At 41.1% G+C, this 72,089-nt stretch overlaps 2 protein-coding genes across 3 annotated transcripts; one reads left to right on the forward strand and one right to left on the reverse strand.

The window, feature by feature from the left end:
• Window positions 1-25,328: 25,328 nt before the first annotated feature.
• On the reverse strand, window positions 25,329-45,168 carry LOC128119337 (heterogeneous nuclear ribonucleoprotein A3-like). Its single transcript, XM_052752749.1, has 2 exons — window positions 44,683-45,168; window positions 25,329-26,507 (listed from the first exon to the last, which is right to left on the reverse strand). The coding sequence occupies exons 1-2, from the start codon at window positions 45,166-45,168 to the stop codon at window positions 25,329-25,331; spliced, it is 1,665 nt and encodes a 554-aa protein (XP_052608709.1).
• Window positions 44,915-54,387, forward strand: LOC128119184 (zinc finger protein 14-like). Of its 2 annotated transcripts, none has more exons than XM_052752434.1 (4): window positions 44,915-45,277; window positions 50,484-50,616; window positions 50,832-50,892; window positions 51,815-54,387. In XM_052752434.1, exons 1-4 carry the CDS (start codon window positions 45,275-45,277, stop codon window positions 53,811-53,813), a joined length of 2,196 nt encoding a protein of 731 aa, XP_052608394.1. In that variant the 5' UTR covers window positions 44,915-45,274; the 3' UTR covers window positions 53,814-54,387. The 2 variants fall into 2 exon arrangements, with proteins under 2 accessions (XP_052608394.1, XP_052608395.1); XM_052752435.1 differs by lacking the exon at window positions 44,915-45,277 and adding an exon at window positions 45,373-45,501.
• The last annotated feature ends 17,702 nt before the right edge of the window (window positions 54,388-72,089 follow it).

Genomic DNA, 72,089 nt, shown 5'->3' on the forward strand with positions numbered 1-72,089 from the left:
ATATTTCTCAATTTGATTATATATAGTATCTACTATTAATTTGGAAGCCAAATTCAATTACACTTAAAAGAAAAAATAGTTTTCTTTCTGACAATATTAAAATTACAGTTACTAATGGTTTCATTAGGTGTAATAATTATGTAAAATCTGTCTCTTTCTCTCCTAATGTTGAACTTAGATGCTTCAAGGTAATTAGCTAGTTGTTAAACAATCTGTAGTGGAGATCAGCAGCTGGTGTAAGTATGGTCTGCAGACAGAGCTAGCTCTTCTGCTTGCTTTATATCTTCTAAGTGGGGTTTAAAATAAAAGAGGGCTATTACTTTTGTACTTGCTGTGACAGAGTATCTACAGAAATTATTCAAGGGAGGAAAGCTTGTGGCTGCAGGGAACGTCCGTCAGTTACGTGGGAAAGGCTAACGGGGGCTTGGTCTGTGGCAGTGATCTGTTGCTTCTCACATGCTGTTAGAACAGGAAGCAGACAGGTACAGACAGGAAGCAGAACAGGTACTCAGAACTGGTACCAGAAATGGTGATGACCGTTAAGACCCACCACCAGCAACCTTCTGCTAGCTATACCATATCCCAAAGGTTAAGCAATCTCCCAAACTGTAACCAAGTGTTTAAACATGAGCCCCCTTCTTGCTCTGTCTCTCTTTCTCTTGCTCTGTGGTTGTGTGTGTGTGTGTGTGTGTGTGTTAATGCTAGAATATTTTCAAAGTATAAATCAGAGGGCCAGTGAGATGGCTAAGTGGATAAAGGCACTTGCCAGAATGACTGACAACTTGAATTTAATCCCTGAGACTGAAATGGTGGGAGGAGTGAACTGACTCCTATAAATTGTCCTTTGACCTCCACACTTCTGCTATGGCACATATGGGTCTTGCCCCATCTGCCAAATAAATGAAGACCAGGGTGTCCTTGAACTGACAGAGACCAGAGTGCCTCTGCTCCATGAGTGCAGGGATTAAAGGTGTGCTCCAACATGCCCAGTCTCCTATTGCTGTTCTTCCTGCCTATAGATTCTCTGAATTTCAGTGTGTCAAACTGGCAGGCTGATGAGGCCTAGGGTCCAGGAAGTTAGCAAACATCCTAAGATTGGCTGCTTACTTCCACTTATGACATCTTGGCTTATACTCTAATCATCTGCATATCAAACATATTCATTCTGGGGGCTGGAAAGATGGTGAACAGTTTATAACAATTGTTCTTGCAGAGGACCTGGGTTTGATTCACAGCACCCACATCTTGGCTGACAACCATCTGGAACAGCAATTCCAGGGGATCAGATGCTCTCTTGGATGTCTGTGGGCAGCACACACACAAGGTGCACAGGGAGAATGAATACAAAACATTTATATACATAACTTAAAACATACAAGTATGTTGGTTACTTTCATATTGACTACAACTACTCCAGGAGTCTTTAATATTTATTCTCTGTATTTTTATGAATTCTCCACACTTGTGTTAAAAATGTGCTCACTTTCTTACTTTTGCTTCCATAGACTAATTTACTATCACTCCTTAGAACAGTGCTTCTCAACCTGGGTCACGACACATTTGGGGATCATAGAATCTTTCACAGGGGTCACCTAAGACCTTTTGAAAACACAGATATTGACATCATGATTCATAACATTAGCAAAATTGCAGTTTTGAAGTAGCAACTAAAATAATTTTATGGTTGGGAGTGGTCACCACAAATGAGGAACTGTATTAAAGGGTCACAGCGTTAGGAAGGTTGAGGACCACTTAGAAGGTGACTGGAATGGGTGTGCCCAGGAGTGAGGGTATGAATGAGGTGAAGGACATGTTTGAGGCTGGGTTCCTGTTCTCTGACACTATTTGCAATACTTCAGGCATAGGCACACAGAGGCATCATTCCCCTCACAACAAGCAAATATGTTACTTTTCAAATTAGTGGGCGTTACCATTAAACATGTTTGTTCTTCGGAGCTATCAGGTATTGGCTCTCCCTGAGAACACAGGTTCATTTCAGATTTTCTAAGAACTGTCTGGTCCCTCTTCTTTATACTGTAGATCTTATTACAATGTAAACATTGTGTAGGTGTTTTCTGCAGTGGAAAGGTAGAGGATTAACCTTCTTGGTTTGGTTCTGAAAGGAAATTTTGGAGTACACACTTTCAAAACTACTTTATTCCTTAGTAGTCACAGGGTATTGACACATGAAAAGTAGAAACTATTACTTTAAAATAAAATATCTTCAAATATGCTTAGCTATTTACAAATTACTACAATATTATCAAGAAGTGAAAAATATTTCGAGGCCAGCCTGGTCTACAGAGCAAGATCCAGGAAAGGCGCAAAGCTACACAGAGAAACCCTGTCTCGAAAAAACAAAAAAAAAAAAAAAAAAAGTGAAAAATATTTGTGCTAGCCTAGATTAAGAGAAAACCATGAACTGAGAAACTTGGCCTTGGCCTTGTGGTTGAGACTAAACTGAATTCCCTGTGTTTTAAAATTTCTAGATCTTATGTTACATGATTAATATTACTAGATCCCTTTCATCAGTGTTTCTCTTCCGTGGTTGGGAGGCAAAAATGCTTATTTTCCATTTATAAGTAAATACTGATTTAATTACTAGTGTCCTCCATATCATAGTACCTATGAAACTGCTTTATAGAAACCCATTTGTCCACTTATTTACATTCAAAAATTATTAAAATGCAACTTATGATTCACACAAACCCTCACTCTAGGGCTCTAGGTTACAAACAGATTTCCTAACCTCCAGCAGCTCACAGTAATGAAGTTGCTTTAATATAAACCTATAAGTATCTATTTAAAACTCCCCCAATATTTGAAATGTTTGAAAGTAGCACAAATAATGTAAGTGTGTATTATTTTAAAATACAGAACAAAAAAAATCCAGAAGTTAATGTTACTGTATGGTAATTGAATCTTCACTTCTAGAACTGCTGGTTATTTGGGGAAAAGATACTTACTGTTTAACTAGAGGAAGAGTTTTCAACGTACACCTTGGGGAATCAAATAGAAACACACTGTAATTTCATAATGAAAACTTTGGTGAACAGATTACAAGTGGCTAAATTTCCACAGTTTCCTGCTAGTGTAAATATGAAGCAAAGACAGAAACAGAGGAGATGCTCTCATATGTGATCCTGAAATAAGAATGTCCAAGGGGATCCCTGGGCACCAGCCACTCCAGGGAAGACCTGCCCAACTCGGCCCCAGGTTCTGGCCACCGGGCAGGTTCCCTGCTAGCCCCACCGGGAAGGATCCCCTTCTCCAAGACCCCTGGCAGACCCTGCAGTCTCCACGCCCTGCCCCCACGCCCATCCGCCTGAGCCCCAAGCCTCTTCCTGAGACTTAGAGGCCGGCCCCCAGCTCCCATCTTGCTCCGGACGTCCCTTTTGGAACAATCGTGAGTACCCTTCCTTGCCCCAGACCCCATCCCTGGGCACCAGCCACTCCAGGGAAGACCTGCCCAACTCGGCCCCAGGTTCTGGCCACCGGGCAGGTTCCCTGCTAGCCCCACCGGGAAGGATCCCCTTCTCCAAGACCCCTGGCAGACCCTGCAGTCTCCACGCCCTGCCCCCACGCCCATCCGCCTGAGCCCCAAGCCTCTTCCTGAGACTCAGAGGCCGGCCCCCAGCTCCCATCTTGCTCCGGACGTCCCTTTTGGAATACTGGTGAGTACCCTTCCTTGCCCCAGGCCCCATCCCTGGGCACCAGCCACTCCAGGGAAGACCTGCCCAACTCGGCCCCAGGTTCTGGCCACCGGGCAGGTTCCCTGCTAGCCCCACCGGGAAGGATCCCCTTCTCCAAGACCCCTGGCAGACCCTGCAGTCTCCACGCCCTGCCCCCACGCCCATCCGCCTGAGCCCCAAGCCTCTTCCTGAGACTTAGAGGCCGGCCCCCAGCTCCCATCTTGCTCCGTACTTCCCTTTTACAACACTGGTGAGTGCCCGTCCTTGCCCCAGGCCCCATCCCTGGGCACCAGCCACTCCAGGAAAGACCTGCCCAACTCGGCCCCAGGTTCTGGCCACCGGACAGGTTCCCTGCTAGCCGCACCGGGAAGGATCCCCTTCTCCAAGACCCCTGGCAGACCCTGCAGTCTCCACGCCCTGCCCCCACGCCCATCCGCCTGAGCCCCAAGCCTCTTCCTGAGACTTAGAGGCTGGCCCCCAGCTCCCATCTTGCTCCGGACGTCCCTTTTGGAACAGTCGTGAGTACCCTTCCTTGCCCCAGACCCCATCCCTGGGCACCAGCCACTCCAGGGAAGACCTGCCCAACTCGGCCCCAGGTTCTGGCCACCGGGCAGGTTCCCTGCTAGCCCCACCGGGAAGGATCCCCTTCTCCAAGACCCCTGGCAGACCCTGCAGTCTCCACGCCCTGCCCCCACACCCATCCGCCTGAGCCCCAAGCCTCTTCCTGAGACTTAGAGGCCGGCCCCCAGCTCCCATCTTGCTCCGGACGTCCCTTTTGGAACAATCGTGAGTACCCTTCCTTGCCCCAGACCCCATCCCTGGGCACCAGCCACTCCAGGGAAGACCTGCCCAACTCGGCCCCAGGTTCTGGCCACCGGGCAGGTTCCCTGCTAGCCCCACCGGGAAGGATCCCCTTCTCCAAGACCCCTGGCAGACCCTGCAGTCTCCACGCCCTGCCACCACGCCCATCCGCCTGAGCCCCAAGCCTCTTCCTGAGACTTAGAGGCCGGCCCCCAGCTCCCATCTTGCTCCAGACTTCCCTTTTGGAACACTGACTTCCCTTTTGGAACACTGGTCTGTCTGAACCAAGTGTGCGGATAAGGCCAAGAACGAACCACAAGGAGATGGGCAGACGTCAAGGCAGAAACATATACAACAAAATGAATAGCAATACAGCATCACCAGGCCCTAGCCCTCCTCCAACACCTAGACCTGAACATCAGAAATTGGAAGAAGCAGAAGAAAACAGCCTTATGAATGACATCATGAAGAAGCTAGAGGCTTGCGTAGAGGAAAAGACAAAAAAATGTGAAGAACGCTGTAAACAACTAGAGGAAAGGGCAAGCAAATTAGAAGAAATCAATAAAGTCCTGGAAGAAAACAATAAAATACTGAGAGAAAATCAAGAAAAATCAATGAAACAAATGAAGGAAACAGTCCAAGACCTGAAAAGGGAAATAGAAAAAATGAAGAAGACACAAACAGAGGGAATGCTGGAAATAGAAAATCTGAGAAAACGATTGGGAACTTCAGATGCAAGTATAATCAACAGAATGCAAGAGATGGAAGAGAGGATCTCTAGCGTTGAAGATACAGTAGAAGAAATACATTCATCAGTCAAAGAAAACACTAAAACCAACAAAGTCATGAACCAAAATGTCCAAGAAATTTGGGACACCATGAAAAGACCAAACCTAAGAATAATAGGGGTCGAAGAAGGAGAAGAATACCAACTCAAGGGCACAGAAAATATATTCAACAAGATCATAGAAGAAAACTTTCCCAACTTAAAGAAGGAAATGCCTATGAAGATACAAGAAGCTTATAGAACACCAAACAGACTAGACCCCCAAAAAAAGTCCCCTCGCCACATAATAGTTAAACAACTAAACGTACAGAATAAAGAAAGAATACTAAGAGCAGCAAAGGAAAAAGGCCAAGTGACATATAAAGGCAAACCCATCAGAATAACACCCGATTTCTCAATGGAGACTTTGAAAGCCAGAAGAACCTGGACAGATGTAATGCAGACACTAAGAGACCATGGATGTCAACCTAGACTAATATACCCAGCAAAACTTTCAATCACCATAGATGGAGTAAACAAGACATTCCATGACAAAGCCAGATTTAAACAATACTTATCCACAAACCCAGCCCTACAGAAAGCACTAGAAGGAAAATTCCAACCTAAGGAAGTCAGATACACCCTCGAAAACACAGGCAACAGATAAAGCCACAGCAGTAAACCCCAACGTATAGAAGTACCCACACATCACCACCAAAAAATAACAGGAATGAACAATCACTGGTCATTAATTTCCCTCAATATCAATGGACTTAATTCACCTATAAAAAGACATAGGCTTACAGAATGGATACGAAAGCAGGACCCATCTTTCTGCTGCATACAAGAAACACATCTCAAATTCGAAGATAGACACTACCTAAAAATAAAAGGCTGGGAAAAGACTTTCCAATCAAACGGTCTTAAGAAACAAGCGGGTGTAGCCATCCTGATATCCAGCAAAATAGACTTCAAACTAAAATCAATCAAAAGAGATCAAGAAGGGCATTACATACTCATCACAGGAAAGATCCACCAAGATGAAGTCTCAATTCTGAATATTTATGCCCCAAACACAAGGGCACCCACATATGTAAAAGAAACATTACTAAAGCTTAAATCACATATAAAACCCCACACGTTAATAGTGGGAGACCTCAACACCCCACTTTCACCACTGGACAGATCTCCCAAATTGAAACTTAACAGAGAAATAAAGGACTTAACTGATGTCATGACTCAAATGGACTTAATCGATATATACAGAACATTCCATCCTAACAAAAAAGAATATACCTTCTTCTCAGCACCCCATGGAACCTTCTCTAAAATTGACCACATACTTGGCCACAAAACAAATCTAAACAGATACAAAACAATTGGAATAACCTCCTGTGTTCTATCAGACCACCATGGTCTAAAGTTGGATTTCAACAACAACAAAAACTACAGAAAACCTGCAATCTCATGGAAACTGAATAATACCCTACTGAATCACCAATGGGTTAAGGAAGAAATAAAGAAAGAAATTAAAGACTTCCTAGAGATCAATGAAAATGAAGACACCACATATCCAAATTTATGGGACACTATGAAAGCAGTACTAAGAGGGAAATTCAGAGCACTAAATGCCCACATAAATAAGTTGGAGAAATCTCACACTAGAGACTTAACAGCATACCTGAAAGCTCTAGAACAAGAAGAAGCACAGTCTCCCAGGAAAAATAGACGCCAGGAAATTATCAAAGTGAGAGCTGAAATCAATAAAATAGAAACAAAGAGAACAATACAAAAAATTAATGAAACAAAGAGTTGGTTCTTTGAGAAAATCAACAAGATAGACAAGCCCTTATCCAAACTAACCAAAAGACAGAGAGAGAGCATCCAAATCAACAAAATCAGAAATGAAAAGGGGGACATAACAACAGACATTGAGGAAATCCAGAGAATCATCAGGTCATACTTCAAAAACCTCTATTCGACAAAACTGGAAAACCTAAAAGAAATGGATAACTTTCTGGATAGGTACCACATACCTAAGTTAAATCAAGACCAGATAAACTATTTAAATAGTCCAATAACCCCTAACGAAATAGAAACAGTCATTAAAAGTCTCCCAACCAAAAAAAGCCCAGGACCAGATGGTTTCAGCGCAGAATTCTACCAGATCTTCAAAGAAGAGTTAATACCAATACTCTCTAAATTGTTCCACACAATAGAAACAGAAGGAACATTACCAAACTCCTTCTACGAGGCTACAATTACCCTAATTCCTAAACCAAACAAGGATACAACAAAGAAAGAGAACTACAGACCGATCTCCCTCATGAACATTGATGCAAAAATACTCAATAAAATACTGGCAAACAGACTCCAAGAACACATCAAAGCAATTATCCACCATGATCAAGTAGGATTCATTCCAGGGATGCAAGGGTGGTTCAACATACGAAAGTCCGTCAATGTAATACACCATATAAACAAACTCAAAGAAAAAAACCATATGATCATCTCACTGGATGCAGAAAAGGCATTTGACAAAATCCAACACCCCTTCATGATAAAGGTATTGGAGCGATCAGGAATACAGGGAACATACCTAAACATAATAAAGGCAATTTACAGCAAGCCAACAGCCAACATCAAATTAAATGGAGAGAAACTCAAAGCAATTCCACTAAAATCAGGAACGAGGCAAGGCTGTCCACTCTCCCCATACTTATTCAATATAGTACTTGAAGTTCTAGCCAGAGCAATAAGACAACATAAGGAGATTAAGGGGATACAAATTGGAAAGGAAGAAGTCAAGCTTTCCCTATTTGCAGATGACATGATAGTATACTTGAGCGACCCCAAAGATTCCACCAAGGAACTGATACAGCTTATAAACACCTTCAGCAACATAGCAGGATACAAGATCAACTCAAAAAAATCAGTAGCCCTCCTATATACAATGGACAAAGAAGCGGAGAAGGAAATCAGAGATACATCACCCTTTACTATAGCCACAAACGACATAAAATACCTTGGGGTAACACTAACCAAGCAAGTGAAGGACCTATATGACAAGAACTTTAAGTCCCTGAAAAAAGAAATTGAAGAAGATGTCAGAAAATGGAAAGATCTCCCATGCTCATGGATAGGCAGGACTAACATAGTAAAAATGGCAATCTTACCAAAAGCAATCTACAGATTCAATGCAATCCCCATCAAAATACCAACACAATTCTTCACAGACCTGGAAAAAATAATACTCAACTTCATATGGAAAAACAAAAAACCCAGGATAGCCAAAGGAATCCTGTACAATAACACAACTTCTGGAGGCATCACGATCCCTGACTTCAAGCTCTACTATAGAGCTACAGTAATAAAAACAGCTTGGTACTGGCATAAAAACCGACATGTGGACCAATGGAATCGAATTGAAGACCCTGACATTAATCCGCACACCTATGAACATATAATTTTTGACAAAGAAGCCAAAAGCACACAATGGAAAAAAGAAAGCATCTTCAACAAATGGTGCTGGCAAAACTGGATATCAACATGTAGAAGGCTGCAAATAGATCCATATCTATCACCGTGCACAAAACTTAAGTCCAAGTGGATCAAGGACCTCAACATAAATCCAGCTACTCTGAACCTGCTAGAAGAGAAAGTAGGAAGTAGTCTTGAATGCATTGGCATAGGAGACTACTTCCTAAATAGAACACCAGTAGCACAGACTCTGAGACAAACAATCAATCAATGGGACCTCTTGAAACTGAGAAGCTTTTGTAGAGCAAAGGATACGGTCAACAAGGCAAAGCGACAGCCTACAGAATGGGAAAAGATCTTCACCAACCCCACATCTGACAGAGGACTGATATCCAGAATATATAGGGAACTCAAGAAATTAGACATCAAAATGCCCAACAGTCCAATTAAGAAATGGGCTATAGAACTAAACAGAGAATTCTCAACAGAGGAAACTCAAATGGCCGAAAGACATTTAAGGAACTGCTCAACATCCCTAATCATCAGGGAAATGCAAATCAAAACAACTCTGAGATACCACCTTACGCCTGTCAGAATGGCTAAGATCAAAAACACTGAAGACACCTTATGCTGGAGAGGATGTGGAGCTAGGGGAACTCTCCTCCACTGCTGGTGGGAATGCAAGCTTGTACAACCACTTTGGAAATCAATATGGCGCTTTCTTAGAAAATTGGGAATCAATCTCCCCCAAGATCCAGCTATACCACTCTTGGGCATATACCCAAGAAATGCTCAACCACACCATAAGAGCACTTGTTCAGTTATGTTCATATCAGCATTGTTTGTAATAGCCAGAACATGGAAACAACCCAGATGCCCTTCAACTGAAGAATGGATAAACAAAATGTGGTACATATACACAATGGAATACTACTCAGCAGAGAAAAACAATGGCATCATGAGGTTTGCAGACAAATGGATGGATCTAGAAAAAATCATCCTGAGTGAGGTAACCCAGACTCAGAAAGACAAACATGGTATGTACTCACTCATAGCAGGATACTAGACATGAAACAAGGATGACTTGTCTGCTACTCACATCACCAGGGAGGCTACCTGGAAAACAGGACCCCAAGAAAGACACAGGGATCACCCAATGACAGAGAAATGGAATGAGATCTACATGAACAGCCTGGACATGAGTGGGGGTAATGAAAGGCGAGGGTTGAGGGAAAGAGAGCTTGGGGGAGCGGGAGATCCCAGCTGGATCAACAACAGAGAGGGAGAACAAGGAATAGGAGACCATGGTAAATAAAGACCACATGAGAATAGGAAGAAGCAAAGTGCTAGAGAGGCCCACAGAAATCCACAAAGATACCCACACAACAGACTGCTGGCAGAGGTCGAGAGACAGCCTGAACTGACCTACTCTGGTGATGGGATGGCCAAACACCCTAATTGTTGTGCTAGAAACCCCATCCAACTACTGAGGGATCTGGATGCAGAGATCCATGACTAGGCCCCGGGTGGATCTCTGGGAGTCCAATTAGCGAGAATGAGGAGGGTTTATATGAGCGAGAGTTGTTGAGACCAAGGTTGGATAAAGCACAGGGACAAATGGCCAAATGAATGGAAACACATGAACTATGAACCAATGGCTGAGGGGTCCCCACTGGATCAGGCCCTCTGAATGGATGAGACAGTTGATTGGCTTGATCTGTTTGGGAGGCACCCAGGCAGTGGGACCAGATCTTGTGCTCATTGCATGAGTTGGCTGTTTGAAACCTGGGGCCTATGCAGGATTGTTTGGCTCGGCCTGGGAGGAGGGGACTAGACCTACCTGGACTGAGTCTACCAGGTTGACCTCAGTCTGTGGGGAAGGCTTTGCCCTGGAGGAGATGGGAATGGGGGGGGGGGGTGTTGAGGGGAAGGTGAGGGGGACGGGAGGGGGGGAGAACAAGGGAATCCGTGGCTGATATGTAGAACTGAATTGTATTGCAAAATAAATTAATAAAAAAAAAAAAAGAAATGAAAGTTAGTAGTTAGACATTACAATAGAAGTTGTAGTCATATTAGATATGTTTTAAAAATTGAGCAGATATATTTTAGACAGGTCATCTTCAAACCCTTCAGAGATCTACAGAATATGGCATTTAAAATGTTTTAATAACTTAGAAAATTTTTCTTTTTTGTTATGATTATGAGACATGTCGGCTCCTGGCAGTACCAATCTACTTCAGAGAAAATATGGGCATTGAAGAAACTGCATATGGAGTTAACTTTCATTGTGGCAAAAGTTAGCCACTGGACAACAAAGTATCCTTGAATCAACTGCTGACAAAATGGACAGACAGGACTTGAAACAAAGGACTACTGATTCTTGCCAAAACGAGTGTGGTTATGGCTTTATCAAAAGGCATCTTCTGAGGCCAGGACAATATGGCACCATCCCTGAAGTGGCCTTCGCAATTTGGAAAAGGTACAGTGCCCTTTTCTTCGAAGGCAGCTGAATAGGCAGTGGGCCGATGGCTTCTGATGTGCAATGGAACAGCAGCTGAAACAGTTATTCTTGAAGAGTAACTAAGCTCACGCCTCGCAATAGTAAACTGGCATTTGACAGAGGGATGTGGAGAAGAACGGGATGTTAAGATGAAGCCATATATACACAGCCAAGAATGGACAGCTGAATTAAAAAATCAACAACAATTTCCAGAATTTAAAATCCTGAATCATGACATGACACTAGTGGAATTCAGGTGTTTCTGGTACGTGGACTGCTCTCACCCAATGTGAGGTTGAACTGTCGACCTTGTGTACATCCTACTTCACAAATGAGTCTGTCAGATATGCTAAGCCTATAGGCTGAAGATGATGCCCCAACACTGTGGAGAAACCTCAGGTGACTGTCCAGGCAGCTGGCTGTTTCTGTCAACTCACAAATTTTTTGGAAGTTGCTTGCATGCACTTTCTGTTTTTATTTTTGTTAGCTAATATTATTTCCTTCTTGGGTCTCTGAGGGAGTTGAAGATTAGTTAGTTATAGTTGAAGGTTAGTTAGTTATAGTTGAAGATTAATTAGGATAGAAAGTGAATTAGATACATTTTGGACTTAACAAAATAGGATAGATAATGAAATTATTTTCTCTGAATTTGTCAAATACAAATGGACTAGACATTGTTTAGACATTTATTACTTGTATATATTGTATATAGTCATTGTACTTTTGTATATAGTTTTTCTTTTGTTAGTTATAACCTTTTTCTTTTTTTTCCTTTTTATTAAAATAGAAAAGGGGAAAAAAAAAAAAAAAAAAAAAAAAAGAAACAACACAAATGGGGGGGGGGCGTTGGGGGGAAGGTGAGGGGGACGGGAGGGGGGAGAACAAGGGAATCCGTGACCAATATGTAGAACTGAATTGTATTGCAAAATAAATTAAAATAAATTAAAAAAAAAAAATAAAAAAAAAAAATAAAAAAAAAAAAAATAAAAAAAAAAAAAAGAATGTCCAAGGGAAGATTAAAAACTACCTGCATTTATGCACATGGGTGATTCCTGGATAACTGAAATAACCCATTAAAATGTGTTCATGTGTATTATCATAGTCATGTTTTAAAATCACTCTGTGTATTTATTTCTGCAAATCATCTTTGGTCAAACATCAAACATCTTCTCTTTTGTGAGAACTGCACTCAATCTTCCACTCACTGTGTTTCCAGTCCATTCTCTTATTGGGCCACCACTACCTGCAAGGACTTACTGCTCAATTGGAATTTATAAAGTTTCATATCTACAAAATGGCTTCCTCTGAACAACTTTACATATGAAACTCTGATAGGTGGACTACTGTTGCATTTTAACAAAATTCATAAGAAAATGAATTTCACAATGGAGCATTTTACCTTAATAACAGAGGTACTTTCATTGTCCTCTGTTGTAGGCCCAGGAACATCAGGTTTTTCAGAGAGCCTTTAGAATAAAAATATGAAATAATGGGTGGGTTTGGTTTTTTGAGCAACTCTGTTGAAACATTTGTTGCCTGTATATTATATGATACTTTTCCAGTTATGTAATTTTTGTTTTGTTTTGTTTTGTTTTTCGAGACAGGGTTTCTCTGTGTAGCTTTGTGCCTTTCCTGGAACTCACTCGATAGCCCAGGCTGGCCTCGAACTCACAGAGATCCGCCGGCCTCTGCCTCCCGAGTGCTGGCATTAAAGGCGTGCACCACCACTGCCCGGCTGCAGTTATGTAATTTGAAGTTGACCTGTTTTAAAGTTTTTTGATACCTTTGTGAGCTTCAACTTATCTCAATCTATAAAACATTCAGTTAAGACTCACTCATAGTTCTATTTAAAAATAGAAATTAAAACAGTGGCTTGGGAGATGGCTCATTCCATAAGAGTATTTGCTGTCCACACACAACAGCCTGAGTTTGAATCTTCAGTATCCACATGAAAAGATGGGCATGGACGCATGCACTTGTAACCCCAGGACTGTGGGTGGAATTGACAGGGTACCATTTGGGCTTGGTGGCTGCCTGAGCTGCTCCAGGCTCAGTGAGAGACCTTATGTCAAGTGGGTAAGTTAGAGAATGATACAAGACACCAATATCCTCCTCTTGCCTTCATGTCTGCACACAGATATAGGCAAAGCATGCAACACACACACACGCGCGCACACAAACACACAGGAGGGGCGATGGTGGTTCCTCCACACACTTTGTTCTGATGGCTGCAGTAACTGATGGCTTTGTGGTTATGTGCACAAATAACGTAATGCTCCTATTTCATTTTTCCCATACCCCTAGAGCACCATGGTCCATTTTTTGTCAAACTTTTTAGGCATTTCATTGAGCCTCATGCTCTCTCCCAAGAAGTTGGTTTGGTAGAACATGAAATATACTCTATCTCTAAGCATCAAGTTGCTAACAATCTCAGAAGTCACCACATTTTTGGTGCCTTGAAGCTGCATTTTGATAGTCTGTCCACAAGTATATAATGAAACTGTCACATGAATATTTTTATACTGAACAGGCATTTCTGTGTAATACTGAGTCTTTTTTTATTATTATTTTGCAATACAGTTCAGTTCTACATATCAGCCACAGATTCCCTTGTTCTCCCCCCTCCCTTCCCCCTCACCTTCCCCCCAGCCCACTCCCTATTCCCACCTCCTCCAGGGCAAAGCCTCCCCCATGGACTGAGATCAGTCCAGGCAGGTCCAGTCCCCTCCTCCTGGGCCGAGCCAAGTGACCCTGCATAGGCCCCAGGTTTCAAACAGCCAATTCATGCAATGAGCACAGGACCTGGTCCCACTGCCTGGATGCCTCCCAAACAGATCAAGCCAATCAACTGTCTCACCCATTCAGAGGGCCTGATCCAGTTGGGGACCCCTCAGCCATTGGTTCATAGTTCATGTGTTTCCATTTGTTTGGCTATTTGTCCCTGTGCTTTATCCAACCTTGATCTCAACAATTCTCGCTCATATAAACCCTCCTCTTTCTCGCTAATTGGACTCCCAGAGCTCCACCCAGGGCCTAGCCATGGATCTCTGCATCCAGATCCCTCAGTCATTGGATGGGGTTTCTAGCACGACAATTAGGGTGTTTGGCCATCCCATCACCAGAGTAGGTCAGTTCAGGCTGTCTCTCGACCATTGCCAGCAGTCTGTTGTAGGGGTATCTTTGTGGATTTCTGTGGCCCTCTCTAGCACTTTGCTTCTTCCTATTCTCATGTGGTCTTCATTTACCATGGTCCCTATTCCTTGTTCTCCCTCTCAATGCTGAGTCTTTATAGGGCACTGGAGAGCAACACTGTCCCCTCAGCTCTACTCCATCCAAACTACAATGAAGAGCTCCAAATTTTAGGGCTTCTGGTTGGTCAGTTCTGGACCAAGCACTTTGTTTCCCAACTTCCACCATCCTTGGATTTCATCACAGTTGTAGAACTCATTGAGGGGGCTACTAACCTGCTGTACAGAAGCATGTCTATAAGGCCATTCTGAGGTGATCATCAGCGAAAGCTAGGAGAGTCTTGAACCTTGCCATTTAACTCACACTCTTCCCAGCAGACAACTTGCCCTAAACATATTAGTGACTTGAATGAATGACCTGAAAACTAATTTTTTAAAACATGTGCATGGAATGTTATGTGCACTGTATTTGTATGTATGTATGATCTGAGGTACATCCATGCCAGTGTGCAGTTGTGATTAGAGTACAGACTTGGGCATCGACTCTCACCTTCAACCTTAGTTTTGTGACTGGGTCTCTTGATCATGAATGCCACCCCCAGGCTAGCTATCCAGTAAACTTCAAGGGATTCTCTGTCTCCATCTCCCATCTCAGCACAAGCTCTCCAGGATTATAGATGCATATAAAACCATCAGGCTTCATGCAGATTCTGGGCATCCAACCTCCCACTTTATCCACTGAATCATCTCCCCAGCCATGGAGTCTCAGCAGCATTCATACTGTATCAGAGGTTTAATCAGTCATTTCAATGTCATGTGCTCTATAAATAATTGTTCATCTTGTGATTAAAGAAGAAATAAGCCAAAATTGTCTTACACAAAGGAAAACACAGGGTCAGTTTCTGATCTTTATATTCTTGTCTACATATTCAGTGTATTTTAAAATCCAGACACTATTACCAAACTGAGGTCTTTTGTTTGATTCTTTCACTAACTACTAAAGAGAAAGGCAAAATATGTTATAAGCAACTATAGAAAATATGACTATTAAATGCCAAGACTAATATTTGATTATCACATATTCTTTGACACCAATTCTGGATAGCTTTTAAAATGAATATTGATTCATAGAAAATAAAACTCTTAATAGAAAATAAACTCTTAATTTCTACTTCCTTGTATATTTCAAATATAAGGAGATAATTTTATTAAAAGTTACTACTTAAAATAAATTATGTACATACCTATGATTCTGAGCACTATCAGACAGAGACAAAGTAGCATCTTAACCAGAATCAATATCACAAACTGAAGTGTTAAAGAATTTCCACTTTTGTCTCTGGACTAGTGGTGTTAGGAGAACTGTGAGTATATTCATCTAGTATAATGGTGAAAAGAGCTTCTCCAAGGATTGAGTTCCACTGAGGATGAAAATTCCAGACACAAGGAAGCTAAGTCTACGATGACTGCCCTTTGCGGCACAGCAGAACATAAGAAACACAAGCAGGCCAAGGACAAAGACCTTTGCACAGAATTTTCAGCTGCCAGTGTGGCAAAGCTCCGGAGAGGTCAGTGTGTATACTCTCCTCAACTACTCCTGAGGAAGATGCTGAAGCCCTCATTCTACCTCTGGTCCCTCGCTCATGTGCAGTGCAAAGAAATTGAGCATCAGCTGCCATCACTTTCCATGGTAAGAGCGATTGGAAAGACCCCTGTAGTAGTTATGCACCCTGAACTGTATCTCCAGGGATAGAAGCATGGAAGAAAGATGGGGACAGAGCAGCAATCCAAGTACCTCAGCAGAAACATTTTTTTGTTTCCACCTATAAACCATAGAGTGACTCAAGCTTTCACTGTGTGCTAACAGCCTGCCCTCCACAAAGGAATAAAAATAATTCTTGTTTCCTTCATTTACAGTATGTAAAACTGCAGCATAACCTCCTTGACCCTGCCCGTGGCCGAGACATAGCATTTGTCCCACCAACAAATGGGCTGAGAATGTGGCTCTACAGTAGAGCCTATGCTTAGCATGTAGGAGGCCTCCATCAACCCTCTTCACCACAAAGAAAAATCCAATGCTTTCCAATCTAAAAATGTATTGATAATACTGTGGAGACTGTAAGACAAAGTAAAACTTAAGTACACAAAATGGTATCTGAGAATACACCTAAAAGAATTAGCTTGTTATCTTTTAATTTCCCTAGTATTAATGTGCTGTTAAGTCTTACCTAGAGAAAGGCATTGTGTCAGTACTGTAGTGCACTCCTAAAAATAAAAACAAAATGCATTTTATTACAACTCTAGAAAAATATAACATAAAAATGATTAGACACATTGTTAGTATAAATTTCTTTGAGACCATCTAGAGAATACTCTAGAAGAAATATTTATTTGTAGGCAATTAATTCATGTAGAATTCTTCCATTTTCTGTATATTTCAAATCAAAGAAGACAGAAATTTATCAAGCATATACCTTAAAATAAACACCCACACACAATTGTGATGATCCTAATGAACTCTCTCAGACTGATGGAGAGCAGTATCCTTACCAGAATAAGTATCATCAATTGATTGTGTCACAAAATAGCTTCTTGTGGTTCTTGTTTGACTTTGGGCTGATGATACTAGAAAAAAATTCTAGATTGGGTGTGGTGGCACACAATTTTAATCCCAGTACTTGGGAGGCAAAGGCAAGTGGATCCCTGTGACAGCCAGAACTACATAACAGTGAAAGCATGTCAAAAACAAACAAACAAACAAATTAATTAATTAATTAATAATAACCAAAAAGAAAAAATTCTAGAAGTATATACACATTTTTTTCTTCAGGAAAACAAAGAACCTTGTTCAGCTTTTTAGTTGAAATTGTTCAGTTTATGGTGCAAATTCCTACCACTGGGACTAGATGTTGGCTACTGTCCTTTGTATCATGATAAAACCTTGCAGAAAGAAGCAGAAGAGGGACAAGGACCATTACAAAACAGCCCAAGGGAGGATGACGTGCTTACTCCCCTTGTCCCCTTTGAGGGAAGGAGCTCCTCAGTTCCAGCTGTGTTCCCAGCCTTATGTGCAGCTTAAAGGATGCTCAGGAAAGCATCCATCGTCTCTCATGAAAAGAATTATTGGAAAGATCCCTCCCTTGGTAGTAATGCACCCTGAGCTCTATCTCAGGTGAAAGAGCAGTGGAGAATTTGCTGTGGAACTGGAATAGCAAATTTCATGGGTCATCTTCTGACATGGAATCATTGTATGTGTTTACATAAACTATGAACTCACTCAAGCCTTCACCACTAGTTAGCTTTTAGAAATAAAAATATTCCTTGTTTGCCTTATTTAAAGTAAGGGAAACTCAGTATACCTTCCTAGCATTCCCCATGACTCAGGAAGGGCATCTGACCCACTATCAAATAGGCTGGGACTGTGGCTCAGTGATAAAGCCTAAGCTTATCATATGGGAGCCCTCAGTCAGCCCTCATCACTATATGTGCAGAGAACAACAAAATTCACAGTAACGTGATACTAGAAATTTACCTGCATTACCATAATACTGACACTTTTTGTCTTACCTCTGAAGGGAAGAAGGCATTTGGATTTACTACCTAGTGTGGCTGCCAGTGGCAAGTTAGGTATAAAAGACACTGTGATGACAGTTGTTGAAATACAAACCCTGCAGTGTTCCTTTCACTGTCAGAGAGTCTCTCTAGACTCAGTGGAGATGCAGCCAATTCTTTGACATACAGAATGATGTCATTGGCTCAACTCTCCCTTCATATCCAAAGTTTCTCTGGAAATTGTACTTTTCAGTGTGTAAAGCATTTGATTATTTCCTGGCGTCTATTCCTCCTGGGTGACTTTGCTTCTTCTTGTTCTAGAGCTTTCAGGTGTGCTGTTAAGTCACTAGTGTGAGATTTCTCTAACTTCTTTATGTAGGCATTTAGTGCTATGAATTTTCCTCTTAGCACTGCTTTCATAGTGTCCCATAAATTTGGGTATGTAGCAGCCACTTTGGAAATCAGTATGGCACTTTCTCAGAAAATTGGGAATCAATCTTCCTCAAGACCCAGCTATACCACTCTTGGACATATACCCAAGGAATGCTCAATCATACCACAAGGACACATGCTCAACTATGTTCATAGCAGCATTATTTGTAATAGCCAGAACCTGGAAACAACCTAGATGCCCTACAACTAAAGAATGGATAAAGAAAATGTGGTACATATACACAGTGGAGTACTACTCAGCAGAGAAAAACAATGACGTCATGAGGTTTGCAGGCAAATGGATGGATCTAGAAAATATCATCCTGAGTGAGGTAACCCAGACTCAGAAAGACAAACATGGTATGTACTCACTCATAAGTGGATACTGGATAAGGATAACCAGACTGCAACTGGGAGGCTAGCTAGTAAAGAGAACCCTAGGAAAGATACAGGGATCACCCAGCAATGGAGAAATGGATGAGAAATGCTCTACATAAGCAAACTGGGGGTGAGGGGGGTAATGGAGGGCAAAGGCCGGGGGAAAGAGAGCTTAGGGGAGCGGGAGGTCCTAGCTGGATCAGTAACAGAGAAGGAGAACAAGGAAAGAGATACCACAATAAATGAAGACACCATGGGAATAGGAAGAATCAGAGTGCTAGAGAGGTCCCCAGGAATCCACAAAGATGACTCCACTATAGACTACTGGCAATGGTCAAGAGGGTGCCCTAGCTGACCTACCCTGGCGATCGGATAGCTGAACACCCTAACTGTCATAATAGAACCCTCATCCAGCGGCTGATGGAAGCAGATGCAGAGATCCATAGCCAAGCCCCAGGTGGAACTCCAAGAGTCCAATTGACAAGAGAGAGGAGGGATCATATGAGCAAGAGATATTAAGACCATGACTGAAAAATGTACAGAGACAACTAGCCAAACTAGTGGAAACACATGAACTGTGAACCAATAGCTGAGGAACCCCCATGGAAATGGACTAGGCCCTCTGGATAAGTGAGAGAGTTGTTTAGCTTGAGCTGTTTAGGGGGCCCCCACACAGTGAGATGGGGACCCATCCCTAGTGCATGAGCTGGCTTTTTGGAACCTAGTGCCTATGCTGAGACACTTTGCTCAACCTTGGTGCAGGGAGGAGGGGATTAGACCTGCCTCAACTGAATGTACCAGGCTCTACTGACTCCCCAGGAGAGATCTTGCCTTGGAGGGAGTGGGAATGGGGGTGGAGGAAGACTAGGGGGTGGGAGGAGGAAGGACAGGGGAATCCATGTTTGATATGTAAAATGAATAGAAAATCTCTTAATAAAAAGAAAAAAAAAGAAAACAACTTTACTCATGGCCTAACATGCTACACCAGAGTTGTATTGAATGTAGTACTTAAACTATCTATCATCTATCTATCTATACATACATACATATTTATCTATCTATACATCAATATTATTTTTTCTTAGATCTCTCAATCTGTGTGCAGTGTGTCCTGTAGTCCTGGTAGAGTCATGTGGAACTGAGTTTGTATTTCTTAGAATCATCTCTGGTAGAACTCTTGTGTAAACTCATTTATTAAGATGCCAACCTATACTGGAAACAGTGAGTGTAAGCTGTTTCTAAACACAATTGTCTGTTTTCTTAAGTGCTTGCAGGATGATTTTTGTACTACATTAGTAATATATGTATTTATATAATGTGTGTGTGTATTATGAAATAAAAATATATATTATATTAGCATTAGCTATTTTTCTCTTTTACTATGACAAAGTGGTGTCTTAGTCACTGTCACTGTGTAGAGACACCATGACAAAGGCAAATCATATATATAAATCATTTAATTGAGGGCTTGCTTATAGTTTCAAGGGCTTAGTCCATTGTCATTATGGCAGGGAGCATGGCCACAGGCAGGCAGGCATGGTTCTGGAGAAATAGCTAAGAGCTGATAGATACACAGAGACAGAAAGAGATACAAAAAGAGACTGGGCCCCGCATGGGCATTGGACACCTCAAAGTCCACCTTCCCCACCCACCCCCACCCCATGACACACTTCTTCCAACAAGGCCATATCTCCTAATCTTTCTAATCCTTTCAAAGAGTTCCACTCCCCGGTGTTGAAGCACTCAAATATATGGGCCAATGGGGGCCATTCTTCTTCAGACCATCACAAGTGTTTAACCTAAATGCAGGCAGTTTACAAGTTTGTAGAACTGGGGACTGAAAGAAAACTGGTTTTCTGAAACTTATACTCAGTTGGATTCATCTAAACTGGTACCGAAGTAAAATGTTAATTTGGGGCTTTTTTTTTCGTGGTGAAGTGTTTTAAATCTATTACTTTCAACTATTAATTATGGGAAAACAGGCTGATAAAAAATAACTTGTTAGCTATTGACTACTCTTCACAAAGGTAAGACAACACTTACTTGTGTCACCAAACATGGAGAAGTTGAGCTGATGCCCAGATAGAAGCTTCATCCCTACTGACTAGCATTCATGATACTTGAAGGTACTATCCACACTACTAGAGGATAAAGGCAATTATCAAAATCTCCCAGCAACAAACCCTGAAGCCTACAAGAGCAATTTACTGCCTACAAGACATACTGGTGCGATGGTGGCACATTTGTTCTGGGAGTAAACAACTTTGTTAGTTTGTTTGTTTGCTTGCTCACTTGCTTGTTGAGACAGGTTTCAATGTGTAGCCCTGGCTGTCCTGGAACTCACTCTATAGACCAGGTTATCTTTGAACTCAGAGATCCAACTGTCTCTGCCTTCAGAATGTTGTGATTAAAGGCATGTGCCACCCTGCCTGCCTCTATTCTTTTTAAGTTGGATTTATGCTCCACTCCATGAGATGTAACCCATACCTGACACTGCTAACATGGCCAAGAACCTGAGACAAGGTAGGTCACCAGCCTAGGGGAAAATCTACTACTATTATTCTTCTAAAGGAACACAGGAATAAAATGACATACTGCAATACCCATAGATCAGTGCTTGCTCGATCCACATCAGAGAGGCTTCTTCTTGCAGTAGATGACAAGAAACATAGAGACCCACAACTAGATAATGTGCAGAGAGTGGGAGACACTGGGCCACTCACCCCTAAATAAGATGTCTCCATCAAACTCCTCAAGGTTCAGGAATCTGTACATAAGAGGAGGCAGAAAGATTGTAAGAGCTAGGGATGATGGATGACTCCAAGGAATCAGTGTATTCCAGACATAGCAGGACTGTTCATAACATATGAAACTCACAGAAACTGTGGCAGCACACATAAGAGACCTCTATCCGTTGAGCCAGATAGAGTCCCAGTACTCAGAGGGGAAGTGGACACAAGGTCCCACCCTTCACCAAAAAGCTGTTTGCAGTTGATACCCTTTAGTAAAGGGAAAACTAATTTCTCCAATGGAGTCTCACTGGATTTATTAACCATGCTGTATGTCAGGTTCCATGCCAGGAGTATCGACCAATACAAAACAAACTTAACAGTATTTTTATCAAGTTTTTGCTTCATTTTACTTTGTATTGACATTTTTTGTCTTACTGATCTTTCTCTTGTTAGTTTTGACTTTCAATTCTGTGGTTTTGAAAGGTTTTTTTTCTGTTTCTTGGGTTGTTTGTTTGTTTGTTTGTCTCTGGTTTCTTTTTTTGTACCTTTTTTGAAAGAGAGGAAAAAACAAAACATAATGTTGAGTGGGTAGGGAGGTGGGGAGAAACAGGAAGAAATTGGGAAAGGGGAAAAAAACATCAAAATATAGAGTATGAAAAATATCGATAAAATATCTTGTTAGAGGATTTGGAAAATAAATTATTTACTTAATTACTAAAATAGGATTTTGTTAAATTATCAGAAAAATTATAAACTTTTTTTGCTGAACAAATTTCAATTTAAAATGTTAGTATTAGGTTTGGTTCACATGTAGAGATAATGTTACTTGACTTCTGGGCTCTGGACTATGTATATGTTTTTATCAGTGTTGAGGATGGCTAACTTCTCTATTGGAATAATTGCTAATAGATAGCACATTTTGTTGTAAATAATGTTATGAAATTGATTTTGTATTTAATTTTGTATATTTTTACACAGTAAAATCATTAAATATGCTTCTAATGGTTCTATTCACAAAGAGGCAATGTTAGATTCAGAATCTCTGTTCATGGGATCATTGAACTAATTCTTATGTTTATAACAGAAAATGTTCTAGCACAATATAATAAAAATATGTTTGAGACTTGGAAATCACACTATGTCAACAATCAGCTCATTAGGGATAGTCACAGTAACTCCCTGAAAAGTCTATCAGGTTTTAACTGTGGCCTGACAAAAGGATAAGCCTTAATGGAGTAAGGAAAGACAGAATAGGTCCCAGGTCACCCGGCCCTGCAGGCTGTCACTGTGTCTTCTGTCTGCCCATCTAGATGAACCCTTTGCTGCTCTCCACCCCTTTCTGTGTACCAGGAAGCTGACTCATGTACACAACAGAGCTGTCATCACTATGACCTAATACTTTTGAGTTCATATTCTTCATAAGCCATCCTGCTTAGAGTAATCACTCTCCTACCTTTCAGGTCTAGGAATGTAACACTCCCAAACATTGTTAAGTACTGAGACGCTATACTGGGGTAGCCCAGGCTGGCCTAAAAACAGCAATCTTTCTGCCTCAACATACAGAGTGCTAGGATTATAGGCATGTGCCACCATATCCAGCTTTTGGTTTCTTTAGTCCTATGTTTATAAATTGTACTTCTTTGATTCTACTCAAGTCATAAATTTTAAATGGAGGACCTATTTCATTGCCAAGACCTAACTACACTCAGTAACTACTTATTCAATTTGAAACACATTGGCCCCATAAATACATAGAGATCAAATGAAATTTGCAGGATGTCCCATTACATACTCTAGATCAGGGGTGCCCTACTTGTGGCTCACGGGCCAAACATGACCCAGGGTAGGTATGGATATGACTATAAACTTACCGAAAAAATAATTTTTATTTTTGTAAGTCATGGGCTCTTGAACATAGTGCTGTGAATGAATACAGTGGGATACGGTGTTAAGCAAAGTGTATGCATGTTGTTGCCGTTTGTCCTCATGTTTGGCTTTAGTTTCAAAACTGGTGACATGTACCTTCTAGCATGCTGTCTTTCAAGAGCAGACTGTTGAATTGGTAGCATGAGCAGTTACATATGCTTGTGGTCAGCTTCAAAAATAAAACCTAGTAATTGTTTTATCCTACCATTACAAACACTAGATGTTAATTGGTATTTAGAAGACAGGAAGTTATTTTATTTGATTAAGCGTAGTTCTATAGCTTAGATAGGCCTCATGGATCACCACTGAGCTTTACAATTGGCTGGTTTGTGCTGCACAGGAAGTTGGGAAGGCCCAAACTTTGCTTTCTATTTTCCTGTTTTCTTTTTCTTTCTTTCTTCCTTTGTTTTGAGACAGGATCTTGCTATGTACCTTGGGCTGATTTGAACTCACAAGTTAGGTTTGCCTCTGTGTCCTGAGTGCTGGAATTAAAGGCGTACACCACTATGCCTGGTCACCTATTTTCTTAATAAAAGTAACTATAGTGCTGGCGAGATGGCTCGGGGACTAAAGGCACTTAGTGCCAGAGTGAGGACCTCTGTAGGGGAAGAAGAGAAGCATCTCCTGCAAGCTGTCTTCTGCTCTCCACTGGCAAATACATGCACAATCAGGCAAATAAGTAAATGTAATGAAAAAAAGAAAGTATGCTTACTTCTCTAATATTGTTTTTGAATTCAAGCAATGCTTATATGTCTCTAAAACAAAACAGAACCTGCCTAATGAAAAATTTTCCAAAGACTCCTCAACGAAATGTTGAAAAACTTTTTAGGCAAATAGTAAGATTATACTTGATTTGCTCAAGTTTTCAAGGGTTAATTTGAAAAGGCATATGCAAAGCCATTGTGCTGGTTAGTTTTCGTCACCCTGACGGAAGCTAGTGTCACCTGGGAAGAGGGAATGTGAACGTGTCTGTGGGGCATTTCCCTGATTGATGACCAATGTGGCAGGGTCCAACCCAACGTGGGCAGTGCTATCCTTAGGTATTTAGACCTGGGCAATGTAAGAAAGCAGGCTGAGCAGGCAAGTAAGCAGTATTCCCCCATGGTCTCCTGCAGTTCCTGCCTAGGTGTCCCCCATGACAGAATATAGCCCAGAAGCCAAGTAAACCCTTTCCTCCCCCAAGTTGCTTTGGTCAGCATTTTACCACAGTAACACAAAGCCAAGTAGAACATGTTACCAAATTCCATGCCTTTCGAGGATTGTGTCATAAGCACAAAACAACAGGATTAAAGTGTTTTCTTAATAACTTCTTTCTTCTTCTTTCTTTCTATTGAAAAATAATGATCAAGCCACACATGGTACTACATGACAGTAACCAGCTCAATTAGGGGCTGAGGCAGGAAGATGAGTTTGAGGCTAGCATGGTTTATAAGATCCTGATAAAAAAAATAAAAAATTAAAAAAACAAAGACAAATTCTGGCTGTGTAGACCTAGATCTTGTCTGGTATATGTTAGCATGCATTCCTTTCAAGTGAATACAAGTATTTTCAAAGATTCTTTTTTTTTTTTGAAAAGTTAAAAATTCCTCAATTTTTGTGGGGTTCCTGGTACCACTACCACAATTTACAGGACAACATACCTGATGTAATGGAAAGAAAAAGAAAAAGAAAAAGCTACAACAGATAAAAGACCTCAGGAATGTACATCTAATTGACATCACAGTGCATGAATCAACAGCTGCACTTTTTGCAAACTGTGGCTATGACAGTCCTGAACAAGAAGGGTTTCCTGTTTAAGCTGCAGTAACTTTTCTGACTATGGCTCATCGCTCCTTCTGTGGCAGGTTTTACAGTTCCTCTAGTGCATTTAGGACGACTGTCTCAAAGGAACCTGCAGCTTTCCTGACAACTCCTCGCTCTCCCTCCTCCTAAGAACTGGAGCCCTTTTCTGCTTTTTTTTTTAAACCTTCTGCTACCATATCCACCACTTCCACCACCAGATCCATAGCCACCACCATAGGGACTGCCTGAGCTTCTTCCACCAAAACTGCCCCCTTTCATGGGCCCATAATTTGATTGCTGTTGTCCACTATAATTTCCAAAGTCATTATAGTTCCCACCACCACCATAGTTACCTCCACCAAAATTTCCTCCTTCGTTGTAACCATCGTATCCTCCTCCACCACCACCATATCCACCACCTTGGTTTCCATATCCTGGTCCACCACCACCATAGCCTCCTCTACTACTGTAACCAGGACCACCACCAGAGCTGCCACCATCACCTCCAAATCCATTATATCCACCATCACCACCTCCGTAACTACCTCTGCTGCCACCACTTCCACCACCATAGCCTCCTCTTCCACCAAAGTTTCCACCACGATCAAAATTATCTCCACCACCTCCAAAGTTTCCTCCACGACCCATAAAGTTGCCAGATCCACCTCCACGACCTCTCTGTGATCCAGCAGACTGCATCTCTTGTTTAGAAAGGTCCTCTTTCACTTCACAATTATGCCCATTAATAGTGTGGTATTTCTGAACAACAATTTTATCAACTGTGTCATGATCATCAAAAGCGAATCCTCTCTTTTTTCCACTCTGCCTGTCTTCCATAACTTCTATGCTTTCGATTTTGCCATACTTTTCAAAGTAGTCTCTCAGATTATATTCTTCTGTATCTTCTTTAATACCACCAACAAAAACTTTCTTCACGGTTAAATGGGCACCAGGCTTTACAGAATCCTCTCTAGAAACAGCTCTCTTCAGTTCCACCACACGCCCATCAATCTTGTGTGGACGAGCACAGATTACAGCATCCACCTCTTCAACACAAGAGTAGGTCACAAAACCAAAGCCCCCGGAACGTTTTGTTTGGGGATCTCTCATTACCACACAGTCTGTAAGTGTGCCCCATTTCTCAAAATGTTCTCTTAAGCTATCATCTGTGGTTTCAAAGCTCAGACCACCAATAAACAGCTTCCTCAACTGTTCTGGTTTCTTTGGATCATGGCCCTCCCTCCCCCCGAGCGGCGGCTGTAGCTTGAGTTTTCCTGCCTGGCCCACAGTCAGGACAAATCTCTCTCACCTGCCAGTCCCACAGCCTCTCAGACCCGACCAAGTAAACACAGAGACTTATATTGGTTTCAAACTGTATGGCCGTGGCAGGCTTCTTGCTAACTGTTCTTACAGCTTAAATTAATCCATTTCTATTAATCTATACCTTGCCACATGGCTCGTGGCTTACCGGTATCTTCACATTCTGTTTCTCATCGTGGCGGCTGGCAGTGTCTTTCTGACTCAGCCTTCTACTTCCCAGCTTTATTCTCCTCTTTGCCCCGCCTACACTTCCTGCCTAGCCAATGGCCAATCAGTGTTTTATTTATTGACTAATTAGCAACACATTTGCCATACAGAACATCCCACAGCACTTCCCTTTTTTTTTTTCAAAAAGGAAGGTTTTAACCTTAACAAAGTAAAATTACATATAATTTGGGAATTTGGGCGTAGCTTCTCTTACTACTTCCTGCTGGAGGGGGGCACTGTGTCTTATGGGGATACAAAGAAAATTTTAGGATTATGGAATAGTCCATGAGGCTGTATTGTCTGAGCCAGTTGCCTTCAAACCATTCTGGATGTTGGATCATCTGGGCCATGGTGTCGTCGGAGACCTTTCAGGGGGTCTTGGCTGGTCAAACCTGATGTATCTTAATCTGGAACAAATCCATAGCCTTTGGGTTTCTGTGGAAACAAAAGAGACTCTTTTCCAAAGCAACATATCCTTATATCCAAATTTTGAAGTCAAGGTATCTTTAAAGTATACATATTGGTTTAACTCAGCTTCCTTTACAATCAAATATCTCTCTGCAGTTAAGAATCCCAAAGACAACACAATGCAGATTCTCTGTGTAATATCCATTTTTACATGGCTTATATTTTATACCACCTTTACTGTCTCTTTGAAGACTTTATTTTTTAAAACTATGTATTTGTTTCTATAACTCTATATATCTTTTTTGTCTCTTTCAAGCCTACGCATCTTTTACACACATTGTAAACTATTACATCTGAATCTGTCTTATTGTGAATCTATTGCCTTAAACTACAGCAGCTGTGGCTGCTGGCTCCACCCACCTCAGCTTCCCAATGTGGCGTTTTCCACCAGCTCTGGGAGCTATCGTGGGTCTATGCTTTTATCCAAGCAGTGTATAGCCCAGAAACCTCTTTTTTTGTTTTGTACCTGCAAAGGCTAAATCCACCACGCAGCTTAATGTGCCACTTGCAGAGGACTCATTCCCGCCATACTGCAGGTCGAGTGCGTACGCTAGGAACCCACAAGTAGCTCAAACCGGCAGCTGCCGCTCATTTGAGAGAGACAATTAGGAACTGTTTTTAGCTCTGTTTTAGAAGATTTTTTCAGGTTTTAGGTGGAAACTCTTGCCACCACGTTGGACGCCATTTGTAGCTTGAGTTTTCCTGCCTGGCCCACAGTCAGGACAAATCTCTCTCACCCGCCAGTCCCACAGCCTCTCAGACCCGACCAAGTAAACACAGAGACTTATATTGGTTACAAACTGTATGGCCGTGGCAGGCTTCTTGCTAACTGTTCTTACAGCTTAAATTAATCCATTTCTATTAATCTATACCTTGCCACATGGCTCGTGGCTTACCGGCATCTTCACATGCTGTTTCTCATCGTGGCAGCTGGCAGTGTCTCTCTGACTCAGCCTTCTACTTCCCAGCTTTATTCTCCTCTTTGCCCCGCCTACACTTCCTGCCTAGTCAATGGCCAATCAGTGTTTTATTTATTGACTAATTAGCAACACATTTGCCATACAGAACTTCCCACAGCAGGCGGCGGCGACGGCCGGAGTCAGGCTGGGGGCGACCGGGCAGCAGTTTTACCTCCATTTTGAGACCGGACTCGCCTCTTACAACTCGAGTTCAATATCCAAAGATTCTTTGCTTAGGGCTGGAGAGATGGTTTCCGTGGTTAAGGGAGTTTGGTTCCCAGGCTCACAACTGCCTAATAAATCCAGCACTTGGGTTTTTAGTGCCCTCTTCTGGCCTCTGTGGGGAACTGCACTCATGAACACATGTTTCTCTGCAGCACATATACATGATTTTAAATAAATGGAGAAAACAAAATTTTAAAAAAGCTTTTAAAAACACTCTCAATTTTACCTTTTCCTCTTAAGAGAAGGCCTTCTGAACTATGTTGGACTCAAATTCGCTAACTCCAACTAGTCTTGAGCATCCCATTTTCCTGCCTCTACCTCCCTAGTGTTTAGGATTATGACCCACGACAACATACATCTCAGATTTACCTTCTAATGTGAACAATTGATCCCACTTATGAACCATATAACAAGAGAAACAGCAGCAGTCACAACCACAGAAAGGTTCTTTGGAACGAGGCTGTTGGAGCTCATGGCAAATACTTGTGATTCCCTACAAGGAAGAGGCGTACCAGGTGTTCCAGGGCGTCTTCTCCTACCCAGTGAAGTGGAGACCAACACAGTCTATGAGAGACTTTCTTAAAATTCCAAACAAAGGCTCTTCAGACTCAATTACTTTCACTTTACTATGGTGAGCACTAGGTCAGAAAGTTTGGTAGCTTGTAGAATCTTCTGGAACAAAAGCCATTCCACTGGTACTGAAAAATAGAAAACCAAAGCTCTCACTTCAAAAACCTATCTGCCACCCTCTTTTGCTGTTTTTGTTTGTTTGCTTTGTTTTGTTTTGTTTTGAGACTGGTGTCCTAAGAGGGTGGGCTGGCTTTGAACTCTTGCACCTATTTGTCAGCCTCTGCAGGAACTGCATCTGGCCTGGCCATCCTGGGTCTTCACAATGGACATCTTGCCCTCTTGAGAACTTGGGCTATAAAGAGTCACCAGGCTCTGAAAAAACCATGCAGGCCTAGCCCTGACTGGACCTGAGCTAAAAGGAGACTATGGCCTCCTGGGCCACTTCGGCTTTGCTGCTCTCTCATGGGACTCTGAAGAGATGGTTGTCTCCCATCCATGGTACTCCCTCTTCAGAAGCCCTGAGCCCAGCCACCCTGGCCTGGGGCTGTTCTCACCATGTTGAACTCCACAGACCTCCTCCATCACCTCAGCAGCTCCTCAGCAGTTCCTTAACCTCCTCTAGCCTGTGCCAGCTCAATGGTCCAGGCAGGAGGCACAGGGTGGTGGGGAAGGTCAACAGTGTCAACCTGGTTGCTCATTGGGCCAGAGTGCCTCAGGGGCGAGCTTAGGCCACTTATCCCATTTATGATTGAATGTGTTGGTTGAGGCTCTATTTGAGGTATGAGCACTTTAAGATGGAAAGTGGCTTTGGAGGGAATGATCGGGAGTGGCTCAAGGGGCACAAACATTGAGGAGAATCTAGAGAACTGGGGGACTGCACTTCGCTGACCTCTGGGTTTATACAGGACTAGTAGGGCACTCAGGCGCAGGTCTGCACATGAGTGACAGGGGGGAGGTCTTGTTGCCAGCACTGCACACCAGCCATTCCACAGTCCTCTCACCACGGTTTACTAGTCCTATGACATCTCACCTCACCTCACCTCACCTCACCGTGACAGCCTCACCTTACCTAGAGCAGAAAAACAGTTTGGTCATGCCTCGGAGGCCACCAGATCATGCTGCTTTATTGCAAAGAAAAGAAAACCGATAAGCAGTTAAGTCCCTTTCTGAATACCACACACTGGCTTGTATGTGACAGGGAGCCTACCCAAGTCAAGTCCACACAGAGCTAGAGTAAATTTTGCTCCTATTCCCCAGAACTGGCCAAGAACTACTGTGTTTGGTCCCAGTGTGGATTCGGTACCTAGTAATGTTGATTTTGTATCAGGCTATCAGCTTGGCATTCCTGTGACTCAGCATGGACAGGGAGCTTTCAGCTGGCCTGCACCCTCACTATTCCCCTGCCCCAGTGATTTGGTAAACATTAGGAATGTAGAATGACACAGCGGCTCCTGGCTGAGAAATAACAAAAGCACAAGGTACAGTGAGTTTATGATCTTTAAGGTGGGAGCTGTCATGCAGAAGGGAAAGGAGGAAAACAGTTTGTGTCCAGGGAAACAGATTTTATTTTGGTCTTACCATGGAGGCTTCTCAAGTTGTGCCTCCTCTGTCTTCTATCAGGATCTCTTTTGGGACAGAAGATGTTGTTGAACTAGTTGCCAAGATAGAGAAATGATCTGGGGCTTGGATAATGCTGAAAGGTGGAGGCATGTGCATCCTTCATCAAAGTATCCCATCCAGAGCTTTGTTCTTCCAAATTTCCACTCAATATCATCATGACCCTGTGAAAGATACAAGCACAAGGTTTGAGGGGGAGGAAACCGGAAAACACACATATGTCTCATTTTAAGCCTGGAGTTGCTTCTAGAGAGGCCAACTTGGAAGTAGCTATATAAACTCCAGCTACATATACCTTATAAATGCAAATACTTAAATCTGACATTCCAGTCTGAGAAACACATTTTATTGTTATGGTGATGCATGCCTCTAAACCTAGCTACTCAGGAAGCTGAGACAGAAGGATCATGAATTTGAGAATTGCCTGAGAGTAAGATCCTATCTCAAATATAAGAAAAAGTGATAGGGATGTGGCTCAGTGTTGGAGTGCTTAGTGAGTGTGAGACTCTCGGTCCAAGTCCTAGAACAGAAAAATAAAACAAGAGTCGGGGAGAATGAAGGGAGGGGTGGAGGAAAGGAATTGTGGAAAGATCACACACAGGGATCCTCAATGGTCTATGCCTAACAACAGAAAACAACTATGAACAACGCAAATATTCAACAGTAGGATGTTCTTTAAATAAATGCTGTCACAACAACAAAGTTTCATACAATATAACTTTAAAATGTAAATCACAAACACTGTGAAGCTTCTCAAGTTGTGCCTCCCCCATCTCCCACCAGGGTCTCTTGGGACAGAAGGCGTTGTTGACCCAATTGCCATTTATGAATGGAATATATGTGAATGTGTGCATCTTTTGAAGACCTTGAGTGTAAGAAAGCAATGTATAGTGAGTACAAAGATCTCATATATTCAACAGAAAAAAAATAACATAATTATATGTTCTAGGCAGGTGTATACTAAAGCACAAATCATAGCTATTTTAAAGAGGTAGAGATGGGGTTAAGGAAATTTTTAGTTTATATTTTTGGGAGGTTCATGAAAGAACTGTATTTTTCACTATTCATTACCTAAAGTCATCAGCAAGAAGAAACAAAATCACTTTTTTATCCCCAACTGAAGGTTCTTCAGTTCTTTAGGACAGCAAGCTATTTGTAAGCCATATTTCCCCAAACCAAATTCTCTAGCCCTGCATTCTACAAACCTCTACAAAGCCTCAAGTTGACAGTCACATGAAGGATGCTTGCCCTGGTGAGGATGTGCTGGTATTTGAAGGATTTTCTAAATAAATATGCTGTGGAAGGATCCTTCTATATGCTGTGAATGTGTGTTGTTCTCATTGGTTGATAATAAAAGCTGATTTGGCCAAAGCCAGGTAGAATAAGACTGGGTGGTAAAGCCAAATGGAGATACGGGGAGAAGGAATGGCAGATCGGGGAGATGCCAGCCAGCTGCCAAAGAAGCAAGACATGTAGAAAATGAGGTAATAAGCCACAAACCATGTGGCAAAGCATAGATAAGAAATATGGATTAATTTAAATGTAAGAGCTAGCTAGTAAAAAGCTTGAGCCATTGGCCAAGCATTTATAATTAATATAAGCCTCTGTGTGGTAATTTGGGAGGTGACCTCTAGGTATAATGGGGCATATGGGACAGAAAGCTCTACCTCTGTTTACATAGGGTGTTCTAATGTGTGGCCAAAATTTCCACATAAAACCTGAGAAAGCTTTTAAAAAAAGATTCTAAACACACAAAAGAACAGAGTCAAGCATGGCTTCTTAGTAGTAGCATTTTCTTGGGTGGGCTGTGTTTGCTGGCAGTAAGCAGGGGTGTAGCTCCTTTAAGATGTGGCTTCCTGGTTCTTGTTAGCAGCATGGACAGCTCTTTTGGGAGGTACTGCTACTAAATACTTAAATAGGGTTTATGAGTAGCAAGCGGCTGGACCCACACTTGGTGACAGTGTGGGTCCAAAAACTTCCCAGAATTGAGGCAGTAAACATGGCTCACACCAGTACCTCTACTATGAAGCTAAGCTCTCATGCACCAAGGAGCTGGGCAGGGCCATCTGCCAAAGCCGCTGCTTTAGTCCTAGCCACACCCGCTTAGTAGTTGAAATGCTCATGTGGTCAGAAAAAGAGATATGCAGTAAAGACAGATTAAAAAAAAAACAAAACAAAAAACTCTAAACAAGTTACATTGTGCTTAAAAATATACATAGACTTGGGAGAGAAAAAGAAAAGGGGTAAAGTCCTTAAAAAAGAAATAGAGTAGCCGGGCGGTGGTGGCGCACGCCTTTAATCCCAGCACTTGGGAGGCAGAGCCAGGCGGATCTCTGTGAGTTCGAGGCCAGCCTGGGCTACCAAGTGAGTTCCAGGAAAGGCACAAAGCTACACAGAGAAACCCTGTCTCGAAAAACCAAAAAAAAAAAAAAAGAAAAAAAAAAAAGAACTAGAGTAATAAAAAATATAATAAGCCACGTAAAGATGGAAAATACACAGAGAATCTGGATACCGTATGTTGTATTGTCTACATTTTTTTATGGCTAATGGACAAATGACAACTGCTGAGAAACATTTGATTATAAAAGCTGCTAGATTAAACCAACCTATATATTTTAAAATCATCTTGACTTCAAAATGTAGTAGAGGTACTGGCAGGAGCCACGTTTGTGGGGAGTTTTTGGGCCTACACTGTCACCAAGTAGAACAGCTTCTTGCTTCTCATAAACCCTATTTAAGTATTCAGTAGCAGTACCTCCCAAAAAAGCTGTCCATGCTGCTAATAAGAACCAGGAAGCCACATCTTAAAGAAACTACACCCCTGCTTACTGCCAGCATATGTTACTTTGAGAAAAGGTTCTGATTTTATTTGCACAGGAAATGAGAGGCTCTAGATTCATTCTGGGTTAAGAAAAATCAGGCTTGATCAATGAAGACCTCCCACCCCGGAAAAATCTCCAATGGGAACAGATGGCCCAGATGATCCAGCATTTCAAAGTGCCTCTGTTGCAGTTCCTCTGAGTTCTACATCCAGAACAGGATGCAGACTGCAATGATCCAGCTTCACAAAATACCCCAGCCATGACTTGACCACAATTCTAAATTTTCTCATGGTCTCCATAAGATTACCAGTGCCCACAAACAACAGGAAGTAGTCTAGAGAACTATATCCAAATTCCCAAAATATTGTTTATAAATGTTTGTTTTCATTTAGGGGGAGTTGGTTATAAACTGTTAATGGTCATAGTCAATCTCTTTCTAAAGAAGAAAGGAGAATATGATATAGAAGAAATGGCAAAAAGGGTAGATTATTGTACTAAAAAAGGGTAGATTATTGAATCTATTTTAATCCAAAAAACAACTGTTAATCTCAAAATATTTTACATGGGTATGAATTTTAGTTTGTTGATACAAATTTAAAGTTAATTTTGCTATATGTATATTTCTACTCTTGTTTAAGATGCTATGTTTATGCAACTCATTTAAAATTATAATGTATAATTTAGAAATACAGATTAATAGTCATCTTTAATAGTCAAACTTATAGTCATGTTAGCTAGGTTACCTAGGTATGCAAAGATATATTTCAGATAGGTAGTCTTCAAACACTTCAAAGAATATGGTATTTAAAATGTTTTAATAACTTAGACTTTTCATGACAGTGAGACATGTCTGCTCCTGGCAGCACCAATCTATTTCAGAGAAGATAATGAGCATCAAAGAAACTCCATATGGAGTTTACTTTCTTTGTGGCAAAAGTTAGCCACTGGGCAAGAAACTGTCCTGGCTTCAACTACTGACATTTACTGTCCAAACTGGACCAGCAGGACACAAAAGAAAGTGACTGCAGAACTTTGCCAAGATAAGGTGGGATAGTCCTTCAAAATTCCTGCTCCACAGATAGGTGTGTCAGATATGCTAGGCCTGTAGGCCAAAGATAGATGCTCCAACATTACAGAGAAACTTTGGGTGACTGTCCAGGCAGCCTGATGTCCCTGTCATTAGGTAACATTTCACCCTTCTGGGATCTTTGATGGAATGGAAGACTAGACAGTTATAGTTTCCTTTAGTTACAATAAAAGATATTAGATACAAAATTTTAGACTCACCAAGATAAGATGGATGATTAGGTGTTTTCTCTAATTTTGTCAAATACAAATTGACTGGATATTGTAGCTACAATTCTTGCTTGATAACTGTTTTGTTATATGTAATTTTACTATGTTAAAGTTAAAGCCTTCCTTTTTGATTAGCCAAAGGGGGAAATGTGTGGAATAATCCTCTTGTACACTGTAAAGATTTGTCACTTGAATTGGTTTAATAAAATGCTGATTGGCCAGTAGCCAGGCAGGAAGTATAGACAGGGTGACCAAACTAAGAATGCTGGGAAGAGGAAGGGTGGAGTCAGAGAGTTGACAGCCATATGCAGAAGAAACAAGATGAGAATGCCATACTGAGAAAATATACCAAGCCCATGGCTACATATAGATAAAAATTACAGGTTAATTTAAGTGTAAGAGCTAGTTAGTAATATGCCTGAGCTAATGGCTGAGCTTTTATAATTAATATAAGCCTCTGAATGATTATTTGAAAGCAGCTGCAGGATGGGGTGGGACAGAGAAAAGCCTCTGTTTACATAAATATTTTTGTAATGTAATTTACAAAGACTAAAATTCACGCACTATAAGTGTTTTCACATGTGTAGCTGTGTAATTACCATCACAAGATACATAGACCAACACACTTATAGTGTTATACATTTATAGAACTTTCTTTTGTGATTGGGTCTTGCTGAGTAGCTCTGGCTGGCCTGTTAATCACTTTGTAAGCCAGCACAGCCTCAAACCTATGGCAGTCCTCCTGCCTCATTTCTCGAGTGCTTAGATTATATATAGACGTATGCCACCAAGTCAGCCTGTTTCTAGAACTTGAAATACAGTATGGTGTGATATAAGCAACAACAGAATTAGGATGTACAACAGTTATGGCCCCCTCCAAAGTTCTCTAGTGTTGCTCTTTGTCATCAAATTCCCTAATGTTTAACCCTGCCAAGTGATCATCTCTTCCCTGTTCCATTAGCTTACCTTTACCAATATACTATATAAACAGAACCATACTGTAGATGTAACCAACCGTCTTATTAAATAAGAAACACAGAACCAATGCAAAGAAGAAAGCCAAGAGATCAGAGCTAAGAGCCTTACCCACCTGCTGCAGCTAGCGCCTCTTAAGCCAAGAGACCTCTCTGAAAGAGAGCTACTTCCTGTCTGTTTGTCCTTATATAGACTTTCTGTTCTGCCTTCTCATTGGTTGTAAAACGAATCACATGACTGCCTCGTCACTGTCTGTTGTACAGCCCTCCAGGTCTTCTATGGTATTGAGATTAAAGGCGTGTGTCTCCAGTGCTGGCTGTATCCTTGACCACAAAGAGATCTACCTAGCTCTGCCTACCAAGTGCTGGGATCAAAGGCATGCGCCACGAATGCCCAGCTCTGCTATGGCTTACTATTAGCTCTGACCCCCAGGCAACTTTGTTTATTAACATACAAATAAAATCACATTTCAGTACAATTAAAATATCACCATACCATACAGTTCATAGCATTTGATATTGGTTTATTTCACTGGGCATGATACATTTGAGATTCATCTATGGTTTTATATATCAGTGTGTTCAATCTTACTGCTGGTAAGTTTTCTATTAGTTGTATGTATGATAGTTTATTTATTCACCCCTTGAAAAAACACTGAATTGTTTCTAGCATTTAACAATTAAAGAATGATGCTGTTATGAGATGTATGAGTTTTTGTGTAAACATAGGTTTTATTTCTCTAGCTTCACTAGGAAGGTTATTACTAAGTTGTGAGGTTAATTTTTATTAATTAGTAAATTTTATTTAATTCATAATAAGCTGCCATTAGTTCTCCATATTCTCAGTGCTTGTGGTGGTTTGCAGCAGGGTCTCACTGTGGTTTTCAATGACATTTCCCTAATGGGTGAAAATGTTGAATATTCTGCAGATGTGCATATTTGTCACCTGTCAATCTTCTGCAATGAAGCATCTGTTCAGATCCTCTCTCCATTTTTATTGGCTTGTACTCATTTTGTGTCCTACATTTGGAGGAATGTGTTTGAAGTTTTCAAAAACCTCACTTATAATTCACTCCTAAAAATGTTCTTCATACATTTTTCAGCCTCTTGTCAACCCAGCTTACTTATTTTCACATGCAGTGCTTCTTCTCTAAAAACAAACATCCTGCTGAGAGCTTCCCTCCACGAATGAGCTCAGGATGAGGTCACATAAAGCATATCTCAGTAAATGGGGGTTAGTGAGATGGCTCAGTGTGCAAGGTGCTTGCTGCCAAGCCTGACAACCTGAGTAATCAGCACTCGGGAGGCAGACCCAGGTGGATCTCTGTGAGTTTGAGGCCAGCCTGGGTTACAGAGTGAGTTCCAGGAAAGGTGCAAAGCTGCACACAGAGAAACCCTGTCTCAAAAAAGAAAAATAAAAAGAAATATGTGGATAAACGTACAGAAAATTCAAAGTCAGTATTATAAACCAACCCACTTAAATACAGGATTGTAAAAATGACATAAATTTATCTACACAAAGCTGAGTGGTGGTGGCACACATCTTTAATCCCAGAACTCAGTAGGCAGAGGCAGGTAGATCTCTGTGAGTTCAAGGATAGCCTGGTCTATGGAGCAAGTTACAGGACAGCCAGGGATACACAGAGAAATCCTGTCTCAAAAAAAATTATCTGCACAAAATCTAATGGCATGGTAACTGTCAAAGCATACATTTGTCATGGCATATCTTTCAATTTATCACACAGGAAGAGTAATTATTAACTTAAATCTTATGTTATTCAACATTAGATAGTCTCAAATTGAAAATTAGATATTGAATTAGATATTAAAGACTGAAAATAAGTACATAAAGGGAAGTAAAACATGGAACAATAAAGTGATTTATGAATAAAAGTTACCTATGGATTTAAAGGTCATCAACAAATGGCTTGGTTACACATTCAGCATAAATTAGGTCATGCCCTCAGTGAATGCAATCTGATATTTAAGAAAGTAACATAAACTATGTAAATGACTTGACCATTTTTTTCATTTCTTGAGAATGACAATTTCAAGATAAAGGAATGAGCGTATTCATTTTCTGGTAAGTGTCTGCTTTATGGTCCATGGAGAGTCCACAAACTTTTAGCTACACCTATTGCATTAATTAAGGGGAATCATTGCAGATTTTCACAATGTTAAAACTCTCATTCACAAAAGAATCCACATTCATTAACTGTTAAACTACTATAATGTTCAAAAAAAAAAAGTCTCATGCTCTCCAATCAGCAAATTGGGGGGAATTACTTTACCATAGGTATTTTTGAGGAAATATAATTTAGTATATATTATTCAGTGTATCTGATTTAAAAGTTATCAGGCACAAAGCTACATTTTTTGTTTGAGATTTATTGTTTGTGTTTTATGTATATGGTTTTTTCCCTGCATGTGCACTGTGTGGTTGCTTGGTGTCAGAGGCCAGAAGAGGGGATAGATCCCTTGGGATTGTCCTTAAGCTGCTAGAAACTAAATTCAGGTCCTCTGCAAGAATAGCAAGTCTTCTCTTCAGCCTCTAGAGGCACATTATTGGTGAAATTATTAAGGCCACTCCACGTAGTTAAAAGGGAGGTTTATTTTGTGGGATAACTTACAAGTGAAGGGATAGGTTACAGGGTCTGGAAAAGGTGTAGCGCAGTCTGGTGGTGTTCTCTGGAGAACTCTGCTCGGTCAACCTCCAGCGTCCAGAGTCCAGGAACCAAGAGAGCCAGTGCATCCAGATCTCAGGTCTTCAGCGTCCTCTCTCAGCCCCACCTTGTAGGCGTGACAGTTACTGAAGCCTCAATGGGGTTGGAACTTCCAGATCAAAGTTGGAATGGCTACCCACTACAGCACATCTTTAACATCCCCTCATCCCTCTTTTTAGATTTCTAGCCAAAAATACCAACTGCTTCTGGCATTAGTTTTTGCCATTGAGTTCAGCAGGAATCCCAAACTTTTGCCCAATGCATTTCTGGAAATTGGCTTTGACATAAACTCCTGTGATATGGTTGTATTTTATTATGGAATAAGGGCTTGGGATGTAGCTCAATATCAGAGCACTTGTCTAGCATGCACAAGGCCCAGGGTTCAAGACCCAACTCAGGAAAAACCCCAAATTACTATGGAATAATTTTGGATGCAAAATGTAATAAAATGTTCCTAATTACATATGTGGAAACAGAAGATTTGAAATAGCACTTACTGGTGCAATGTGGTCAACAATTGCCAGATTTCAACATTCCTCCAGGTCTTCCAATATTCACAGGTGATGTTGTATGGGATGGGAGAATTGAAAACATGCCTTCATTAGTATCATTCTTGAGTGTTTAGAGAAAAGGAAAGGAGAATACTAGATTTCTGAAATGGAAAATAATTTGGAACTTTATGAGATATCAGCATTTACTTTTTAAAATATAATTACTCTAGAAAATTAGGATAGTTGTATTTTGCTTGTTAAATCTAAAATTCTCCTTCTTGTACACTAATTGTTTATCCACTGCCTCATTGGAATGGCTACAAAGCACAGTTTCAACCTCACCATAAATAATGCACATTACAACATACTCAATCTGTATATGCCCTGGCCCACTCCCTCCGTGAGATGCTTCTTCAGCAATTTGATAACCAACCAACTGATAATGAATCAGAAAAAAAATTCATTTTCTAGAAGGTAAATTTTCCTCCAAATGATGCTGTTCAATTCCACTAACATTTTTGGATATGTTTTTATCCAGATAAGAAAGATTCCTTAAGATCTTATGGGTTTCAGATTGATCAGTGATTTTTTTTAAATGAGGGAAAATGACATATGACTTTATTGATGGGGTGAAAATTGTCCTTCCTACTGCTTCAAGCTGGTACTTAACCTCAATTCAGCACTTAGATTCATGGTTATCATCTTCCTTATGTATCATCCTATGTTCTGCATCCCTCAATTTATCTATAGACCATTTCATTCTATCCTGAGTAACCATGACCTATATCCTTATCTGCGTCATGTGGCTCCCAAAGATACATACCTTGCTTTTGACATGGTCTCCTTGAAGCTCCATTTCAGCCAGGTCTGGGTGGGGATGGTCACATTAAATGATGAACAAAATGTTCAGTTTCTCTCAGAGATAAGATAAGTGACTCTTTTCGCTAATGGGTTACAAGATGTAATCCATTCCTGGCACTGGAAATTTTATTTGGCAGCATAACACATAGTTGTGGCATTATCTCCCCCATTATATAGTGACTCCATTTAAATTCCCTTCACAAATGCACATACTTTAGGAAACCTCTATGTAGTAGGTTTCCACATGGATTTTCATAAGGCCTTAAGTGTTGGTTACCGCTCCCCATATTCCCTCCTTTAACCTCCTCTCCCAATCGCTTCTCAGTTTAATCCTCCTAGTGTCCCATTTATCTCTCCATAACACTATATTCTACTTTCTTGGGAGATACCTTCCTTCCCTGGCCTCTTACTATCTAACCTCTGTGATTATATGAACATTAATAGCAAAAGCTTAGAAGCTGATATCCACATATAAGAGAAAACGAGATATTAGTCTTTGAAAGGCTAAGTTATTTCACTTAAAATGATGTTTCTAGTTCCAAACTTCAGATTCTATAGTTTTTTTCTCTAACAGCTAAATAATATTCCACTGTGCAAATGTACCACATTTTCATTATCCTTTCATCAGTCAATGGGTATCTAGGCTGTTTCCAATTTCTGGATATTATGAATAGAGCACCAGTGAACACAGAGGAGCAAGTATCTCTGTAGTAAAATGAGAGCCCTTGTGGTGTATGCCAAAGATCTGGCATGCAAGATGCTGGATCTTGAGGTAGATCAATTCTCAAATTCATGAGGAACCTCCATAGTGGGCCTTCCAGCTTGCACTCCCACAAGCAATGAATACATGTTCCCCTCTCCTCACATACTCAACAGTGTTTGCCAAGGAATACATGTTCCCCTCTCCTCACATACTCACCAGTGTTTGCCAATGAATACATGTTCCCCTTTCCTCACACACTCACCAGCATCTTCTAATGAATACATGTTCCCCTTTCCCCACAACTTCACCAGTGTCTACTGTGATTTCTTTAATTGATTTTGGCCATTCTGAACAGTGTTACACCAATGGACATCCCAAACTGGATAGGGGAGAGCCTACAAGGCCTCAAAGAACTACAGGCAACTGAGTAAAGCTGGGAGTGAGAGAGGTGGTCTTCCCCAGGGAAATCTCAAAGTAGTTTTCACTTGCATATCCTTAATGGCTAAGGATGTTGAACATTTAAGTGTTTCTCAGCCATATTTGTTTCATCTTTTGAGAACTGTTTAGTTTGGTACTCCATTTTTTAATAAGGTTATTAGTTTTCTTGATAATGAGGGGTTTTTTGTTCTTTATATATTCTACATACTAATCCTCTATCAGATAGATAATTGATAAATGCCACACCAACTCCAGTGTCATCCGTGTGACATGAACAATTATGTCCAATAATAGCAGATGGGAGATAGGTGTCCCACAGGACTAAGCTCCCTGGAGGTCCCTGCCAGAGTGCCAGAGTTATGCTTCCTTCTCAAGAAGATGTACTTCACAGATCATGAGCTCCCTGGCTATGGGTTCTGTATAACTGCTTTCCTGACAATGTTCTAATTAATCTATGAAGCACAGCCAAAATTAATGAATGCTTAGGTTGTGAACTATGGAGGAAAGGGGAAGCTGGACATGGATCTTAATCAGATATAGCAGAATGAGCTATTTCTTAAAGACCCCAAGCCGCTAGATAAAGAAAGTATAAAGGTTCAGGCAATTCTAGGGAATGAACACTCACCCATTAGGAATCCTTTAAGAATACCAACTAAAGTGATTTATGGTAGAAAACGTTATCTCATAGGAGGCAGATGGTGGGCCCCTCTGTTGAGGAAGTTCAGCATGGGAAACTTAAGGACTACAACAGAATCCCTTCCCCTTACAAGCGTAAAAGTACAAGAGTCCATATTCCAGCAGGTTAAAAGGTTTTATATTAAAAGAGATATGTGGTGAAAGAACTAAGAAAAGACTTAGAGAGGGTCTGCAACATCCAAATTGGCTAAATGGGTCATGGGAACCAGAAAAGTAAAAATGTATAATAAACTAGAAAGCTGCTGAGATAAGAAAAGGGACACAGCTGCAACCACAAGAAGTCTACACAAGTCTAGGGACTGTACTAAGTTTAGAAACCACAGACTGCTCTTTGGGTCATAAAGTTCTTGTGGGTGAAGGGATATGTCTAGCGCTGATTAATCGTGTGCTTGCTGTTTTTCAAAGATGATGTAATTGAATTATTGCCAAGCTCTTGTTGTTCCTTGTATGACTCAACAGTTTTCTTTTCTGTATATAAACTACTGATTTGCAGAAGTAAAATTGCAGCAGATTCAAACCACTTCTGAGTGTGTTGTCTATCTGTCATTCGACGAATCCTTGCTTTCCTGACTACCCAAGCCCTGGTTCTCCTACGGTTGTGGTACCCCCGATGGGCCAGTCCATGGCAGGTAAAGATATTTTCCCATCCTATAGGCTGTTGCTTTGTTCAAATTGATGGTATCCTTTGTTATGCAGAAGCTTCTTTGTAGCTAGAGTTTTCCTGCCTGGCCCACAGTCAGGACAAATCTCTCTCACCTGCCAGTCCCACAGCCGCTCAGACACAACCAAGTAAACACAGAGACTTATATTGGTTACAAACTGTATGGCTGTGGCAGACTTCTTGCTAACTGTTCTTACAGCTTAAATTAATCCATTTCCATTAATCTATACATTGCCACATGGCTCGTGGCTTACCGGCATCTTCACATGCTGTTTGTCATCGTGGCGGCTGGCAGTGTCTCTCTGACTCAGCCTTCCACTTCCCAGCTTTATTCTCCTCCTTGTCCTGCTTATACTTCCTGCCTAGCCAATGGCCAATCAGTGTTTTATTTATTGACCAATCAGAGCAACACATTTGCCATACAGAACATCCCACAGCACTTCTTAGCTTCATGGATTCCATATATTAATTGTTGGTATTAATGTGTGTACTATTGGTGTTCTGTTCAGAAAATTCTTTCCTGTGCCAATGACTTCAAGCCTGTTCATCACTTTCTCTTCTGTCACATTCAGGGCATCTAGTCTTATGTTGAAGCCCTTGATTCATTTGGAATTGAGTTTTGTGCAGGGTAATAGTATGGATCAATTTGCATTCTTCTACATTTAGCCATCCAGTTTAACTAGCACCATTTATTGAAGATGTTTTCTTTTTCCCATGTGCATTTCTGGTTTCTTTATCAAAAATGAGGTGTCTGTGGATGTGTGGGTTTATGTCTGGTTCTTCAGTTTGATTCCACTGATTAACATGTATGCCTTGCTGGGCGTTGGTGGCGCACGCCTTTAATCCCAGCACTTGGGAGGCAGAGCCAGGAGGATCTCTGTGAGTTCAAGGCCAGCCTGGTCTACAGAGTGAGTTCCAGGAGAGGCGCAAAGCTACACAGAGAAACCCTGTCTCGAAAAACAAACAAACAAAAAAAAAAAACATGTATGCCTTTATTCCACCTCCATACTATTTTTATTACTGTAGCTCTGTAATATAACCTGAAATCTGGGGTGATAACTCCAGCAGTTATTTTATTTTTCAGAACCGTTGTTAGCTATCCTGGGATTTGTGTTTCCATATGAAGTTGAATTTTTTTTTAATTTCTGTGAAGTTCTGTGCCAATTTTTTAATAAGGTTATTTGTTTTCTTGATATTAAGAGTTGGAATTTTGATTAGGATTGTGTTGTGTCTGTAGAATTTGGTAGAATGGCCATTTTCACAATATTAATCCTGCTTATCCATGAGAATGTGATCCCAAGATACTTTCTGATGAAGCCGTTGTGAAAAACATTGTTTCTCCCTGCTTTCTTTCTCAGCCTGTTTGTTGTTTGTTTATAAGAAGGCTATTGATTTTTATGTAATTTTGAATCCTGCTACTTGTTGAACGTGTTTGTCAGCTGTAGAAGTTTCCTGTTGAAGTTTTTAAGGCCCTTTATGTATAAAATCATACCATCTGTAAATAGTGACATTTTGAATTTTCCTTTTCCTCTTGTGTCACCTTGATGTCCTTCCGTTGTCTCATCTGCTACAGCTAAGACTTAAGCACTATGTTGAACAGGTAGGAGGGAATAGACAATCTTGTCTTGTTCATGATTTTAGTGAAAATGTTTAGAGTTTCTTTCAGTTAGGATGATGACAGTTGTGGGCTTGTGGTAAATCACCTTTATTAAGTCCCTTATATCCCTAGTCTCCCCAGGACTTTTATCATGAGGGGGTGTTAGATTTTGTCAAAGGCCTTTTCTGCATCTAATGAAATGACTGTGTGGTTTTTGTCTTTCAGTCTGTTTATGTGGTAGATTAAGTTTGCTGAACCATCCCTACATCTCTGGAATGCATCAAGCCACCTTGAATATGGTGGATAATGTTTTTGATGTGTTATTGGATTTGGTTTGCAAATATTCCATTGAAAGTTTTTTATCTATGTTCGTAGGAGATAATGATCTATTCTTTTCTTCTGGTTGGGTCTTTTGTGGATTTGGTATCAGAGTAATAGTGACTTCATAAAAAAGTTAAGAAATGTTACTCTGTTTCTACTTTGTGAGGTAATTTGAAGATTAATGGTGTTCTTTCAAGGTGTGATGTAATTCTGGCCTAAATCCGTTTGGCCCTAGGCTTTTTTTTGTTAAATGTTTCATTACTGCTTCTATTTCACTAGGGGCTTGGAGCCTATTTAAATTATTTATCTCATCTAGATTTAACATTGGTAAATTATACATGTATCAAAAAATGCGTACTTTCTTAGCTTTTTCAGTTTTCTGAAATACAGATTTTTAAAGAATATCCACTGTCGTCTGTTGTACTGACTCCTTTTTCATCTTTAATTTTATTCATTTGAATCTTCCCTCAATGTCTCTTGGTTAATTTGGGTAAGGTGACAAACCAGCTTCACTTTAAGATTAGAAGCTGAAAGCAATGTGAGGTGTCCAATCAGGACAGCCGGGGGGCGGGGCGGAAGTTCCTCACCCACCATCCCTTTTCCCTGCGCCGGGATGGTCGCAGGATTGCGTGGTCCCGGCCGCTGAGGCAGCGGGGGTTGCTCAGCCTGTGTAGCTGTGGGCCCGACAACCTCAGGAGCGACGGTGAAGGCCGTGGGGCGGACCGCGAGCTGTCGGGACAGGCGCACCGGCGGGCGGGGCGGAAGTCCCTCGCCCGCCATCCTTCTTTCTGGTGCCTCCAGAGTCGCAGATATGTACTGACAGGAGAGGGGGTCGGGATGGTTCGGCCTCCGTCGCCATGTGACACCTAGTGGCAGGGACAGTTTTGAGGGTCCCAGGGGAGCGCGGGTGCAGACGTAGTGTCCTGGGAGTGCATTCGGCGGCCCAGGCTGGAGCGCCAGCGAGCCGAGCGGAAGTCCCTCTCCCGCCATCTCTCGGCCCGCACCGCCACGGTCGCAGTGCTGTCACGTCATCCGTGGGAGCCCAGGGTGACTGAGCCTCGGTGGCTGTGTGACCGGCGAGGCCCCGAGCGCAGACATGGTGAGCTCCGAGCGGGCGAGGCGGGCGGGGAGAGCGGGCAGGATGGCGCGGGGGGAGGGGGGTTGCGGCTCGGTCCCTCTGCTTCCGGGGTGACGGGACCCCGGCGGCCTCCCGACTGCGCAGCGGCGAAGAGCCGAGGGGCCCCAGCTCCGGGGGAGGGGATCCGCGGGTGCCCAGGGCCCTGGGAGTCTCTGAAGGTCTCTAGAAGCAACGTCTAAAACTCCGTGAGTTTGTCCCCCATCCAGCTGCTTCTTAGTCCTAAACGTCCCTGCGTTGCTTGGTATTTACTGTTTGGCCAACTCGTTAAAAGTGGGTATCCACGTACACACGTAGGTGAGGCCGGAGGGGAGGAGGCATTTGAGGCCCTCCATGAAGTCATGAATGTTTTTGTCTTAGAGCTGCTTGTGGACATTGATTTTAAAGCAGAATGAAAGGCGAGGAGGTGGGACATGACTTTTACTTCAAGCGAGCATTGGCAATAGCGGGGGGGGGGGGGGGGGGAGCCTCAGGTACAGTATGTGCAAGCATCTCCAGGGCTGGGCAGAAAAGGCGTTTGGTTTTTAGCTACGGACGGCGATCTTTGAAAAGATGGGACTGTAGCAACTTCAGCTCTGAAAGTTTCCTCTCAGGTCAGATAAGTTGATGATAAGTTAAAGGGTCCTGTTCTGACCCAGGATGGGGGGTGAATAAAAAAGAAAAGTGACAAGATTGGAGAAAAACTTAAGGAGACTTCACTTAAGTATTTTTTTATTAATGATGAAGTCGTTGTTTTGAGGCAAAAATGGGTCTCTGGCTAGTTTGTATTCCGCTGAGTAATAGCTTAAAAAATGGATAGATATTTTAAATGTCATCATCTAAGAACAGAGAGGAAAGGCTCCTCAAGAAGAGAGAAGGCATTGTGAGATGGAAGGCCTATAGTCAGTGCTGTTTACCAAAAGGGAAGTTGAAGGAAAGAAAATAATGTATGTGGAGATGGCTAAATGAAATTTCTTGGCCACTCAGAGTTCCTCTACTCAATTCCTGGAGTCATATATATCATGAGCTGTGACTGTGTGGTGAGATGGTCTCAAAGCTCAGGGACAGGTTTAACCTGAATTTGGGTTCCTTTGTGAACTGTAAGTGCTTCCTGGTTTTTTTTTTTTTTTTTTTTTTGTTATGTATACAGTGTTCTGCCTACATGCATGCTTACAGGCCAGCAGAGGGCACCAGATCTCATTATGAATGGTTGTCAGCCACAGGTTGCTGGGAATTGAAAACTCAGGACCTCTGGAAGAACAGCCAGTGCTCTTAACTGCTGACCCATCTCTCCAGCCCCGCTTCTTGATTTTTTTAAGCAGCAAGTTTATAGCACTTGAAGCTATAAACTTCCTTTGCAGACTATTTTGTTTTGTTGTTTTGTTTTTTATATGTCCCAAAGGTTTTTGTTTTCATTATTATTTAGTTCCAGAATTTTGATTTCTTTTTGATTTCCTCTTTAGACCATTCATCATTCAATAATGAGTTGTTCAGTCTCTGAGTTTGTGTACTTACTAAAAATTTGTTCACTGTTGATTTTAAGTTTTATTGCATATTGGTCAGATAGGATACATGGAGTTATTTCAGTCTTTCACAATTTGTTAAGTGTTTTTTTTTTTTTTTTTTGTGACCCAGGATATGGTTTATTTTTGAGAAGCTTCCATGGGCTGCTGAGTAGAACATATATTCTTTGATATTTGGGAGGAATATTCTATAGATATGTTACATTCCTTTGATGTATGACTCTAACACTTAATTCTGATATTTTTCTATTTCTTGTCCAAATAACCTGTCTATTGGAGACAGTGGGGTATTAAAATCACCCCATAGTATTGGATTAGTGTTAATCTGTCTTTAATTCCAATAGTATGATTTTTTGGATATATTTATTATATATGTATGGATGTCTTGCCTACATGTTTATGTATGCACCACATGCATGTCTGATGCCTGTGGAGGTCAGAAGAGGGCATTCCCTGAAACTGTAGGTACCTTGCAACTGAAGTTATGGATGATTGTGAGCCACCATGTGGGTTCTGAGAACCAGCCTTTGGTATGCTTTTTATAAAATGAGGTGCATCAGAACCTTTGCATATGTTTAGGATTGTAATGTCATTTTGGTTCATTGTTCCCTGTTAATCACTATTTGTGCTCTTCACAAGCCTGCATCTTTCTTCACCAGACTGTAGTTTTCTCTTTCACCTAACCCCTACAAAGAGGATCATCTCCTCCCACAAGTCAAAGGTTGGAGAATTCTGCTTCTCCTGCTTTGTTTTTCTCCCTAATCTCCTAAGTCCACCAAGTTTGCTTTTCTGGTCTATCACCCACAGCCACTCACTTTCATCTGTTGCCTTGTTTTCATCCTGTACAGAATCAAACTAGGGCTGACTATCCCTATCCTCCTCTCTTAAAGCCTAACCCAATATTCATAGGCTTTAATGTCTCCATCCATTTCTTACAGATTTAAGTTCAAAATTTGACTGTGATCTGAAAATATTGAAGTTGTTTTTTCCTATTTCAATGGATAGCTTTATATCTGCTAGTAGAAAGGGGAACTACAATGCATGTTTCCAAAAGTCAGTTTTTTCTTTTATTCTATATTAAAGAGATTTGTGATTTATGACATTGTTGTAAAATGCCTGCTATGTGATAAACCAACTTTTTGTTTTCATTTGGGCCAGTTAAATACTGTTATCTTTTTACGTGATCCATTTCTCTCACACAGGTGCATGCTTGCGAATACAATTGTGTTTAGAAGTCAAATGACAATCTCTGTTGTTCATTACTGCATATGCCAGGCTAGTTGGCCCACCAGCTTCCAGGGATTTCCTTGTCTCTACATACCATCTTGCCATAGGAGTTCCTAGACCTTTGATACTGAACTACAAGATTTGATCTATACTGCTGGATGTTGGGTTTTTTTTTTTTTTTGCTTTGATTTTATTTTAATTATGCCTTGATTCTTCCTGTTTCCAGGAAGAAAATATTTAACATATTTTTTATTTTTACAGGATTCCACAGTTAAAATTGTAAATATGCCTTACCATGTCTGGCTTTACTTGAGTTCTAGGGAGTTCAAACTCAGGCTTGCATGGCAAGTGCTTTATATATTGAGCCATCACCTAGACCCTTCCACTATCTATTCTTTGTTTTTTTTTTTTTAATTCTTCTTTCATACACTATATCCCTATCACAGTTTCCCCTCCCTCCACTCCTCCCAGGCCTTCCACCTCCCCTCTCCCTCAGATCCATTCCTCCTCCATTTCTCTTCAAAAAAAGAGTAGGCCTCCCTGGGGTATCAGTATAACACAGCATAACAAGATACAATTAGACGAGGCACAAACCCTCATATCAAGGCTGGGTGAGGCAACCAGTAGGAGAAAAGGAATCCTAAGAGCAGGCAAAAGAGTCAGAGATACACCTGCTCCCACTGTTAGGAGTCCCACAAAAACACCAAGCTAACAACTTTAACATGTATATGGAGGACCTAGCACAACCCATGCATGCTCTGTGATTGCCTTTTAAGTCTCTGTGAGCCCCTATGAGATCTGCTTAGTTGATTCTGTGGGTCATGATCTTGACCCCTCTGGCTCCTAAAGTCTTTCCTCCTCCTCTTCCATGGGGTTACCCAATTTCCACCTAATGTTTGGCTGTAGGTCTCTGCATCTGTTCCCATCAGCTGCTGGAGAAGGCCTGATGATGATTGGGCTAGGCACCAATGATCTATTCTTAATCAGTCTGTTAATGTTATCTTGAATAGTGGGGTATGTTAATTAGCTTTGCATCCCTATACAATATACCTGGGAAAAGCAACTGAAGGTTTTTGTGATGATTAGTCTTCTTATTAAGTTGGTAATTTGGAGTCACCTAGACGACACACCTCTGAGTATGTCTGTGAGAGTGTTTGCAGAAAGGTAACTGAGGAGGTAATACCCACTGTGAATCTGTGTGGTACCTATCTTATTTTCTTTTTGTGTTGTTATGATAAAGTGCCCTAGTGAATGCAGTTTAAGAAAGGAAGGCCGGGCAGTGGTGGCACACGCCTTTAATCCCAGCACTCGGGAGGCAGAGGCTGGTGGATCTCTGTGAGTTCGAGGCCAGCCTGGGCTACCAAGTGAGTTCCAGGAAAAGGCGCAAAGCTACACAGAGAAACCCTGTCTCGAAAAACCAAAAAAAAAAAAAGAAAGGAAGGGTTTAATTCATAGTTCAAGATATAGTTCATCCTGATGGGGAAGTCAAGGGAGCAGGAACTTGAAGCAGCTGGTCATATTACATCTAAAGGCAGAAGAAGAAAGTAATGAATGCATGCTAGTGTTCAGCTCACTTTCTCCATTTTATACAGTCCAGAATCCCATGTCTAGGGGATGGTCTCACCCACAATTAAAATGGATTATCTCAAATCAGTTAGCATAATCAAGATAAATCCCTATGGGTGTACCCAGATGCCCATCTGCCAGTTTATTCATTACTAACCATTACACATAACCATAGTCTGAGATGCCAAGCTGAATAAAAGAGGAAAAAGGAAGAATTCAAGTAGAAACCAGCATTCCCTGCTCTGTTTCCTGATCTTCACTGATGTGGAATCCCTACTGCATGATCCTATCCCCATGAATTCTGCCATGTCTGCCCCCCGCCATGATAGACTTTACCCTCTCAAGACATAATTCCAAATAAATCTTTCCTTTCACGAATTGCTTTTAGTCACAGTGATGAGAAAAGTAACTTATACAGGTTGAAAGGTTTATTTTATGTCAAGGTTCAGATGATGCAATCTTGTCACTTAGTTCCATTGCTTGGGGTCTACAATGAGGCAGAACATTATGGCCATGGGAACTAGTATTGGATGAGGAAACTCACCCTCATAATCTATTCTTAAAATATGTGATTGTAAGGCAGCTGGTTATTAACACATCTGCACTAGTAGTAGTATTGTAGGGTAAATGATAAAGACTTGTATACCAGTAGAAATTGTAAGTTCCATCAGCATACTTGGTGTTTTGTTATTGTTGTGTTGTGCTTTACCAAGAATTCAAAGCTAATGTGGGAATTCTTGTGTTAGAGAGTACAGTTATGGATATAAAATAAGAATGTAATGATCAGGATATATATTAAACATTTAGAGAACACTCACAGATGTTCAGTGTTGTGTGTTTCATCTTTTTTTCTGGAAACATCTTGGCTACTTTAGGACTCTGTGACCTTTGAAGATGTAGCTGTAAACTTCACTGTCGAGGAGTGGGCTTTACTAGATCCTTCCCAAAAGAAGCTGCACAGAGATGTGATGGAGGAAACCTTCAGGAACCTGGCTGCTATAAGTATAAGTGAGATCATACTTCTACTTAATCAATCAGATTATACGTCTGTCTTGCTCGAAAATGTTTCTCCATGATTTGGAATATGGAAAGGGTAAATTTGGTGATTATATCAGGCATGGTCATATTAGATTATGAATCTATGTAGAATCTGTTTTTTTGTTTGTTTGTTTGTTTTTCTGTTATAACTTAGTAAATCGGATTTTTCTGGGTCTATATTCTAGGAAAACCACCAAAAGACCAGCACATAGACAATGACCACAGATATTCTAGAAGAAATCAAAGGTAACTTTGCCAACTCATGATAATGTGTCTCATAATGTGAAAATGGCCAGTAGTTTTTAAAATCAAGACACCTATCCAAATAAGCCCAGCTTCAAGGTGATAAAATCTGAAGCATTTATCTCCAAAAGTGCTATAGCATTGGAAACACTTACAGTATTGCCATGATGTTGCAAGTGATATGTTCTAATGGTTTTGTATATACAAACTTTTGTCCATGCACAAAGTTAATAAAAAAATAATGTGTGCCTTCCTTCAGGCTTTGAGTATGCAGTATATAGAAAATATAAAGAAATTTTATGTTTACTCTGGAAACAATCTTCAAGATATATATATGAAAAAAATCTTAGAGAAATAGTTTTTGCTTAAGCATTTTGCATAAAGAATAATCAAGTACATTTATCTGTGATATAAAGGCGAATGTGAACACTCATGTCCTCATTCCCAGCTACTAGGAGTCTGGAGGAATGTTGAATTTGAAGGTAGCCCATGCATCATAGCAAGAGATTGACCTCAAAACTAAATAAGACTTAAACATTCATCATTTCCAAAATAATTAACCTATGAGAGGTATTAAAAGTCTCATATGATTGGGTTAGGAAAATGATTCATCAGGTAAAGGTATTTATGACCAAGCTTGATGACCTGAATTCAGTCTCTGAGACCCATATAGTAGAAGAGAATCAACGCCTACAAGCTGTTCTCTGACTTGCATAGGTACACCATAACATGTGCACACACAAATAGTAAACAAATAAATGTTAGCACAAAAAGAAACCCTATATGAATACAGTGTCTTGATATTACCTGTCTCCACATCCTGTAGAACCTTCAGTCATATTCCGAAATTCTCAGGAATTTTGCTGGTAGGAAATTTATAACTTTATTGGTGTACTTTCCTTTTTTTTTTTTTTTTTTTTAACAGAAATGAAGTTGTAAAAAGACTGTTAGAACATAACAAAGATAATGAATGTGAAGAAATCTTGAGACAGATTCCAAACACCATTGTGGACAGGAAAATTTCTCATAGAACAATGATTTGTGAAAGCCATGTGTATGAAGACAACATGCTTATTGGTCATTCATCTCTTAATGTGTCTATGCCTCTTCAAACTACACATAAACCTCATCAATATGAGCTGTGTGGAGAGAGACTCTATAAGATTGGGGAATGTGAGAAAGCCTTCATTTATCCAGAATGCTTTCTAAAGCATGAAGACACTGACACTGGACAGAAATCCTATGAATTTAACCAGTGTGAGAAAATCTTCAGAAGTAATGGTTACATTCAACTATGTGTGAATAATGAAACTAGAGAAGAAATATGTATGGATGAGCAGCATTATAATGCTTTTACTTATTCTGATTTTCTTCAGTATGTTGAAACAATTCACACTGGAGAGAAACCCTATGTATGTAAACAATGTGGGAAAACCTTTTCTTTTTTGAGTAACATTAGAAGACATGAACGCACTCATACTGGAGAGAAACCATACAGATGTATTATATGTGATAAAACCTTTACTTGTTTGACTAACTTTCAAGAACATGAAAGAACTCACACTGGAGAGAAACCCTATTTATGTACACAATGTGGGAAATCCTTTTCTTTTCTGAGTAACATTCGAAGACATGAACGTACTCATACTAGAGAGAAACCATACAGATGTAATATATGTGGTAAGGCTTTCAGTTATTTGACTAACTTTCAAGACCATGAAAGAACTCACACTGGAGAAAAACCTTATGTATGCACACAATGTGGGAAGGCTTTCACTTACTACTATTCCTTTCAAACACATAAACGATGTCACACTGGAGAGAAACCCTATGTCTGTAAGCAGTGTGGGAAAGCCTTCAGTTATTACAATTCCATTCAAACACATAAACGATGTCACACTGGAGAAAAGCCCTATGTATGTAAGCTGTGTGATAAAGCCTTTACTACTCTCAGTTCTCTTCGATATCATGAGAGAATTCACAGTGGTGAGAAGCCCCATGTATGTTTGCAATGTGGAAAAGGTTTCAATTCTTCCAGTACCCTTCGAATACATGAAAGGATTCACACTGGAGAGAAACCCTATAAATGTAAGCAATGTGGTAAAGTCTTTAGTGTTGACAGTTCCCTTCGGTGCCATGAAAGGATTCACAGTGGGGAGAAACCCTATGTATGTAAGCAGTGTGGAAAAGCCTTCACTCGTCATAACTCCCTTCGGTGCCATGAAAGGATTCACTGTGGGGAGAAACCCTATGTATGTAAGCAATGTGGGAAAGGTTTTTTTTCTTCCAGTAACTTTCGAAAACATGAATTTACTCATTCTGGAGAGAAACTCTGTGTATGTAAACTATGTGGGAAAGCCTTCACTCATCATAGTTCGCTTCGACGTCATGAAAGAAGTCACAGTGGAGAAAAACCCTATGTATGTAAGCATTGTGGAAAAGCTTTCTCTTCTTTGAGTGGTTGTCAGAGACATGAACAAATTCACACTGGTGAGAAACCCTATGTTTGTAAGAATTGTGGGAAAGCCTTCACTAATCCCAGTGCCCTTCGAAATCATGAAAGGATTCATAGTGGTGAAAAGCCCTATGTATGTGAGCAGTGTGGGAAGGGTTTCCTTTCTTTTAGTAAGTTTAGAATACATGAACGGATTCACACTGGAGAGAAACCATATAAGTGTAAACAATGTGAGAAAGCCTTTACTGGCCACAGTTCCCTTCGACGGCATGAAAGGATTCACAGTGGAGAGAAACCTTTTGTATGTAAACAATGTGGGAAATCCTTTTATACTTTAAGTGATTGTCAAAGACATGAACTAATTCACACTGGTGAGAAACCTTACATTTGCAAGCAATGTGGGAAAGGCTTTACTCGTTCCAGTTCCCTTAAAATGCATGAGAAGACTCACACTAGAAGGAATTTCTAAGTATAGAACATGGAAAAGTATTCTTAACATGCCAATGCATAGAGCAGAGAACCAGTGTCATGTTGTCTGTAGGAATGCCTTTAGTCATCTTGGTTGTATTCACAGACATGATAGTACATACCATAGTGAGAAATCCTAAATGGATGTGCAGATATCTTCAGTTGGCAGACCTCTGAGAATGTACCCAATATCAAAACTTTTATAACAAAGTTATCAGCTATAAAACAATTTTCAGGGTTTTGTGAAAATTCCTTATGTAACAATAATTTTTTTTAAGATTCCAGTGAATGAATTTGAGAAAGAATATTGCATTAATTTGTCAATAATTCAGAAGATAAGTCTCTAGAATGTTTACTTCTAATTATTACTCTTGTAAATAAATTTTCAGATGACTTAATCTAAGATTTCTTAAAGCAATGAGGCATGAATTTTAAAGGTAATGTTTTTTTTTTTTTAGTCATGTATATTTCTTTTCATGTTGGATCCATATGTAAATCAAATGTGTTTCTAATATGTTTTTAGAGTAATATTAATGAGCTGTTGAAAATAAAGTTTTATTCTTAGGATTTCTCTATTAAGATTGTGTGGCAGCTTCTTTGATGTTTCTTGTTTTGTTTTGTTGGGCTTTTTGTGTTTTGGGGGTGTTTTTGTTTTTGTTTTGAACCAAGGCTCTAGGGCTAGAAAGATGGCTCAGAGGTTAAGAGCACTGACTGTTCTTCCAGAGGTCCTGAGTTCAATTCCCAGCAACCACATGGTGGCTCACAACCATCTGTAATGAGATCTGGTGCCCTCTTCCAGCCTGCAGGGATATGTGCAGACAGAACACTGTATACATAATGAATAAACAACATAATAAATAAATATTTTTTAAAAAAAGAAAGAAAGAAAAGAAACAATGCTCTGTGTAGCCCTGGATGTCCTGATACTACCAGGCTGGCATCTACTCAGAGATCTACGTGCCTCTGCCTTCCCAATGCTGGAGTCAAAGACGTGCAACACCATGCTTGGCTTATCTTTGATGTTTATATTCTTTTTCTTATTGCTAATTAATGCCAAATACTTGAAACAAGGGGGAGAATTTCTTCCCTTTGGCTCACAGTCCATTATAACAGGGAATTCATTAAGTAAAGGAGTTTCTATCATTGTGGACACAAAAGTAAGTAGTGTGCATTGTAAGAAGAGACCAGTAGAAAATATAAGGATACATTTTCTCAGTGACCCACTTCTGCCAATTATGCCATACCTCCTGCATTTCACCACTCCCAACAGCACCCTCATTGAACACATGCAGGGGTTAATCCTTAGGCTAGGGTAAAACCCTGTTGATCTAATCATTTCTGGAAATGACAAAGCATACTTGTGCTACTTTACCCTAGCATCTCTCAGTGCAGCCCAGTTGGTTACTTCTCAGGTCAGATGTCATTTTATATTTTGTGTTTTATACTTTGATATATGTTTTCTTGAAGACTGCACATTAGAGTTCTCAACTATTTTGTGGCCAGTTTACAGATTCTCAAATCAGAAGATAACTGCAAATATTCTACCATAATCATATATTAGGTAGAATATATGACTTTGCCAGTATTTTCCTTGAATGTCAAATTATTATCATGTGCTTACAAGTAATGGCACTTTTATCCATGTATTAATTTCACTTCAGGCTTGTGTTGTAACTTTTATTTTGTTCTTTGTACTTTAACTCATACTAAAAGATACATCATGCTAGGTTAAGCATCTTTTTACCAGAGACTGCAGGGACCTTACCTTTTGTGGACTAATATGTAATGAGTCATGCTTCTAAATCTGTCCCTAAGCCATAGGTAACCATGTGTGTTATCATTAAAATCACTTTCCTTTTTATCTGTTTGTTTTTTGACACAGTATCCTTTTGTTTTGTTTTGTTTCGAGACAGGGTTTCTTTGTGTAGCTTTGCGCCTTTCCTAGAACTCGCTTTGTAGACCAGGCTGGCCTTGAACTCACAGAGATCTGCCTGCTTCTGCCTCCCGAGTGCTGGGATTAAAGGCCTGCGCTACCACCGCCTGGCTTGACACAGTATCTTACTCTGAACCCAGGTTAACCTGTAATTGACTCTATTTCATGGAAAATAGACCTGAGCCATTTCACCATGCTTAAAAGTCATTCTTGCTTAAATTTCTGAAAGATTTGTTTGTTTTAGAGGAATCACTTGATATTAAACATGAAATGCCCCTCATGCTCCATAAACATAATGAGATATATGCCTGGCTACACTGTAGGTGTGGATACCGTTATAGCTTTAGTAATTTAGTATTTCTTACCAGGAAGGCTGCAATAACAGAATGAAAGGAAACCTAAGTCATGAGGCTTCAGTATAATTAGTAAGGGCAGGTGTGGCTCTTTTATATGTTTCAAAAGTACAATTTCACCAAGTTTAAAGACATGCACAGGATTTTTTGTTTTGTTCATGTCCAGAGGACATCTACCTCTGCAGGTGTGTGACATTTATCATAAGACTTGGCCTTGTGGGCATGAGAACAACTACAATCTTCTAGGTCCATGTTTTGTGGGGTATTTTCTTTGTTTTAATTTACTATTTTTTGTTTAGGCATAGTATTTTGTACAAGACATTGTTCTTCAGTAAATACAATTGTTCTACTTCGGTGGTATGTTATCAAAAACCCAAGCTTAAATAAGTATATTGTAGGTTGAAAATACACTTGATACACTTTTTACTAAACAAAGCTAAGTTGATTCTAGTTTCAGTATGTTCAGATCATTTCTATTAGTTGTAGTTGAACAAAATCACCTAACACAATGGCTTTTATAATACATTGAATATATCATAGTTCATCAAATAGTATAGACTATATGGAATGGCATCCGTTTCTGTGCTTCTAAACAGGTGGTGCCTTACTGTGCTACTTACTACTACCCACCTAGCATCATCAGAAACTACACTTGAGTAGCTCAACTTCAGACTGAACTCATCCTTTTGCAAAGCAAAGATATTTTCTGCTAGTGTCTTTTATCCCCAACATGAGCAAGACCATCATGAGACAATGATCATCCTTGCCTCAATTCAAATGTGTAATCCACCTACTCCCAGTATATTTATACTGCTTAAATCTCCTGGCATTTGTATTAGTTACTTCTGTGTTGCTGTGATAAAATAAATGGCAGAACAACTTAAGGGAGGGTTTTTCCTAACTTATGGTCTCAGTCATTAGCACAAGGGAGGCATGATGACCACCAAAGTCGTGGGATCTTGCAGTAAATATGTAACTGTCTTTGTCATTATTCTATTGCCATGAAGAGACACTATGAACAAGGTAACTCTTATAAAAGAAAACACATAAATGGGGGGTTGCTCATAGTTTCAGAGGGTTAGTTGGTTATCGTGAGGAGCATGGTGACATGCATGGTTCAGGAATGATAGCAGATAGCTACATCATCATCTGCAGGCCAAGAGAGTGAACTGGGGCTTGGTGTAAGCTTCTTGAAACATCTAAGCCCAGTGACACAATTCCTCCAACAAGGCCACACCTAATCCTTTCCCTGGTGACTCAGCATTCAAATATATGAGCCTATGTGGGCTGTTCTCATTCAAACCACCACAATAACTGGCAGACAGGAAGCTACTGACAGGTAGGAAATAAGTGGGTATAATCTTCAAAAGCAGGTCTGCTCCTAGTGATGTACTTCCAGCCAGTCCCTACTTCCGGAAAGCTCTACATCCTCAAAATAGCATCACACAGTGGGAGCTGAAAGTAAAAAACATGAAACTGGGGGACATTCCAAGTTCAAGCCACAGACTCTCAGATGGACAATATGTTTAGGAAAGTTGTAAGAATAAACCCAGGACAGAGACAGGATTTCTAATCTTCAATCTGTGTTCATTGAATATTCATTTCCTGTCATTTTCAAGCATTCCTTTCATGCCATCACCATAAACTAGAAATATACAAAAGCAAGCTAGGGTTATCTAGGCATTTATGTATATAGTCACATGCAAAATGAAACTACTACTAATGCTGTCATAGTTTATGAGAAAAATTAGGTTGTAAACCTTGGAATGTTTACCAAATGGGAAGAAGAACTGTTAAGGACCATGAATGATGACAGGTAACAGGAAATCTGGAATGTGTATCTCTTGTGAGGGAAGTAATTGTGGCTACATAAAGGTGTCCTCATTGTTTATCATATTTCCACATTCAGTACCTCCTCAATCCTGTGTCAACAGTTACGAAATGTAGATGTGAACACTGAGGCATGGCAGGCAGTGCTGCCTGATGAGAGTGACTGTTATTGTTTTATATGTATATGCATATGGTGTAGGATTTATGCCATGCTAATTGTTTTATTTCCTATGCTATGTGGGCTTATGTTTCCACTTGGGATTATGGAACCTAAGGTTTCTAATTATGTTTCAGTACTGTCAGGTTTATGTTTCCTGTGATTTGGGGACTTAAAACATACATATGTATGTCATTCTGCCGCCATATGCAATGGTTGATGCTGATTTTTTTTTTTTTTTTTGGTTTTTTCGAGACAGGGTTTCTCTGTGTAGCTTTGCGCCTTTCCTGGAACTCACTTGGTAGTCCAGGCTGGCCTCGAACTCACAGAGATCCGCCTGGCTCTGCCTCCCAAATGCTGGGATTAAAGGCGTGCACCACCACCGCCTGGCTGATTTTTTTTTTTTTTTTAAATAGCATGCAGGATTCAGAAAACCTTCACTAGACCCAATTACAATTTAAAAAAAAAAAAGAAAACAGTTGGCAGGACAGTAGTGCACATACATGCCTTTAATCCCAGCACTTGGGAGGCAGAGACAGGCAGATCTCTGTGAGTTCAAGGCCAGCCTGGTCTACATAGTGAGTTCCAGGACAAGCTCCAAAGCTACAGAGAAACCCTGTACTGGGAGTCAGGGGAGGTGGAGAGACAGCTGGAAAGAGCTATAGAAAGAGAAATGACTAGACCATCTGGAAATCCCAACTTCTCAGCACCTCAATTCACAAATTCAGAAGGAAAATCCAATAATCCCCATGTCTCATATAGAATTCTGTTCATTGCCTTGTCTCATTTGCAAAATAACTTAGAATAGAGGGCAAAGAGCTGAGTCCAGAGACCCTAAGCTGGGGCCCACATTAAGGCTGAAAGGGAGAGCAATGGAGTTCCTTTGAGAGGTCTCTGGGCAGCCGTCCTTTCCTGCACGTGGCCTCCAGCTGCTCAAAACACTCAGAAATGCTGACAGTGAAAGCTGCAGAGCACCAGAGAACAGATCCATGTTTGAGTCTGGTGTCTTCTCTAAGACAGTCATCCTGGCTACAGGCCGATTCTTTCCTGAAGCCTTTTGGTTTTGCAATGAGTGGAATTGCTGGAGTCACTCTTTACCTTCAGTAGATTAATGGAGTCTGAAGGCTGGGTGTATAGCTTAATCCTAGTGTCCCCAATTAGCATGATCAGGCACCTGAAGTCAATCTTAGGACATGAGGGGAAAAAAACTGAAAATGAGGTTTATAGAGGTCCTTAGGCAGTCTCTTGGAGTTGATGAATTTGACAGCTTGCTTAGGGAAAAACCATGAAGTGTGGTGAGGTGAGGCTTTTCTTAGGAAGGACAGAAATTTTCACATTGGGAAGCAGAGACAGTGTGCCATTCGTTGTAAGGTCCCAAGCCCTCCCCCCCCCCCCCAAATGGCAATGCCACTGACAGTGTCCTAAATGACAGTCTGGGTTCAGATCAAGCTGAACTCAGGACTGCTGGCCCACAGGTAAAAGCTTACACTCAGTTTTCTTAGAAACTTGTGAAACTGGTTTCCCACAGCTAGCCTAGCCTCCTAGCTCTTCTCACCCCTAAACTCCCAGCTTACACACCTCTCTGCTTACAGGTAGTCTTTATGGCAAGGCCCTCCCCAGCATTTCTGCTATGCTCTCTGCTCCCAAGAGGTAGCCAGGCAGCTTTTGACTCCCCCAAATGCCTCTGGCCATTCTCTCTCTATCACCTAATAGATAGCCAGCCACCCTGCAGTTTCACGTTTCCAGTAAATCCACCAATGCATCAGCCTAGTTCAGTGTTGCCTTGCCCTCTCCCTTTCAGCTGTAATGGCCTCCAAGTTAGATTCTTCCTGGTGATTCCTTCCAGGGCTTTATTTAGTTATGTTGCCTCTCGGGCTTGGGGATGTGCTCAGTCTTCTAAATGCTTAGTTTCCCTGTGACTTTGGTTACAGCTTGCTGTCCAAGCTAAGTCAAAATCTCTCTCTCTCTCTCTCTCTCTCTCTCTCTCTCTCTCTCTCTCTCTCTCTCTCTCTCTTCTCTCTTCTCTCTTCTCTCTCTGTATGTTAAGTGTATACAAATGCATGAACCCCTGTGTATCTGTATGGAAGTCAGGTAGGATGTCGATTTTCTTTTCTTTCTTTGTTTCTTTGTTTCTTTCTTTCTTTCTTTCTTTCTTTCTTTTCTTGTTTATTTGTTTTTGTTTTTCGAGACAGGGTTTTTCTGTGTAGCCTTGGATGTCCTGATACTCTATAGATTAGACTGGCCTCTAAATTACCAAGATCCTTCTGCCTCTGCCTCCCTAGTGCTGGGATTAAAGGTATCTGCCACCATCCCTGGCTGGATGTCTTTTTCTATCACCCTCGATCTTATTTTTTTGAGTCGGGGTCTTTCTGTAAACCTGGAGCTCACCATTTGGACTGGACTGGCTGGACTGCAAAGCCCGCCGAGGATCTGTGTCCACCACCGCCTCCCACCGCCATCACCACTTCCCAGTTCTCAGGTTGCAGCCAGGTGTCCGTGCTTTTAACACTGGTCAGATTATCATGCTGCGGAGCCATTTAACTGGTGAGTCCTGTTTTCCTTTCCTTCCTGGAGTATTGTCGGCACATACCTCCGGTTTCTGTATGCATTAAATAATCGTAAGATTTACTTACTTTTCTTATCTGAAGTTGGATAGAGTGAAAGAAAATTTTGACAAAAGCCCCGTCCATAAAGTCAACTGCCTCATCCCAAACTCCCCAAGCTTTATATCACCTCATCTATCCTGTTCCTGTGTAGCCCGCCTGGCCTAAACAGTCCTTCTTTTTCTCTGGGGTCAAAAACACTTAAGTCTGAGGCTGAAAAAGCAGATGCTTGACTCTGCAAAGCCAGGTGCAAGCTCTGTTTAAATGCAATTATTCCACAGGCCACAGGAAGCCTTCTCTAAGAAAAACTGCTGGGAAGTATCATTTGGGGTCCTGATCCTTGGATCACTTGTCCCGTTGCTCTCGGGTCAGCATGGATTTCTGAAAACTAGCCAGTCAGGGCCATGGGCGCAGTCAGAACTGTTCAATCCGGAGCACTAGCGGGTGGCGCGAAGTTCCTCGCCCACCATCTTCCTTCCTGGCACTGCTGTTGTCAAGGTGCCATCCCATTACCTGAGGGGTAACTGAGCCTCACTGGCCCGGGAATACTGAGTCCGAGAGCCTGTTGTGAGGCCACAGGAGCCCCAGATGAAGACATGCTAAACTGCGGGCGAGCAGGGCTGTAGGAGGGGCTCCCAGTCATTCTGCTCCAAAGTCCACGGAACCCCAGTGTCCTTTCCTGCGGGAGCCTCGGTGCAGCTGTACCCAGGACTCCCAGTGGGGATGGGGGTGGGTGAAGGAGCTTCACGGTTGCCTTTCGTTCTTCTCAGGGTAGCCTAGCTCCAGAGAGGTTTTTAGACTCAAGAAAAACATTCAGCTTGTCCCTTCATGCCTGTGTTTAGCCTGGCAATAAGTTCCTATGTTTCCAGGGCCTTCCCCAGAATCCCAAAATCGTTGGAAAGGGGAAATCCATACATACTCATGGTTTGACCTTGGAATAGAAGAGTCTCCTCTGAGGCAGTTCTTAGCAACCTTGGAGTGGAGGCGCTGATTTAAAAACAAAATGTAACTATCCACTCCCAGTAGGTCCTCAGTAAGGGTTAGGGCCTAGAAATCGTCTTGATGTTGTATGAAGTATTGTGCAGGAAACCACAGCTGCTGTGAGTCCATGATTGCCTTATCCATGTCATATCCAGAAGACAGCGCTTCACAGCCCTTCGCCCGATCCTTTCCATCTCCATTTTGACAGTGTTGCTAGTGAGGTTAATATAGGTGTCCCATTTAGAGCTGAGCACTCGGTCTCTTATTTGCAGCACTTGACCATTGGCTGCTGTCTAGTGAAAAAAGAAGGTTCAGAGCAGCCTAGGTCAATGGTAGAATCATTCATTTTTGAGGATATGGCTACCGGTAGGTTTCCCATGCTCCAGTGGATGCCCCACACATATGGACAGCACTTACTGGGTTATCAAGAAAGAAAAAGACATGAAGCTGGGGAGGAGTAATGGGTGAGATAAGGGGAGAGATGAAGGCAGGAAATGGGGGTAGAGATGTTCATATTATATTGCATATATGTATGAAATTCTTAAAAATAAAATTTTAAAATACAGCTAAAGGTACCATATCACCTTATTTGAAAGGTTTTAATAGGAGAGAAGCCCAGTTGTGAGCATACCACATCGACAGATTTTTGTAGAGGAGGGTTTTTCATTGGAGCCATTGAGATGCACCAGTGGGTAAGAGCACTTGAGCATAAGCACGAGGACCTGGATTCGGATCCCAGGACCCATGTAGCAGGTTGGACATAGTCTCATGCTTTCCTGTAACCCCAGCTCTGTGGGAAGTGGAGAGGAGGGTGACCAGGGCCTGCTGGTCACACACCTAGCCAGCTCTAGGTTCAGAGAAAGAACTTGTTTTGAAGTAATAAAGTGAAAAAAGATAGAGGAGGATGTCCAGTTCCCTCCTGTGCCTCCAGATGTGTGTCTATAGGAATAAGCACATGAAAATGCATGGACCACACACGTCTTAGTTACTTTTGCTCTGCCCAAACACCATGAGCAAAGCAACTTATAAAAGAAAGCAACTGATTGGGCTGTTTCAGAAGGTAAGAGTCCATGATGATAGAGCAAACACATTGAGGGAGAACAGTTGAGAACTCATATTGTTTTTTTCTTTTGCTTATTATTAAATGTTATTTATTTTGCATACCAATCACAGTTTCCCTTCCCTCCTCTCTTCTTGTTCCCTCCCCCGCACACCTCCTTTCTACAACCCCCTCCTCCACTCCTCAGAAAGGGTAAGGCCTCCCATGGGAGTCAACAAAGTATGGCATATCAATAAGGCAGGATCAAGCACCTCCTGCCCTGTATCAAGGCTGAGTGAAGCATCTCACCATAGGGAATAGGTTCCCCAAAACCAGCACGTGCACCTGGGACAGATCCTGGTCCACTACTAGATGCCCCACAAACAGACCAAGCTACACAACTGTCACCCACATGCAGAGGGTCTAGGTCAGGGCCGTGCAGGCTCCCTGGCTGTAGGTCCAGAGTCTGTGAGCTCCCACAAGCTCGAGTCAGCTGTCTCTGTGGGTTTCCCCATCATGATCTTGACCTCCCCCCTCCCTCACTTATATAATCTCTCCTTCCTCTTTTTAACTGGACTCCCAGTGTTCAGCCCAGTGCTTGGCTGTGGATCTCTGCACCTTCTTCCATCAGTTACAGATGAAGTTTCCATGATGACAAGTAGGGTAGTCACCAATCAGATTACAGGAGGCCAGTTCAGGCACCCTCTCCACTATTGCTAGGAGTCTTAGCTGGGGTCATCCTTGTGGATTCCTGGGAATTTCCCTAGCACCAGGTTTCTCCCTAACCCCATAATGGCCCTATATCTCTTTCATTGCTCTCCCTCTCCATCCCTCCCCCAACTTGACCATCCTGGTCCCTCATATTCCCATCCCCTACCCCCTCCCCTCTACCCACCCCCCAGTTTATCCAAGAGATCTCATCTATTTCCCCTTCCCAGGGCAATCCATGAATCCCTCTTAGAGTCTACTTTGTCACCTAGTTTCTCTAAGGCTATGGATTGTATCCTGGTTGTCCTTTGCTTTATATCTAGTATCCACTTAGGAGTGAGAACATACCATGTTTGTCTTTCTGGTCTGGGTTACCTCACTCAGGATTATCAAAAATTCCTGGGGGCCTGCCCTGAGGAGATTTCTCCCAGAGTCCTGAGGAAGAGGCTACAAATGACCTGAGGTAATCTGAGGGAAAAGAATCTAAGTACACTGGGTTCTTTTTTTTTAATTTTATAATTAATTTAATTTTACATATCAGCCACGGATTCCTCCCACTGCCCCACCCCCCAACCTCCCCAACACCCCCAATCCCCCAAATCTCCCCCCCTTGCTATTTTTTTTTTATTAAATGCCAAATGCTGTTTATTGAAGGAGGGAAGAGGTCTTAAATACAGGCTTACAGCACAATGGGAGAACCCCGGAGGGCAGAAGTTCGCTACCCATGTTTTACAATCTAAGCTGTTAACGCCCATTATGCAGGATACACAGACAAGGAACTTCCCTTAAGCATTCAGGAGGGTGTAACCCACCAGTGAATTAGCATAGGGAGGATATCAAGGTCAAGGTCAGCAAGCAAGGCAACAGTTACCCAAAACGGGGGGGGGGGGGGGGGGGGGGGGGGGGGGGGGGGGGGGGGGGGCAGGTACACTGGGTTCTTTTGTCCGTCTACTTCATTCCTCTAAGATTAAATTCTATCTACACAGCTTCAATACTATTCTTATATTTAGCTCCTCTCTGTCCCTTCTCCTCCTGTCCTCTCATAGCTCTCTTTTCTGTCCTGTCCTCATCTTCATCCTTGTTCTTCTCCATATTGGTTTATTCCCCTTCCTCCTCCAGAACCAGTCTCAGCCCTACCAGCAGCCTGACTCTCACCAATTCAAAGCAAAGCTTCCAAGATCCCTACAAGAGCCATGATGGCCAGCATCATTTGCAACCCAAAAGGGGAGTGAATAGAGGAAGTAGGATCAGATAAGTCCTGGAGCAAGTCAGAAAGGGAATTTATGTGCTCAAAATATATTCTTATAAGTCGTTAGGTAAAATATTATGAGTCTATCATAGATGAGCTCAAACTACAATCTTACAGGTGGTTGTGTAAAGGAGTCTATAAGTCACTAAAAATAAACCTGCCTCTATTTTCCTATGTCACCATACACTGGCAGGGTGGGGTAAATTTACCTGGAGCTAGGAAACCTGACTCAGTGCTCCATTGCTCCTGGTATGCCAAAAAAAAACCCTTTTGTTCTGAGTCAATTGTTCTGGAATGCCATTTGGGCTGTTGTTGGCCCCTCCCCTTCACACACACTTCCTTTGGTAGCTGTTGCCTTGCTTGCTGACCTTGATCAGGTGTCCTCCCTATGCTGATTCCATGCTGGTTTCTTTCTTCCTAAAACAGCTTACTGGAGGTTCCTTGTTTGTGTATCCTGCATTTGGTGTAAGCAGCTAGGATGCAAGAATGTAAAACATCTGTAGGGAACTTCTGCCCTCCGGGGTTCTCCCATTGTGCTGTAAGCCTGTATTTAAGGCCTCCTCCCTCCTTCAATAAAGGACATTCAGCATTCTACTGAGATGAATGACTCGCTGTCTTGTCTCTATTTTTAATCCTCAGCCCCTAGCTCGGATGTGGTGAATGGGTGGTAGCATGGGCACTACAGGCTGTGAGAGAAAGGAGGGTCTGAGCTTCATTTGCAAAAGAAACAAAGCTATACCCAGGAGACAGGTGGTGTCCTCCCAAAGGATGTTTACTTTAATTCAGGAGACAGCAGTTGATCTGTTTGCTGTTTTAGCCTAGGATGCTTGAGAAGAATTTCAGGTAAAATACACTGTTAAAAGTTCTTGGGGAAGTTACAAGTGCACAAGAAATTCACAGCAGGAAACAGCTGATATATTAAATGCCAGATAATAACAAATATTTGATATTTGGCTTCTCCTCCAGAAGGATTCCTTGATCCTCCAAGTATAGCTTTATTATATACAGCTGAATCTCTGTTTCATATTCCTGTGGTTCATTGCACAGGATGATCTTTTCTAGTTCCATCCATTTGCCTGCAAATTTCATGGTTTCATTGTTTTTTTACAGCTGAGTAAAACTCCATTGTATTAATGTACCATATTTTCATTATCTGTTCTTTGGATCAAGGGCATCTAGGTTGTTTCCAGATTCTGGATGTTACGAATAATGCTGTTATGAACATAGTTGAGCAAGTATCACTGTGATATGATTGAGCATCCTTTGGTTATATGTCCAAGAGTGTTATCACTGAGTCTTGAGGTAGATAGGTTCCTAGTTTTCTGAGAAACCTCCATACCAATTTCCAAAGTAACTGTACAAGTTTGCACTCCCACCAGCAGTGGAGGAGTGTTCCCTTACTTCAAATCATCTTCAACATAAGGTATCATCAGTGTTTTTGATCATAGCCATTCTGACATGTGTAAGATGGTATCTCAGAGTCATTTTGACTTGCATTTCACTGATGACTAAGGATGTCGAGCAATTCCTTAAATGTCTTTCAGCTATTTGAGATTATTCTGTTGAGAATTCTCTGTTTAGATCTGTAGCCCATTTTTAATTAGACTATTTGGTATTTTGATATCGAGTCTTGTCTAGAGTTCTTTATATATTTTAGAGATCAGCCCTCTGTTAGATGAGGGGTTGGTGAAGATCTTTTTCCATTCTGTAGACTGGTGTTATGTCTTATTGACCATGTCTTTTGCCTTATAGAAGCTTCTCAGTTTCAGGAGGTCCCATTTATTAATTGTCGCTCTCAGTGTCTGTGCTACTGGTGCTATATTAGGAAGTGGTTTCCTGTGCCAATGTATTCAAGACTACTTCATACTTTCTCTTCTATCAGGTTCAGTGTAGCTGGATTTATATTGAGGTCTTTGATCCACTTGGATTTGAGTTTGGTGCATGGTGATAGATATGGATCTATTTGCAGTCTTCTACATGTTGACATCCAGTTATACCAGCACCATTTGTTGAAGATGCTGTCTTTTTTCCATTGTACAGTTTTGGCTTCTCTGTCAAAATCAGGTGTTCATAAGTGTGTGGGTTAATGTCAGGGTCTTCAATTCAATTCCATTCATCCACATGTTGGTTTTTATGCTAATACCAAGCTGTTTTCATTACTATAGCTTTATAGCAGAATTGAAGTCAGGGATGGTGATACCTCCAGAAGTTCCTTTATTGTGCAGGATTAGCTGTCCTGGGTTTTTTGTTTTGTTTTGTTTACATAAAGTTGAATATTATTCTTTCAAGGTTTGGGAAGAATTATGTTGGGATTTTTATGGGGATTGCATTGACTCTGTAGATTGCTTTTGGTAAGATTGCCATTTTCACTATGTTAATTCTACCTATCCAAGAGAATGGGAGATTTTTCCATTTTCTGATATCTTCTCCAATTTCTTTCTTCAAAGACTTAAAGTTCTTGTCATACAGGTCTTTCACCTGTTTGGTTAGAGTTACCCCATGATATTTTATATTATTTGTGGCTATTGTAAAGGGTGTTGTTTCTCTGATTTTTTTCTCAGCCCATTTATCATTTGTATATAGGAGGGCTACTGATTTTTTTTTTAGTTAATCTTGTATCTTGCCACCTTACTGATGGTGTTTATCAGTTGTAGGAGTTCCCTGGTAGAATTTTTGGGGGTCACTTATGTATACTATTGTATCATCTGCTGACCCGTCCCGCGGGCCAGGTTATTGGGGAGACCCGAGGAGGCACCTCCTGAAAGATCAATGGGGGCGAGAGAGAAAGGAGACCAGGTGCATAAGGGAAGACAAAGTCAGTCTGAGTCGCGTCAAGGTCTCGTTTATTGACTGGGTATTGAGGCTTATAAGCAGGGCTTCAGGCAGGGAGGGGGAGCAGGGGAAGCAAAAGGAGAGAAGAATGGAAAATTCCTAAGGAAGGGTGAGGTCGCTTTGGTCCCAGGTCCCTGCAGCTGGCTGATTAGCATGTACTCCAGGAAGTTGTACAGCCCGTGGTTAGGCCAGGAACCTGTTTTTGCAAGGTTTGATAAAGTAAGGAAGGTCACACAAAATTCAAGACACAGCTGTCCGGAGTCGGTCTCCAACAATCTGCAAATAGTGAAAGTTGATTTCTTCCTTTCCAATTTCTATCCCCTTGATCTCCTTTTGTTGTCTTACTGCTCTAGCTAGAACTTCAAGTACTATATTGAATAGACATGGAGAGAGTGAACAACCTTGTCTTGTTCCTGATTTTAGTGGAATCACTTTGTTTCTCTCCACTTAATTTGATGTTGGCTGTTGGCTTGCTGTAAATTGCCTTTATTATGTTTAGGTATCTTCCTTGTACCTGATCTTTCTAAGACCTTTATCATGAAGGCATGTTAGATTTTGTCAAAGGCTTTTTCAGCATCTAATCAATTTATTTATATGGTAGATTACATTGACAGATTTTCATATGTTGAACCACCCCTGCATCTCTGGCATGAAGATGGCAGATGATTTTATTTTATGTGTTCCTGGATTCAGTTAGCCAGTATTTTATTGAGTGTTTTTGCATCAATGTTCATGAGGGAGATTGGTCTGTAATTCTCTTTCTTTGTTGCATCTTTGTATGGTTTGGGTATCAGGGTAACTATAGCCTCATAAAAAGTGTTTGGCAATGTTCCTTCTCTTTCTATTGTGTGGAACAATTTGAAGAGTATTGCTATTAGCTCATCTTTGAAATTCTGGAAGAATTATGCACTGAAACCATCTGGCCCTGGGATTTTTTTGGTTGGGAGACTTGTAATGACAGCTTCTCTCTCATTAGGAGTTATAAGTCTATTTAAATGGTTTATCTGATCTCAGTTTAATTTTGGTATGTGGTACCTATCCAGAAAATTGTCTCTTTCTTTTAGATTTTCCAATTTTGTGGAGTAAAAGTTTTTAAAGTATGATCTAATAATTCTCTGAATTTCCTCAGTGTCTTTTGTTATATCCCCCTTTTAATTTCTGGGTTTTTTTTTTTTTTTTTTTTTTCGGTTTTTCGAGGCAGGGTTTCTCTGTGTAGTTTTGTGCCTTTCCTGGAATTCACTTGGTAGCCCAGTCTGGCCTCGAACTCACAGAGATCCGCCTGGCTCTGCCTCCCGAGTGCTGGGATTAAAGGCGTGTGCCACCACCGCCCGGCCTAATTTCTGATTTTGTTAATTTGGATATTCTCTTTCTGCCTTTTGGTTATTTTGGACAAGGGTTTGTCTATCTTGTTGATTTTCTCAAAGGACCAACTCTTTGTTTCATTGATTCTTTGCAGTGTTGTTTCTATTTTATTGATTTCAGCCCTGAGTTTGATTGTTTCCTGTCATCTACTCCTCCTGTGTGTTTGTTTGTTTGTTTGTTTGTTTTTTGTTCTAGAGCTTTCAGGTGTGCTGTTAAGTCACTAGTGTGAGATTTCTCCAAATTCTTTATGTGGGCACTTAATGCTATGAACTTTCCTCTTAGCACTGCTTTTATAGTGTCCCATAAGTTCAGGTATGTTGTGCATTCATTTTCATTAAATTCTAGGAAGTTTCTAATTTCTTCCTTTATTTCTTCCTTGACCCAGTAGTGATTCATTTGAGCATTGTTCCATCTCCATGAGTTTGTAAGCTTTCTGTAATTTGTATTGTTGTTGAATTCTAACTTAAAGCCATGGTATTCTGATAAGATACAGGGGGTTATTCTAATTTTTTTTTTATCTGTTGAGATTTGCTTTGTGACTGAGTATGTTGTCAGTTTTAGAGAAGGTTCCATGGGGGTGCTGAGAAGAAGGTATATTCTTTTGTGTTTGAGTGAAATATTCTATAGATATTTATTAAGTCCATTTGAGTCTTAACATCTGTTAGTTCCCTTATTTCCCTGTTAAGTTTCTGTCTGGCAGACCTGTCCATTGATGAGAGTGGGGTGTTGAAGTCTCCCACTAGTGTGTGGGGTTTGATGTGTGATTTAAATTTTAGTAATGTTTATTTTACAAATATGGGTGTCCTTATATTTGGGGCATAAATGTTCAGAATTGAGACTTCATCTTAATGGATTTTTTTCCTGCAATGAATATGAAATGTCATTCTTCATCTCTTTTGATTAATTTTAGTTTGAAGTCTATTTTGTTAGATATTAGGATAGCTATACCAGCTTGTTTCTTAGGTTCATTTGATCAGAAAGTCTTTTTCCCAACCCTTTACTCTGAGGGAATGTCTGTCTTTGAGGTTGAGGTGTGTTTCTTGTATGCAGCAGAAGGATGGATCCTGTTTTCATATCCATTCTGTTAGCCTGTGTCTTTTTATATGTGAATTGAGTCCATTGATATTAAGAGCTATTAATTAACAGTGATTGTTAATTCCTGTTATTTTTTGGTTTTGTTAGTGGTGGTGGTTTTGTGTGTGTGTGTGTGTGTGTGTGTGTGTGTGTGTGTGTGTTTCCCTTCTTTGGGATTTGCTGGTGTGAGGTTATCTGTTTCCTGTGTTTTTGTGGGTGCAACCAAGTTCTTTGGGTTGGAGTTTTCCTTCTAGTACTTTCTGTAGGGCTGGATTTGTGGATAGGTATTGTTTAAATCTGGTTTTGTCATGGTATATCTTGTTTTCTCCATCTATGGTGATTGAAAGTTTTGATGGGTATAGTAAAATGGGCTGGCATCTGTGGTCTCTTAGTGTCTGCAAAATGTCTGTCCAGGATGATCTGGCTTTCAGAGTCTCCACTGAGAAGTCGGGTATAATTCTGATAGGTCTGCCTTTATATGTTACTTGACCTTTTTCAATTGCAGCTCTTAATATTCTTTCTTTATTCTGTATGTTTAGTGTTTTGATTATTATGTGGCAAGGGGATGTTTCGTTGTTGTTGTTGTTGTTTTGGTCCAGTCTATTTGGTGTTCTGTAAGCTTCTTGTACCTTCATAGGCATGTCCTTCTTTAGATTGGGAAAGTTTTCTTCTATGATTTTGTTGAATATATTTTCTGTGCCTTTGAGCTGGAATTTTTCTCCTTCTATTCTTATTATTCTTAGGTTGGTCTTTTCATGGTGCCTCAGATTTCCTGAATGTTTTTTGTTAAGGATTTGTTTGATTTAACATTTTCTTTGACTGATGAATCTCTTTCCTCTATTGCATCTTCTTCAATGCCTGAGATTCTCTCTTCCATCTCTTGTATTCTGTTGGTTATGCTTGCATCTGTAATCCCTGTTCATTTACCCAGATTTTCTATTTCCAGAACTCTCTTGGTTTGTGTTTTCTTTATTGCCTCTATTTCAATTTTCAGGTCTTGAACTGTTTCCTTCACCTGTTTGTTTTTTCTTGGCTTTCTTGACTTTCTGTAAGGGATTTAATGCTTTCTTCCAGTTTTTTTTGTTTGTCTTTTCCTCAATTTCTTTAAGGGAATTCTTCATTTCTTCTTTAGGGACCTCCATCATCATAAAGTTATTTTTAAGGTCATTTTCTTCTGCTTCATCTGTGTTGAGATGTTTAGGTCTTGCTGTTATAAAATCACTGGATTCTGGTGGTGCCATATTGCTCTTTATGTTGTTGAATGTATTCTTACACTGCTGTTTATGAATCTGGGTTTAGGATAATCATAGGAACAGGTGTTGATTCTTGTGATGTCTTTGTTGGATGAGTCTTTTGTTCCTTTATTGTCTGTTTCATTTATTGTTTTTTGGCCTGAATTGCCAAGTGTTCTGATGATTGGCTGGTTGTCAGGTCAAGTAGGGTTGTCTCAGCTGAGGTTTGTGTGCCTAGATCCAGCATAGCATCCAGTTCTTCTGTCTAATGTGGGCTTTACTTCTGCATATGGAGTCTGTTCTTCCAGCTGGTGTGGGTTATGCCTGTGCCTATGGAGTCTGTTCTTCCAACTGGTGTAGGTTTGGCCTGTGCCTGTTCTTCCAATTGGTGTGGGGGCACTTGTGCTTATAGGATCTCCTGATGTTGATGGAGAGGGCTGTTCATGGGGAGGCTGCTCTTCCAGTTGGTACAGATGGTATTTGTGCCTCTAGGGGCTGCTCTTCTTCCAATTGGTGAAGACAGTGCTTGTGCCTCTAAAGGCTATTGATTTTCTAAGGGATAGATGGCCAGGGGAGGATCATGGGTTCAGTGGGTTTGAGTGGCAGAGTGGGTCTTGTAGGTTACAGGGTCCAATGGGTTGTGGCAGTGGTGGAGCAGCCTGCCTATAGGACTCTTACATGCTGGCTGGCTGCTGGGGCAGAGGAGAACTTATATCTTGATCCTCAAGTAGGAGGCATAGAGAGAAAATTCACTGGGAATACCTGCAGTCTTTTGAAACCTCAAATCCAGCTTCCGGTGACCCACCTCCTCAAAAAAAGCCAGACCTTCTAATCCTTGCCAAATTGTTCCAAAACTGAAGACTAAGTATTTGTATATATGAATCAATTGAGCCATTCTTAACCACCACATGGCGGGGGTGGGGG

This window comes from Peromyscus californicus, unplaced genomic scaffold (genome assembly GCF_007827085.1).
Source record: "Peromyscus californicus insignis strain IS unplaced genomic scaffold, ASM782708v3 Scaffold_23__1_contigs__length_62951481, whole genome shotgun sequence".
NCBI lineage: Eukaryota > Metazoa > Chordata > Mammalia > Rodentia > Cricetidae > Peromyscus > Peromyscus californicus.

Excerpts from the sequence above, each read along its gene's own strand:
- LOC128119184 (XM_052752434.1), top strand. Across the intron at positions 50,617-50,831 it reads CCTGGCTGCTATAAGTATAA|GAAAACCACCAAAAGACCAG; the intron begins GTGAGATCATAC and ends TCTATATTCTAG. Across the intron at positions 50,893-51,814 it reads TATTCTAGAAGAAATCAAAG|AAATGAAGTTGTAAAAAGAC; the intron begins GTAACTTTGCCA and ends TTTTTTTAACAG.
- LOC128119337 (XM_052752749.1), bottom strand. The coding sequence starts at position 45,168 with ATGGCGGGAGAGGGACTTCCGCTCGGCTCGCTGGCGCTCCAGCCTGGG. Across the intron at positions 26,508-44,682 it reads CTAATCTTAAAGTGAAGCTG|GCAGGAAAACTCAAGCTACA; the intron begins GTTTGTCACCTT and ends ACTGTGGGCCAG.